The sequence below is a fragment of the Styela clava genome, chromosome 7 (genome assembly GCF_964204865.1).
Source record: "Styela clava chromosome 7, kaStyClav1.hap1.2, whole genome shotgun sequence".
Taxonomy (NCBI): Eukaryota; Metazoa; Chordata; class Ascidiacea; order Stolidobranchia; family Styelidae; genus Styela; species Styela clava.
Window position 1 is genome coordinate 23592226 of NC_135256.1, and position 71795 is coordinate 23664020.

Sequence of the window (71795 nt, forward strand, 5' to 3'; positions counted from 1 at the left end):
TAAACGAATGGTAGGGTGGTTAAAGTTTCTAAAAGGCCGTTCAACCATCTCACTATTTTCGGGGAAAAGTTTCATTCAATTCTTACTTTTAGTTTTCAGCGGTTTAGCGATACAGTACTCATTTATATTGGCCAAAACTAAATAGTGTGGGTATGCAATCTATCCGGTAGTATACCGGTACCGCAGTCTTCACGTATTCACCCGAGGTGGGTAATATTTAATTTGATGACGTCATCGCACGCAAAAACGAAACCAATGAATCCCACAGAATTTCTTGTGATAAATAAAAGTATTAGAAATCATTTAAAGTTTTTCGGAAATTGGTCCGGTAGTTGACGAGAAAGTCGAATTTTTCACGATAAGAAGAAGGAAAGAATGACTAATAAGAACAATAGCACAGTAACAAAAAAGTTCCTGTCCAATAAATGAAATACACAGCGTTGTGATCAAGGAATACTGACTTGGAATTTCTATCCGGTTAGGAAGCATCCGAAGTTATTGATTTGCCGACAATATGAGACGAAAAGTCTCTGACCTCCTTTTTCAGTTCCACGTATACTAATTACCCATATGAATATTAATCAGTTGGTCTGTTTGAATTCTATGAGCTTTAGAATGAGTCATTTAAATTTTTGCAAGTACAATTGCCGGAGGGTGGTTTACAAAATCACATGCCGGTTAAGGCTTTCTCCGCCATCAAATCTGAAAACAAAAAAAAACAGCTAACTAAATCCATACCTGACATGGACTGGTAACTTGACGTCCGTGATTGGCCATAAGATTGAGCTTTATTATTGCTTTTTTTCTCCCCGTGGGTAAATATGTAAATTCTGATTGCATAAAAAAAAAATATATTATACACAATTTTCCTGGGTAAGAGGCTATCCATGTCTCGAATGTGGCTTGTAGACTGATTTAGGCTTTTATACATAATAAGTATTACATTGTACTTGACCCAAAAAATTGTCTGATTAAAGTTTATTCTATGCAGCGAGATAATTCTCATGATAAATCTTATAATCATTTTATGTTCTTCTTGGCATCATTTCCACTTTTTCTTGGCAAAACCTCCTATCTTATATACATTCTGTACGCTTTAAACCTTATCCAAGGTTTTGTTTGCTCTCCTGATTTCATAATCAGTTTTTATTTTTACCAATCATTTTATTGTTATGCTAATTATGGAGTCAAAATAAACTTATACTTATGAATATTGACTCGGAACACCCTTAATTAGTGATGCGTATACATATTTCCTGTTTGTGGAAAATTATGCGTGCCTCGCCCAATTTGTCTTACTTCTTGCTGCACTGAGTCCGCGTTTGGTCGCCTGTATTTTTAGCCAAAAGAATAGAGCATATAAGTTGATTTTCAGTTCGCGTTGACTGACCAGAGTCCGCGAACATATTTTGATAAGTTTTTATACACCGATATCTGTGCATTACCGCAGCTAACGTTACAGAACAAGGTGATATCATGGCGGAGGTTCATAGCTTTGGAAGCCAGCCGGTTTGCGTCCATGCATGGAATTCTGATCGCACTCAAATTGCTCTCAGTCCTAATAACAATGAAGTGGAAATATACGAAAAATGTGGTCGTCAGTGGAAGAAGATTCACACTCTGACTGAGCACACTGGTCGGGTTACTGGGATTGACTGGGCACCTAAAAGTCAACGACTGGTAACATGCTCCAGTGATAGAAATGCTTACGTTTGGAGCTTGGATCAGAATCAATGGAAGCCTACACTTGTGATTCTCCGTATTAATCGTGCTGCTACATGTGTGAAATGGTCTCCTAATGAGGATAAATTTGCAGTAGGCAGTGGTGCCAGAGTGATTTCAGTTTGTTATTTCGAGCAAGATAATGATTGGTGGGTCAGCAAGCACATTAAAAAACCGATCCGATCCACAATTCTCAGTTTAGACTGGCATCCAAACAACATTCTAATTGCTGCAGGTTCATCCGATTTCAAGGCCAGAGTCTTTTCTGGTTATATAAAGGATATAGAACCAAAACCGTCTGCCACAAATTGGGGAAAGAAAATGACTTTTGGAAATGTGATGCAAGAGTTTTCGATGCCTTCGGATGGTTGGGTGCAAGGTGTAAAGTTCTCAGAATCTGGAGAAAAAATTGTTTTCGTGTCACAAGATAGTTCAATCGGGGTTGCATATGGTGGAGAAGAAGCTGTGACAATGAAGACATCGCATCTTCCATTTTGTGATTGTACTTGGCTAACAGAATATAGCATTGTTGCTGTTGGACATGATTGCAATCCAATGCTTTTCAGCACTGATGACAGATGCTCAGCTATAACATTCATAAATCGCCTGGACCAAGTGTCAAAGAATGCAGGCGCAAAGACCATGTCAGCTATGGATAGATTCAAAATGATGGACAAGAAAGCCTCGACAGATACTCAGAGTGATGACATCAGGACGAAACACAAGAACAGCATTACGCAAGTTGTCAAATGTGGCCAGGGAAAGTTTTCAACCAGCGGTATGGATGGCAGTGTGATTATTTGGGATAATAAATCTCTGGAGTCTTCCATTTCTGGATTACGCATCAAGTAGATGAAATTTATGTGATATCGGACTGCTATGACAATAAAATATATAATCAAGATATTTCTTTTTTAATTTCTAGTAGCCTATAAGAAAAAAACAATCAAGTGTAGTATTCGGTTAAGAAGACAAAGAGTGCTTTATTGTATGAATGTCACCATTTCCGTCATTTGAAATTTTGTAATTGGCTAATATATGAAAAACTTTCATTCGAAATTTGCAGTATCATTATGTGTGAATTTTGAAACTTCGCTTGACAAGAATTTAGTTTTAATTGCAACTACTTTCTACAGTGATCCCAGTTGTGTGATTGTATCCCAAAGATTTTTAGTTTAAGTAAAATATTTATGATTAAGACAATACCGGATTTAACAAGAAAATGTATGTTCGATAAATGATTAAATGAAATTCTCCTTAAGTTGTTAGTTTATTAAAGATTATTATTGAAGAAATAATATTTATGATTAAGACAATACCGGCTTTAACAAGAAAATGTATGTTCGATAAATGATTAAATGAAATTCTCCTTAAGTTGTTAGTTTATTAAAGATTATTAATTATTGAAGAAATAATATTTATGATTAAGACAATACCGGCTTTAACAAGAAAATGTATGTTCGATAAATGATTAAATGAAATTCTCCTTAAGTTGTTAGTTTATTAAAGATTATTATTGAAGAAATTATATACAATCATAGTTCAATATGTTATCTATTACTGACAAAAGGAAAAGCCTAGGCTGAATGAGAAATGCTTCTATGTTAAGTTTTCTTAGCTTTCTTTTGGTGAGCAAGATTTTGTGTTTTGCGTTTCATCTGAATGAGTTATTCATTATGCGAGAATCAACAGTCAAGGGGTCCTACCGTCCTGTTGCTAAACACTTGTTGCCCATTTTTGACTGAACTAAAAACTAGAGATGTATCGGTATCGGCCATGTATCGGTATCGGTTAGATTAAGACCGATATTTCCGATATATTTACCTTTTTGATATGGTCCAGAATGTTTTAAAAGATAAGTTGGAATACTACTTTTTTAGTTATTTTTTGTCTGGAGAGATCGTGAGCTATGAGCCATACATGTCCCCACCCCCACCAGAGAATAGGATTCACGTGTTTTTAGCTATTTATCAGCTAAACTAGCTCAACTAATTTGGCTATTTTCGCTGTCAAATATTTACATTGACATATTCAATATTACATAGTAATTATGAAGAAATATATCAACACAGCACATAACAAAAAGCAACTATGGGCGCCCATTTTTAAACATACAATGAAATGGGGGTCCTTATTAACGGCACATGGACTTTTGGCACGGGTATAAATTCTGACTGTTTGTTGTCAAGTACGAGTGTCATTTAGTCCGTCGACATCGATAAACTAAATTCCGACACAATTATCCCTCTACGCAGGTGTTAATTTTAATTTTGTTTAACTTACACAATTTCTTTATAGATATATTGACATGACCGCCTAGTCCTAGACTGTCTCAAAATATATGATAGCAATTGTAAAATATTATAAAATAGTAAAGTAAAAAAACATCCTCCACGGTTATTGGTAGGCCTTCTTTTTGTTGGTGCTGATTGATATTCTTTTATGTTGGCTTTGACTTATTGCGTCGACGATAACGATTAGCAGCCACGAAATAAAATATTTGTAAAATGCTTTTAATTTGGCTCGGCGGTGTGGCGCATTGTGCTAAGCGTTAGGAATACGCTCGCCACCGCATCTCTGATTACCCTTCGTGGGGTCGCAGGTTCGAATCCCATGCGGGGATGATCATGTGCGAGAGGAATGCTGGACTCATCGCCGTCGTAGGGTGGTTCACGTAACCGCTGATCGGTTACGGCTTCCTCCACCATCAAGTCCATGCTTCCGAAAACAAATAACTGGCTAACTAATCCCATACCCGACCTGAACTGGTGTAACCGGACAAGAGGCCGTGGTTCGCCATGTGATTAAGCCGTCTTATCGGCTTTCCTCTCCCCCGGGATAAATATGTAAATCCTATCCTATAATTTGAACGTAGGACGGCGGCGCTAGAATGTGTGGGTGATATTCGATATTCTTTTAAACGCGAATAACGATATTCGAAGGTCGCGATATTAACATTAAATTCAAATTGGACATCCGGCTTATGAGTTTTCTAATTGAACACCGAGATTACTAGCGTTACTGTACAATGTATCTTAATCAGTTAAAGCAAACACCAAACATTAATTTCATATTATGTGATATATATATCTTCTTTTCGGTTCCATTACATTTGAACTCACGTACATTTGAACCCATGACAATAGCACCTGTATGCTATTGCACCTATGGAATTTTTTTTGTTTCACGGATAGTTAAACCCATACTAACCCTAACCCATGGGTTTTAGCACCCGCATATAGATTGAACCCGTGGATATACGCATGGGTTCAAATGTACGGTCACCCTTTTTTTCGATCTGAAATAATGTGTACTATGAACAACGCTCAAAAACCATTTTTAACACGTCTGCCTTACACAGCACACCTAATTAAGTAATAATTACATAGTATCGGTATCGGCGTTTTTAGCTGGTATCGGCGACAAAAGTGGTATCAGTACATCTCTACTAAAAACCTTTACTGCTCCTGTTTTTGAGTAGTTTTACAAAGTTAATAATTGGTCACCATACCCTCACAGTTTGGTCTCGAAAGCACGAAAGATGAAGTGATGCATTTTATTTATAACTGAAGTAGATATATTAGGTTGTAATGAAAAAAGCAAGGGTCCGAGTACGTTACAAAATTTCGATGACCTAAGACACGACTGTTTGACAAAAACCCTCTACAAATATAACAGCAGTTTGGGACTTCTACATTATAATAAGACAATATAATGAAGTACCGAATAAAACTTCAGGACAGAGGTACGACTCAATGAAGAATATACTATAGTCTTAATGACGGGTGCAGGTCCCATATTTTGGTGTAAAAAAGAATTAGGGTATATATATATCACCAATTCATACTGTGTAATAAGGTTTGCTCGGGACATAAACTTACCGAGGGTCTGCACATACCGACATTCGTTGGAACAACAACTAGAGATGTGTCGGGCATGGGCTATTTCTTGGATATCGGCTAAAAGTGGACCCATATTTCGATATATTCAGCTCTTTGATCTTATCTAGAATACTTTAAAGTATAACTTAGTATACGCAAATGGAACATGCTCGTAGCATTTACTGTCCTATCAAACTCTAGTAACACACCATTGAATCACAAATTCGGATTTGAAGTTGCGTGTTCTGTGATATATGCTCTTCTAGTTTACTGTGAATACTGTTCGGTGTTTGGAGACAAATATTTTTTATTCCGTCCACTCATTGTATATACGTTGATGTTAATATCACATATATTATTGGAATATCGGCAATTTCAAATATCATTTGTTTGAAGTCCAGAGATAATAATGCTTTAAATGTATATGATAAAAGAAATAGGATTAATAGAAAGTCTGGTACAAACAAAAAGGCAATCAATTTATCACCGTTGAGTGATATATATTTATTTTCACCGTGCACGGTAAATTATAATCAGCTTACCATATTTTTATATTTTCGAGGATACAACCAGGGGGCGGATTAAGCCCCCTTGGTGCTCTAAGCACTGAAGACTTTGGTGCCCCCTCAAGTGTAATTTAATTATAAAAACAATAAACCACCTAAGTGTATTATCCATTAAAAATAATCCCAACCAACAGTAAATAAAACAACTTTTAAGAACATTTTTAGGTTTTTCAACTGTTATATATATATAACCGATATATATATATATATCGGGCGTTTATTGCCGATACGATTTATATATATAGGCAAACACGCAATATTGGGCCGATATATCGGTTGAGCTCTAATCCTGAGGGAGTGTGACAATAAAGATTCATGTCTCCAGTCTCAACGTGAATCGAAATACCAGAGTATAAAAGTCACAACTGTAGTTTGAAATTATACCGGTACCTAGTAGTCTACCTCAGGGTGGTTCAAGGTTGCTAGGTTGAAGGACCGCAAAAACTTTTGAGGAGGTCTCGCGGGCCACAAGTCGGAGAAAACCCAAAAGTGATCGAAATATCGCGAGTTTACTTACTTTTAATTTATTTAACAACCAGAGTTTACCGTTCTAATCAGACTATTATTATGTTGCATGGGCGGCTATATATATATATAAAGCCTTCAGTTATTTTAAAGTTAATTCCCGAGAATTGACGTTGTATTTTGCGCATCTCGCTTTTAATGTCGCTTCAAATTATATTCTTTCGTGACAGATATATATTACTTGAAATCAAACCAGACACCGTATGATGTGCAAGGAAATACGTTTTTGCCGTGTTTTCCTTATGTCACCTTTCTTGCGACGCTCATTTTATTATGAATTGTTATATTGAGTAATTTAAAAACTTGCAGCGTGAGCAAGCTTAGTGCCATCGTCAAATACCAACCAAGTCCGTCTAAGTTGGTATTTCGGGACCTAGCTAAAAAAAACTGGATTGTGCGGCGTTAAGTCGGCTCTGCGTTTCGTCAGTACTGTCACAGGGCCGACGCTTGAAAGCAGAGGAGTGTTTTTACTAAAATAAAAGCACAAAGCGTTAGAAATGGGGTTTGAGTCTTGGGATCCCAACCCCAGTTGGAATAGCTGAAAAAAAAACTCAAAAACGTTCCTCCATTAGATACAAATATACGCTAAATTTGTTCTGTGAGTCGCACGGAATGTATTAGCATCACAGGGTTTGGACCACCCTGATCGAAAAACTTCCGACATCGCTGACCACTAGATTGTTGAAATGCGATCGTGGAACCGCCACAGTTCATTGGTCCAATTGTTGAAGAAGAAGGTCCAATTTTTTTTTAAACAAAAATGCAGCAACAAGGAGAATACTAAGAAGACAAAAAACAACAATTTAAGAAAACGACTCATAGGCCAATTTCGTGTCCAAAAAAAAAGTTTCAGTGTTTATTTTCAATAAAGAAGGTTAATATGATACTTGGAGACGAAAAATAAGCAAACATTTTGAAGTTTGAGTCGTCTGGTGAACTCGTAATATTTTAATAAACACCGATAAACTATAATATGAAATTCTGATCTAAAATTTCTGTGGTGCCCCTCTTTGCTTGGTGCCTTAAGTACGTGCTTATATTGTTTAATGGTTAATCCGGCGCTGGATACAACAGAAACATTGTTTGGGGTTCATAAACATAAAATTATGCAGAATATAAAGAAATGTAATCAGCGGGAGAAACAATTTCATCGGAAAGTGTTTCGTGATTAATAGGAATTTTTTTACATCCGAGATGAAGTAGGCTAGTTATTTAATCGAATCTTTCGTCTCTTTATGTTTTTCGACTATATTATCCTTCTGTCAAACACTACTTGCATCTGACAAAAATGTTTGAGAAGTAGAATACCATAAACGCAGGTAACCAAGAACGTTAGAAATCTAAATTCCAAATGCGTTTTTGAGCTTTTGCTATAATTTGGCAGCAAATTCCGTGATTTAGGCAAAAATGTCATCAACTCTGATATCGAATTACTCACAAAGTGAACAAAATATGCGTCTTGACTGCTATATCGGTTGAACATCGGGAAAGGCAATTCCTATAATTAGCGGAAAGGATCTTAGATAGTCGGATCGGCAGGCTTGTTCATGAGACATATTTTTTGTCCCATTCCCATCCCATAGCAACTATGCCTGTCCCATCCCATGCCATTGGAATAAAATTCAATAAAAAATGTTAAATTTAAGTTTAGCGTCCACTAAATAGGACTAAATGTACGAAGAGACATGCAAAACAACAAAATTTACGAATCTTGTTAACTTTGTATTCATAACTATTATACATGTGTCCATCAGCCCCTTCACAAAGTACATTGTTAATGCTGAATATGTTCTGCTGTTCATAACTAACAAGAGGGCTATGCTCAAACATATGGACACGAAATCCATAACGATATGTTCTACCATCATTTCCCCGAAATTCCTACGGTTTTCGTGTCCCATAGGAAATACCAATGTGTGCTATCCCACCCCATCTCATGGGACGTTTCCCACGGGAATCCCATTCCCATGGACAAGCCTGCGGATTTGAGTAGATTTGCCACCTAAACCTACAGGAGAGGACTTGTAGCTATCTCGCAAGTGACATTTTATTTGGGATATTATTTTCTTATACCGTGTTTCCCGAAAATAGGATCCTATTTCAATTTTCTTTCGCAAAATAACACTACGGCTTATTTTCGGGGGATGTCTCATATATATTTTTTTTCAATTCGTCATAAACAAAATTACAAAGTAGAGAATTACGAGATTTTCAAATATACAAAATGGAAACCGATATCCAACACGTTTTCCTCTCTCACAAGTTTTAGATTAATCCTTTCGAACGTATAGAAGAGCTTTCTTGCTATATCGACTAGGTCAAACAAAATTGGCGCTCTTGACTAGGTCTTATTTTAAGGGGAGGGCTTATATTAAAATCATTTTTAAAATTCTGGCTAGGTCCTATTTTCAGGGTAGGTCTTATTTTCTGGGAAACACAGTAGTTTACTTAGAGCACGTTCTGGGTCGTTGTTGTTGTTGTACAACTTGGGGTACAACGCAAAATTAAAAAACGCTATGCAATTACGGTTGTTATTTTCCTTCTCATCTTTGTGCAATTTAGCGTATATTTATCGGCGTTTTGACCAATTCCTTGTTCTCCCGGTTGTATACCTCTCTCGGCTCCTTTTGCTGCAAATCTGGATAAATTCGTGCGCGAATGGTCGCTTTGTACGAATATAGGCATACTGCTCAATTCTCTTTACCTTCCGCGTCGCCATGTAAAGTTTTCAGCTTGTTGCTACTCACATATTCAACTTAAGCAAATTCCTCTTGGACTTTCAACAAATACACCGCAGTTGACAATAAAGGCGTTATACGTTCCTCAAACTTTCTAGCCCCTTTCAGAAAGGCGTAGTAACGCTGTATATCCGGCAAGAGTTGAAAATCAGTACAGGTCAGGAACGTGAGTTTGAGCTCTAATCCATTTCAAAATTGACCCTTTCTAACTAACTGATTTTTCTAAAGATAGATTTTTTTCTAAAGATTTTTACGCATCAGGGCTTCAATATGGGGTTTATCTTATTTTGCAGAAATTAAGTGAAACATCATTAGTTTTAAGATGGTAAGTAATTACACTGTTATATTGATAGTTACGAGGCAATACAAAAAGCCCTTGGTGAAAATTTACAAATTTTTTTTACAAATACTGGCTTATTCGCATGCCCTCAGTTCACACTGTGTTTGACGGATACCTTTTGTCATCGTATTAAAAGTCTTTATAAAAATGAATGGTTATTCTGACACTTGGATCAACCCCATTTCCAAGCCACGAATCCACAAATCCTGCATGTACGTTTGGTGTTTTTTTGTTGAGACTGGCACGAACGTCATTGTAAACAGATCGGTTAGATATGATAGCTATACAGTAGAATTTTTCGTTTTACGTATTTTCTCCGCTGCTGAATATGTCAGGGTATTTGAATAGGTAGCATAACATGTTCAGTAGCATGCATCACCCCGGCGTACTTCACAGAGTTCTGAAAAATAAAACACTAACAGCAAAACATTTTGTACTACTCTAGTATAACCGATATAGGATAACTCATTCTTGAACAGAATTTTCTATAATCATTCCGCAAGCCAGATATGGTGTGATGGTGTCAGTGTCGGGGAGACGAAGTTGAATGTAACAATGTATGAACATCAATTAAATATGTCATAGTGTCCAAAAAAGATTCACGAAAAACAACCTGGTGGACCCCATATAGTATATGAATACTGACATTGCATTCGATACCAAAAATATATTCTTGGTATCTCTGGTGAGTATCTTGTTATCCATACTGTGATAAAAATCTATATTCTAAGTTACGGAAAAAACAATTTTATTAGTTCAAACTGGATTAAGACATACAATCATAAGGACACCATTATTGAACCCACATTTGCTATGACGAATAATATCTTTCTGGAGTCCTCTTTGTCTGACTAGTTAAACCAATTTATTTCACGCCCAATACGATACGAAGTTTCTGAACAAACCGATAACATACCTTGATTACTATGTGTGCTAACAATTTATTCGTAGTTTATAGTAACTCGAACTTCGTTGCTCAATGTTGAGTTCGACACTTCGTAGCAAATGCGTCGTCAACGGCAATACGATTATAGGTAGGAGTTGAGCAACGTAAGATATTCCCCGGATGAATACATATTTTAATTTAGTCCAATATTATTGTGAAGGTATAGCAATCTCTAATCTAAATCTGCAACAATAATCTGAAACTGTATTATTTTATTGTTTAATTATTTTCTAAATATGATTTATTGTTGGATAAGCGGTGGAAGTTGTTTTCCATTCTTCTGGATATTCCCGTTCATTCTACTAATATAGTAACCGTAGACATACTCAATATTTTAATGAATGAGCTATGACTACAGTTAGGCTTGCACGTAATTGACAAAAATCAATTCCGTAATTACGGCCAAATCGATTACGTAATGACCCCGTAATTGCGATATTTTTTTCACACTTTTAAACCTATCATAACAACCAATTTAATCCACTTCTATTCCGAATGGGACATCGACAGTTGGGACAGTTTGGTTTTCATATTTCCGCCAGTACTACACGCCGGCGACATATGCTAAAGACAAATATCAAGGAGTGAATTCAAATTAATTTTATTCTGATTTTTATCTTTTGTGTTAGCTTTGATTTTCCTTTATCAACTTTATCACCCAATTTTATGCGATCAATTTTATCATTACCAACACTGGTATGTGGTAATATATTTATGAAACGATAGTTGACTTTTTTAAAATCGTATTAACGTATTAATACGAGTTTCGTATTACGAGTTTCGTATTAAATAAAAATTCCGGGTTTCTAATTTATAAATCAACGACGAGCGTATTCTCTCGTTTGATTATACTTGCCTCACGACGAAGACTTGTTATTGTACCGTTTTTTTTTACATTATCCGACTTCACTACCTAGTTAGCATTTTATAATAATTATTGATGCCGACTTATTGACGATATTCCGATTACCATGCTTCATTTTACATTAAATCATTTCGCGGCCTAAATGTTATAACATTATTTGCGATAAATTTAGATTGAATATTAATTATTTGCGCATTATTTAAATACCGTACTTATGTGACATGCCTTCTCCGAAAATACAAAGTTATATCGCAAAACAATGCATTTGGTGGCATTTATTTTGCACTCACGAAAATATTAATTTACTTTTCTAACTCAAGTCGACAATCCTATCGGCTAAGATTGACACAAGTTTGGTCGAGTGCCGGTGGTATTTGAGTCGACGATAAATCAAAATAAGTTGCCGCATTTGGTAAAGACTTAAAGATATTGTAAAGACATATTTGGCCGAGATAGTGCGAGGCATTGTGAAAACAAGGCCAAGTACGGACAGATATATAAGGATAAAACCGGTAACAGAACATCAAGATTTTGTAATAGAAAATGGATCTCGCGCAGAATAAACATGGGAAATCCCGTCTTTTTGTTGTTTCTCTGCCGTCTGAATCGCTTTACCGATGCCGGAAAGACTAGGTTGCGTTGGTTCATTACGCAAGTTCTCTTCCGTCGTCATATTGCTGTTTGATAAGCGCGACATTAATTATCACGGCATTTACAAATAGACCATGTTTTATAAGTTGATCTCTTACATTCTTTAGTCATTTCACCCGAAGAAGTTGAAACCAGGTGTGTTGGCGTCCATCAGTCTCAACACAATTCTATCCCATATCTACGCTTGATATGTACATTTGCCATGCTAGATAAGTTGGTAATAGGTTAGTAAATGGCAACGCGTTATGCCTTCTCCATCTGCATAACAAGAGAGAAAAAAACGGCTGCGAATACCGGAACTCTAACTTCTTCTACTTATTAAACTTTAATTTTTTACAATCGACGGAATTGACTGCTCTAAAGAGAGCTCGTTGCAATCGCGAAAGCGCTCCACCAATACTTACGAATTTACGTAATTCGTAACTTCGCTTCCGTAATTCCGTAAATCCGTAAATTACCTGCAAGCCTAACTACAGTCAACAGTATCTAGCCTGCAATGAAGTTATTATCAGTCTAACATTTCACTCAAGCCTTGAATGATAACGTGGTCAGATCAGATGTGATGTATATCTCCCATGTTGCAAAACCTTATTTATGTTCGTCGTTATTCACGCATTGAAAAGCTTATAAAAAGCTTTCTTTTTTAACAGCTCGGCGAATGAATTTTCCCAAAAAAAGGTCACAGAGCGAGTCCTATGGTTTTTAATTTCGAATAATTGACCGATATTTGCGGCATTTATTGTATCTGATATTCACACAAATTAATTTAGAGAGAAGGTTTGTTCTTAAGTGGTAATACACCTTGAGAACCTCAATATATTTTACCAAATTATGTACTTCTGGAGCGAGATCCTAAATTAGCGTAGGGATCCTAGAGTTCAAATAATTAATTTCTTCTTATCTGTCACATCTAACCTCATTATGGCTCGGTGTAAGAAAATATAGGCTTTGGGTGATACAAAAGTGTAATTTGTATTTACATCATTACATTTCGTATTTAACTAACAACAATTACTGAAAAACGTCGATTCTTTATTGATGTTTATTGTCGTTAGAAATTGGGTGAAATGACGATATTTTCCCGAGTCTGCCGAAATCATGCTCATCGGATATGTAGGTCAAGTTTTGAGGCGTGTTCTTATGAAACCCCTCCATCGCCACTAGACTGTTGCGGTCTTCAGCACTTTGGGTGACGTCAGTTGAATTTACACATACGGTATTATCGTTCGAAGCAGCTGTAATTGTTTCCTCACGCACTGTTCCTCTTGAGGCTAAATGGAGAAAAGAGGCTGTATATTTTTATGTAAAAATTGCAAAGATATAGGGGAGAGGCTTTTGAAAATAGTACAACTATGCCGATCTAAAGTCAACGAAATGTGTTGACAACAGTGCCTGAAAAAATAATCAAAACAAATTATTTGACATATATATTATTTCTCGGTTAATTCTTCAAACACACCATCTCTATGGTGTTATATACACATGAAGACAGTCAAAGACTAAACCTGTAATGGCCACGCCAGAGTGACTTCAAATGAGTTTCAGAAGTATACGTTATTGGCTTTCCCAAACAATTGCAACGGAACGAAAAATGCATCATATTTTAATTAGGCCATTTGGCAAATCTAACCTGATACGGAATCAAGATCTTCAACCGTATAAAAGTTTTTCAATTCCCGTGTCCAAAGTTTTCTAACATCATTTCTTCGTACACAAAATAACAGGAACATGAAGAAGCCCTAAAATTAGGCAAAAGAATATGAGTATAAAATAGGATAATGAAGACAGATTGACAATACACACATTGATTTTAATAAAGTTACCTGCAACGCATTTGTTACCGAGAATAACCAACCAAATATAGTGTTCACAGTTGGATCATCAGACAAAGTTAAAGGAATTGCAAACACCCATGATAAACCCAGCAGAACAGACACCGTGATAGCTCGCGTAACGTAAGTGCGAATGTCCATCGGATTTGTTTGTGACCCAACCTACAATATGATAATATAACATGTTTGTTTCCGGATATTGTACAAAGATACTAAAAGAAAAAATAATCCGATCTCAAACCTGTTTTCTTCCGCATGTAATTGACCATAAAATGACGATCGCCCCGGAAAAACTGACAACAAATGCTGCCGCTACCGGTATGAGAAATCCGAATATGAGGGAATAACTGTGGAGCCAACATAGCCGATCACTGACATAAGACGAAGGAAAGAAGTCCGACCCTGGAAGTGAGAGAAATTTACATCCGATTCCGAACGATTTAATTGAAAACGGGCCCGACTCCATATGGAATAGAATATCTTGGAGTTTCTCCCGGAAATATTGACTTCGATTATCACTATTGAAAATTCCCGACATCAAATATTTTATTGATATTCGAGCTCCAATATCAATAAAAAAGATGCCACAAATTCCGACTGCATAGCTTTCATATTTCTACAAGTTGCAACTGTTTCCGATTTGCATTACAGTTGTGGCTATGCAACAATTATAAATAAAATTGTCTCATATTACTATTCTTTTATTATACCTGGTGTGATCCAACCGCCGTAGTTGGTAGTGTCATACCACGTGACTGAAATGACCATTGTTGTTATTACAATTACCGCCGATATAACGTACACTGTTGCTGACGAAAGCGTTATGCCTTCTCCATCTGCATAACAAGAGAGAAAAAAACGGCTGCGAATACCGGAACTCTAACTTCTTCTACTTATTAAACTTTTAATTTTTTACAATCGACGGAATTGACTGCTCTAAAGAGAGCTCGTTGCAATCGCGAAAGCGCTCCACCAATACTTACGAATTTACGTAATTCGTAACTTCGCTTCCGTAACTCGAAATAATTCCGTAAATCCGTAAATTACCTGCAAGCCTAACTACAGTCAACAGTATCTAGCCTGCAATGAAGTTATTATCAGTCTAACATTTCACTCAAGCCTTGAATGATAACGTGGTCAGATCAGATGTGATGTATATCTCCCATGTTGCAAAACCTTATTTATGTTCGTCGTTATTCACGCATTGAAAAGCTTATAAAAAGCTTTCTTTTTTAACAGCTCGGCGAATGAATTTTCCCAAAAAAAGGTCACAGAGCGAGTCCTATGGTTTTTAATTTCGAATAATTGACCGATATTTGCGGCATTTATTGTATCTGATATTCACACAAATTAATTTAGAGAGAAGGTTTGTTCTAAAGTGGTAATACACCTTGAGAACCTCAATATATTTTACCAAATTATGTACTTCTGGAGCGAGATCCTAAATTAGCGTAGGGATCCTAGAGTTCAAATAATTAATTTCTTCTTATCTGTCACATCTAACCTCATTATGGCTCGGTGTAAGAAAATATAGGCTTTGGGTGATACAAAAGTGTAATTTGTATTTACATCATTACATTTCGTATTTAACTAACAACAATTACTGAAAAACGTCGATTCTTTATTGATGTTTATTGTCGTTAGAAATTGGGTGAAATGACGATATTTTCCCGAGTCTGCCGAAATCATGCTCATCGGATATGTAGGTCAAGTTTTGAGGCGTGTTCTTATGAAACCCCTCCATCGCCACTAGACTGTTGCGGTCTTCAGCACTTTGGGTGACGTCAGTTGAATTTACACATACGGTATTATCGTTCGAAGCAGCTGTAATTGTTTCCTCACGCACTGTTCCTCTTGAGGCTAAATGGAGAAAAGAGGCTGTATATTTTTATGTAAAAATTGCAAAGATATAGGGGAGAGGCTTTTGAAAATAGTACAACTATGCCGATCTAAAGTCAACGAAATGTGTTGACAACAGTGCCTGAAAAAATAATCAAAACAAATTATTTGACATATATATTATTTCTCGGTTAATTCTTCAAACACACCATCTCTATGGTGTTATATACACATGAAGACAGTCAAAGACTAAACCTGTAATGGCCACGCCAGAGTGACTTCAAATGAGTTTCAGAAGTATACGTTATTGGCTTTCCCAAACAATTGCAACGGAACGAAAAATGCATCATATTTTAATTAGGCCATTTGGCAAATCTAACCTGATACGGAATCAAGATCTTCAACCGTAAAAAAGTTTTTCAATTCCCGTGTCCAAAGTTTTCTAACATCATTTCTTCGTACACAAAATAACAGGAACATGAAGAAGCCCTAAAATTAGGCAAAAGAATATGAGTATAAAATAGGATAATGAAGACAGATTGACAATACACACATTGATTTTAATAAAGTTACCTGCAACGCATTTGTTACCGAGAATAACCAACCAAATATAGTGTTCACAGTTGGATCATCAGACAAAGTTAAAGGAATTGCAAACACCCATGATAAACCCAGCAGAACAGACACGGTGATAGCTCGCGTAACGTAAGTGCGAATGTCCATCGGATTTGTTTGTGACCCAACCTACAATATGATAATATAACATGTTTGTTTCCGGATATTGTACAAAGATACTAAAAGAAAAAATAATCCGATCTCAAACCTGTTTTCTTCCGCATGTAATTGACCATAAAATGACGATCGCCCCGGAAAAACTGACAACAAATGCTGCCGCTACCGGTATGAGAAATCCGAATATGAGGGAATAACTGTGGAGCCAACATAGCCGATCACTGACATAAGACGAAGGAAAGAAGTCCGACCCTGGAAGTGAGAGAAATTTACATCCGATTCCGAACGATTTAATTGAAAACGGGCCCGACTCCATATGGAATAGAATATCTTGGAGTTTCTCCCGGAAATATTGACTTCGATTATCACTATTGAAAATTCCCGACATCAAATATTTTATTGATATTCGAGCTCCAATATCAATAAAAAAGATGCCACAAATTCCGACTGCATAGCTTTCATATTTCTACAAGTTGCAACTGTTTCCGATTTGCATTACAGTTGTGGCTATGCAACAATTATAAATAAAATTGTCTCATATTACTATTCTTTTATTATACCTGGTGTGATCCAACCGCCGTAGTTGGTAGTGTCATACCACGTGACTGAAATGACCATTGTTGTTATTACAATTACCGCCGATATAACGTACACTGTTGCTGACGAAAGCGTTATGCCTTCTCCATCTGCATAACAAGAGAGAAAAAAACGGCTGCGAATACCGGAACTCTAACTTCTTCTACTTATTAAACTTTTAATTTTTTACAATCGACGGAATTGACTGCTCTAAAGAGAGCTCGTTGCAATCGCGAAAGCGCTCCACCAATACTTACGAATTTACGTAATTCGTAACTTCGCTTCCGTAACTCGAAATAATTCCGTAAATCCGTAAATTACCTGCAAGCCTAACTACAGTCAACAGTATCTAGCCTGCAATGAAGTTATTATCAGTCTAACATTTCACTCAAGCCTTGAATGATAACGTGGTCAGATCAGATGTGATGTATATCTCCCATGTTGCAAAACCTTATTTATGTTCGTCGTTATTCACGCATTGAAAAGCTTATAAAAAGCTTTCTTTTTTAACAGCTCGGCGAATGAATTTTCCCAAAAAAAGGTCACAGAGCGAGTCCTATGGTTTTTAATTTCGAATAATTGACCGATATATGCGGCATTTATTGTATCTGATATTCACACAAATTAATTTAGAGAGAAGGTTTGTTCTAAAGTGGTAATACACCTTGAGAACCTCAATATATTTTACCAAATTATGTACTTCTGGAGCGAGATCCTAAATTAGCGTAGGGATCCTAGAGTTCAAATAATTAATTTCTTCTTATCTGTCACATCTAACCTCATTATGGCTCGGTGTAAGAAAATATAGGCTTTGGGTGATACAAAAGTGTAATTTGTATTTACATCATTACATTTCGTATTTAACTAACAACAATTACTGAAAAACGTCGATTCTTTATTGATGTTTATTGTCGTTAGAAATTGGGTGAAATGACGATATTTTCCCGAGTCTGCCGAAATCATGCTCATCGGATATGTAGGTCAAGTTTTGAGGCGTGTTCTTATGAAACCCCTCCATCGCCACTAGACTGTTGCGGTCTTCAGCACTTTGGGTGACGTCAGTTGAATTTACACATACGGTATTATCGTTCGAAGCAGCTGTAATTGTTTCCTCACGCACTGTTCCTCTTGAGGCTAAATGGAGAAAAGAGGCTGTATATTTTTATGTAAAAATTGCAAAGATATAGGGGAGAGGCTTTTGAAAATAGTACAACTATGCCGATCTAAAGTCAACGAAATGTGTTGACAACAGTGCCTGAAAAAATAATCAAAACAAATTATTTGACATATATATTATTTCTCGGTTAATTCTTCAAACACACCATCTCTATGGTGTTATATACACATGAAGACAGTCAAAGACTAAACCTGTAATGGCCACGCCAGAGTGACTTCAAATGAGTTTCAGAAGTATACGTTATTGGCTTTCCCAAACAATTGCAACGGAACGAAAAATGCATCATATTTTAATTAGGCCATTTGGCAAATCTAACCTGATACGGAATCAAGATCTTCAACCGTAAAAAAGTTTTTCAATTCCCGTGTCCAAAGTTTTCTAACATCATTTCTTCGTACACAAAATAACAGGAACATGAAGAAGCCCTAAAATTAGGCAAAAGAATATGAGTATAAAATAGGATAATGAAGACAGATTGACAATACACACATTGATTTTAATAAAGTTACCTGCAACGCATTTGTTACCGAGAATAACCAACCAAATATAGTGTTCACAGTTGGATCATCAGACAAAGTTAAAGGAATTGCAAACACCCATGATAAACCCAGCAGAACAGACACCGTGATAGCTCGCGTAACGTAAGTGCGAATGTCCATCGGATTTGTTTGTGACCCAACCTACAATATGATAATATAACATGTTTGTTTCCGGATATTGTACAAAGATACTAAAAGAAAAAATAATCCGATCTCAAACCTGTTTTCTTCCGCATGTAATTGACCATAAAATGACGATCGCCCCGGAAAAACTGACAACAAATGCTGCCGCTACCGGTATGAGAAATCCGAATATGAGGGAATAACTGTGGAGCCAACATAGCCGATCACTGACATAAGACGAAGGAAAGAAGTCCGACCCTGGAAGTGAGAGAAATTTACATCCGATTCCGAACGATTTAATTGAAAACGGGCCCGACTCCATATGGAATAGAATATCTTGGAGTTTCTCCCGGAAATATTGACTTCGATTATCACTATTGAAAATTCCCGACATCAAATATTTTATTGATATTCGAGCTCCAATATCAATAAAAAAGATGCCACAAATTCCGACTGCATAGCTTTCATATTTCTACAAGTTGCAACTGTTTCCGATTTGCATTACAGTTGTGGCTATGCAACAATTATAAATAAAATTGTCTCATATTACTATTCTTTTATTATACCTGGTGTGATCCAACCGCCGTAGTTGGTAGTGTCATACCACGTGACTGAAATGACCATTGTTGTTATTACAATTACCGCCGATATAACGTACACTGTTGCTGACGAAAGCGTTATGCCTTCTCCATCTGCATAACAAGAGAGAAAAAAACGGCTGCGAATACCGGAACTCTAACTTCTTCTACTTATTAAACTTTTAATTTTTTACAATCGACGGAATTGACTGCTCTAAAGAGAGCTCGTTGCAATCGCGAAAGCGCTCCACCAATACTTACGAATTTACGTAATTCGTAACTTCGCTTCCGTAACTCGAAATAATTCCGTAAATCCGTAAATTACCTGCAAGCCTAACTACAGTCAACAGTATCTAGCCTGCAATGAAGTTATTATCAGTCTAACATTTCACTCAAGCCTTGAATGATAACGTGGTCAGATCAGATGTGATGTATATCTCCCATGTTGCAAAACCTTATTTATGTTCGTCGTTATTCACGCATTGAAAAGCTTATAAAAAGCTTTCTTTTTTAACAGCTCGGCGAATGAATTTTCCCAAAAAAAGGTCACAGAGCGAGTCCTATGGTTTTTAATTTCGAATAATTGACCGATATTTGCGGCATTTATTGTATCTGATATTCACACAAATTAATTTAGAGAGAAGGTTTGTTCTAAAGTGGTAATACACCTTGAGAACCTCAATATATTTTACCAAATTATGTACTTCTGGAGCGAGATCCTAAATTAGCGTAGGGATCCTAGAGTTCAAATAATTAATTTCTTCTTATCTGTCACATCTAACCTCATTATGGCTCGGTGTAAGAAAATATAGGCTTTGGGTGATACAAAAGTGTAATTTGTATTTACATCATTACATTTCGTATTTAACTAACAACAATTACTGAAAAACGTCGATTCTTTATTGATGTTTATTGTCGTTAGAAATTGGGTGAAATGACGATATTTTCCCGAGTCTGCCGAAATCATGCTCATCGGATATGTAGGTCAAGTTTTGAGGCGTGTTCTTATGAAACCCCTCCATCGCCACTAGACTGTTGCGGTCTTCAGCACTTTGGGTGACGTCAGTTGAATTTACACATACGGTATTATCGTTCGAAGCAGCTGTAATTGTTTCCTCACGCACTGTTCCTCTTGAGGCTAAATGGAGAAAAGAGGCTGTATATTTTTATGTAAAAATTGCAAAGATATAGGGGAGAGGCTTTTGAAAATAGTACAACTATGCCGATCTAAAGTCAACGAAATGTGTTGACAACAGTGCCTGAAAAAATAATCAAAACAAATTATTTGACATATATATTATTTCTCGGTTAATTCTTCAAACACACCATCTCTATGGTGTTATATACACATGAAGACAGTCAAAGACTAAACCTGTAATGGCCACGCCAGAGTGACTTCAAATGAGTTTCAGAAGTATACGTTATTGGCTTTCCCAAACAATTGCAACGGAACGAAAAATGCATCATATTTTAATTAGGCCATTTGGCAAATCTAACCTGATACGGAATCAAGATCTTCAACCGTAAAAAAGTTTTTCAATTCCCGTGTCCAAAGTTTTCTAACATCATTTCTTCGTACACAAAATAACAGGAACATGAAGAAGCCCTAAAATTAGGCAAAAGAATATGAGTATAAAATAGGATAATGAAGACAGATTGACAATACACACATTGATTTTAATAAAGTTACCTGCAACGCATTTGTTACCGAGAATAACCAACCAAATATAGTGTTCACAGTTGGATCATCAGACAAAGTTAAAGGAATTGCAAACACCCATGATAAACCCAGCAGAACAGACACGGTGATAGCTCGCGTAACGTAAGTGCGAATGTCCATCGGATTTGTTTGTGACCCAACCTACAATATGATAATATAACATGTTTGTTTCCGGATATTGTACAAAGATACTAAAAGAAAAAATAATCCGATCTCAAACCTGTTTTCTTCCGCATGTAATTGACCATAAAATGACGATCGCCCCGGAAAAACTGACAACAAATGCTGCCGCTACCGGTATGAGAAATCCGAATATGAGGGAATAACTGTGGAGCCAACATAGCCGATCACTGACATAAGACGAAGGAAAGAAGTCCGACCCTGGAAGTGAGAGAAATTTACATCCGATTCCGAACGATTTAATTGAAAACGGGCCCGACTCCATATGGAATAGAATATCTTGGAGTTTCTCCCGGAAATATTGACTTCGATTATCACTATTGGAAATTCCCGACATCAAATATTTTATTGATATTCGAGCTCCAATATCAATAAAAAAGATGCCACAAATTCCGACTGCATAGCTTTCATATTTCTACAAGTTGCAACTGTTTCCGATTTGCATTACAGTTGTGGCTATGCAACAATTATAAATAAAATTGTCTCATATTACTATTCTTTTATTATACCTGGTGTGATCCAACCGCCGTAGTTGGTAGTGTCATACCACGTGACTGAAATGACCATTGTTGTTATTACAATTACCGCCGATATAACGTACACTGTTGCTGACGAAAGCGTTATGCCTTCTCCATCTGCATAACAAGAGAGAAAAAAACGGCTGCGAATACCGGAACTCTAACTTCTTCTACTTATTAAACTTTTAATTTTTTACAATCGACGGAATTGACTGCTCTAAAGAGAGCTCGTTGCAATCGCGAAAGCGCTCCACCAATACTTACGAATTTACGTAATTCGTAACTTCGCTTCCGTAACTCGAAATAATTCCGTAAATCCGTAAATTACCTGCAAGCCTAACTACAGTCAACAGTATCTAGCCTGCAATGAAGTTATTATCAGTCTAACATTTCACTCAAGCCTTGAATGATAACGTGGTCAGATCAGATGTGATGTATATCTCCCATGTTGCAAAACCTTATTTATGTTCGTCGTTATTCACGCATTGAAAAGCTTATAAAAAGCTTTCTTTTTTAACAGCTCGGCGAATGAATTTTCCCAAAAAAAGGTCACAGAGCGAGTCCTATGGTTTTTAATTTCGAATAATTGACCGATATTTGCGGCATTTATTGTATCTGATATTCACACAAATTAATTTAGAGAGAAGGTTTGTTCTAAAGTGGTAATACACCTTGAGAACCTCAATATATTTTACCAAATTATGTACTTCTGGAGCGAGATCCTAAATTAGCGTAGGGATCCTAGAGTTCAAATAATTAATTTCTTCTTATCTGTCACATCTAACCTCATTATGGCTCGGTGTAAGAAAATATAGGCTTTGGGTGATACAAAAGTGTAATTTGTATTTACATCATTACATTTCGTATTTAACTAACAACAATTACTGAAAAACGTCGATTCTTTATTGATGTTTATTGTCGTTAGAAATTGGGTGAAATGACGATATTTTCCCGAGTCTGCCGAAATCATGCTCATCGGATATGTAGGTCAAGTTTTGAGGCGTGTTCTTATGAAACCCCTCCATCGCCACTAGACTGTTGCGGTCTTCAGCACTTTGGGTGACGTCAGTTGAATTTACACATACGGTATTATCGTTCGAAGCAGCTGTAATTGTTTCCTCACGCACTGTTCCTCTTGAGGCTAAATGGAGAAAAGAGGCTGTATATTTTTATGTAAAAATTGCAAAGATATAGGGGAGAGGCTTTTGAAAATAGTACAACTATGCCGATCTAAAGTCAACGAAATGTGTTGACAACAGTGCCTGAAAAAATAATCAAAACAAATTATTTGACATATATATTATTTCTCGGTTAATTCTTCAAACACACCATCTCTATGGTGTTATATACACATGAAGACAGTCAAAGACTAAACCTGTAATGGCCACGCCAGAGTGACTTCAAATGAGTTTCAGAAGTATACGTTATTGGCTTTCCCAAACAATTGCAACGGAACGAAAAATGCATCATATTTTAATTAGGCCATTTGGCAAATCTAACCTGATACGGAATCAAGATCTTCAACCGTAAAAAAGTTTTTCAATTCCCGTGTCCAAAGTTTTCTAACATCATTTCTTCGTACACAAAATAACAGGAACATGAAGAAGCCCTAAAATTAGGCAAAAGAATATGAGTATAAAATAGGATAATGAAGACAGATTGACAATACACACATTGATTTTAATAAAGTTACCTGCAACGCATTTGTTACCGAGAATAACCAACCAAATATAGTGTTCACAGTTGGATCATCAGACAAAGTTAAAGGAATTGCAAACACCCATGATAAACCCAGCAGAACAGACACCGTGATAGCTCGCGTAACGTAAGTGCGAATGTCCATCGGATTTGTTTGTGACCCAACCTACAATATGATAATATAACATGTTTGTTTCCGGATATTGTACAAAGATACTAAAAGAAAAAATAATCCGATCTCAAACCTGTTTTCTTCCGCATGTAATTGACCATAAAATGACGATCGCCCCGGAAAAACTCACAACAAATGCTGCCGCTACCGGTATGAGAAATCCGAATATGAGGGAATAACTGTGGAGCCAACATAGCCGATCACTGACATAAGACGAAGGAAAGAAGTCCGACCCTGGAAGTGAGAGAAATTTACATCCGATTCCGAACGATTTAATTGAAAACGGGCCCGACTCCATATGGAATAGAATATCTTGGAGTTTCTCCCGGAAATATTGACTTCGATTATCACTATTGAAAATTCCCGACATCAAATATTTTATTGATATTCGAGCTCCAATATCAATAAAAAAGATGCCACAAATTCCGACTGCATAGCTTTCATATTTCTACAAGTTGCAACTGTTTCCGATTTGCATTACAGTTGTGGCTATGCAACAATTATAAATAAAATTGTCTCATATTACTATTCTTTTATTATACCTGGTGTGATCCAACCGCCGTAGTTGGTAGTGTCATACCACGTGACTGAAATGACCATTGTTGTTATTACAATTACCGCCGATATAACGTACACTGTTGCTGCAGCTTTTGTTACATAGTGTGATATCGCTTTAGAAAATACGGACACCAATTTCCTGAAAAGCAACATGGGACGATGTATTCCGTAATATCGATTTAAATATTTCGATTCCCAATCTCATAATATATATATATATATAGGCCATGAATTGGGCATGGCCAAATAGGTCGGGCTAGGCAACGGGACTAAAAGACACTTAGTATTTTTGAGCAGTTAATTGGAGATTCAGAATTGATTAATTGAAGCGGCCTGGTGGAATTATTGTTTTTATCATCATCATTATCTTTTTACTAACTGGATTATTTGATTACTTATTTAATGCCTGATATACAGTTTTACACGGAATATGAATTTTCATTGCTTACTTATTTGGATGTTGTCAGGAGCTAATTACGTAGGTTGTTTCGTCTTTTTTTTACGCAGAACTAGGGTTTCCAAATAAATGAGCTCAAACGAAACAAGCTATACTACATGCGCCAAATTTGGCTTAATGTCTAGACTCTAGACCGAGAAATTGGTATGCATCAGATGTTCCTTCCCTTGGGTATACGAAAACAAATCAGAAAATATAGCTTCATGTTATGGGTATTGTTGAAAATTGCGTACTTATCCAAATATTTTAAAATTCTGTATTTACTTTTCGCTTTCGATTTTTTTCGATCGACACTTTTATTTTATGCTTTTAATTCCGAATCGATAACATATAGTCAAATAAGCTATTCGTAAATATGTTGTTACAGATTTCGTAGAAACACCAAGAATATCTTTTTGTAATATTTACACGTAAAATAAACTCTTTGACGCTAAATGGCCCATTTTTGCTTACTTATACATAGTGATGCATTCTACCACCATCCACCCCCATGAACTCAATAGAAAGAAGTGTAGAAGAGCAGCAGATGCAATGCAGAGACCGTAGGCTTTTGGACGTTCAGTAGACGAAAGCAAAATAATGTATGACAACATAAGACAAAAACCCAAATGGGAATGAATCTTCACAATCTCAGATTTTCTTAATATTCTGAAAAATCATAATGCATGTTTTGAATTAATCATCCACCGTACTGAAGTTTTGTTTGGAGGAAATACTTGAAACTACTTGAGAGTGGATAGATCCTCAAAATAGTAAGGGAGAGAAAGAAATATCATTTGTCAACCAACAATACAATCATCGTACATTAAAAAAAAATTAGGACAATAATTCTCCGAGAAGAATCAATCTTTTACACGCATTTACATTTTGACTGAAGATAACCTAAGAAAGTCAACATCATAAATTAATAGTTACGTGGATAATATCATGCTCAGTAAAATGATGAAAATGTGTTCACTTACGGAAAGTAAAGATGGATTAGCAGCATAAACAAAAGTCCAAATATTGAAATTAGGCAACACACTTTTCCCACGATTTCAAGCGAATACTCCTGCATCTTCTCATGCGTTTGCTGTTCACATATAAAATATTTAAAGATTTTTCCACAGTGAAAACTATTTTTGAGGGTAATTTATGCGTGACCGTGGTTCTAATTATGAAGAATCGTGAATCATGACGTGCAAAGGGAACACTTACTACAAACATGCTTTCTACTGCGTAAGGGCTTCGATAATGTGAAAGAACAGCATACGTACCACTAGAACTGCAAAATTTGTCATGTGATTGCACGTGCAATTTGGGGGATCTGATCCAGGAATTGTTTCACATCCATCCGATAACCATTCTCCAGTCTTCTCATTCAAGAACGAACATTTAAAATATTGCCTTACTTTAGCGTTCTGAATAATTATCAAAACGTGATTACAAAGAAAGAATGTTTTGGACTAAATTTTAACGTATAAACGTATGTCCCGCGTACATATCGAATTTACGCCAATACTCGATATGTACCAAAATCGTATGCGCTGTAAGTAACATGTAACGGAAGTATGTTTCAAAACTGTGTATATCCGATAGATCCACATCCATTATTACAGCCATACTAAGTAATAGCAGACAAGGGTCGTGGTTTTTACACGCACATTCCCTTTGGGATAAGCTCTGTAGAAATAACTACTCGCGGATCATTGTCGTCCTCAGGCCTAGGGTGTAGGCGTGGATAGATAGACACAACATGATTTCCATCAGTGGCTTGTATCGTCAGTATTGTAGCCACCGCAATTACCCATGTATCATATTGAACACACAGCCGAAATTTGTAGAAAATATTTATGTTATTTTGATATAATAAAAGATAAAATCTAATTGATGCTTTTCCATTTTTTTGTCAATCATTTTTTTCGATCTCTTGGATGAAACTATTAAATCCTTGTATACAAAGCCATATTATTTTTTAAACAATTAACCAAACGGTACGGCCAGTTGTTTTGTGTATGGTGGTGTATATTGTACTCGGGATACATACGATGTTCATATGATATATGAGTTACTTAGTAGGACATAAGTTACTTGCGGTATACGACGCATCCGTCCAATTGACACTATTTAGGGACATTGAGAGATAGTGAAGCACTTGTACGCGAGCGCTCCATTTGTCAATCTCAAAACTAAAAGTACTAACACAGGGTTATAAGCAGTGTTCCTTCTAAGAAAATTTCACACTGCGCAAATGTTGTTTTGAATGAGCAAGACTATTTTAAGGCTGAACAGAATACTAATTTTATGTGAAATATTACAATGGTATTATATATTATCAGGATGCGAACAAAGCACACATTTTACTCAAATAGCTTATTCTTGCTTTCGTGCTTTTCCAATGTTCATACATTTTTCAATGTTTAATTCTGAAACCAAGCGACAATTATCTAGTTCTAAAGTACAATACTCTATGTACAATATCAACTTTCTTGTTGTTGAAATATCATTGCTTTCATCTACAATCAGGGTATGAAATTTTGTTTGTCTCTTGCAAGATGTCATGCCTGACGCGTGACGCCAACGTCTATGCTTTTCAGAAATTCTAAGCCGTAATTTTTCATTCGCCATGAATGTGGCAATTTAGTGTATTTTGTCATATGACTATTTATTACTTTGTGGGACAATATTGATCAATTCAGCTTAAAACGTGGTCGAACACTATCTATGTGAGACTTCATTTCACTTGACGAGTTTTCAAAACTTCATTCTCTTTATAATTGGCATCGTGGTGAAAAAGTTCAAACTACCTCCTATTGATTCAAAATATCGCTTTCTGAGTTAATGCACCTAGTGCGTCAATGTACTTTTTATGATTCAAAAGTCGTTTTAGATAGTCAACTTCCCATTACTCCCATGAGTTACTTTTTCCAAAATCACTATCAGGTGCCACTTCCTGACAAACTCCGCAGATTATCACATTCCTTGACGCGGAATAGCAATAAACTCCGGAAAGTTAGCAGTTTTTTTTACTTATGCATACCGGTATCACGATTGCAAATTAGTGTCTCACGGTCCACTGTTGTATTTATCCATTCTATTCTAAAGCCAATATTCTTATTTTCAACCTTGCTTTCTTGAATAGACATTTTACTACAGATAAAAACGCTAGTGTATTGGATTTGGAATAAACCACTCATTCCAGTCCTGCTAAATATGAAAACGCATAGAACTTTTTTTAGTAATTTCTGGTGAAACATAGTCCAATTATTATTTAACACTTCATCATTTAGAAAAATGGAAATCACGTTGCTCGGGCGTAACAGATAAGTTTGTGACATCACAATGAGCAGAGGTGTTCAAATTACGCGAGAAACAAAAAACGGACATTCTGGCTAAGCGTTAAAAAATATAACGACCCAGGACCCACGCTTTGATAACATAATGTTGCAAGTGCGCGAGAATGAGATTTTACTGCGCAAATTGTCGGAATTTACTGCGCAATTGCTCAGCTTAGAGGGAACCTTGGTTATAAGACTTGCTGAAAGACCGAACAGTAAGTGTGGTTCAACAGACGTCTTCTTCCGTAGTGACGTGCAGCGTCAACACGCTCGTCAGAGGCTTCTTAGTCCGAGCCTATTGCCCGGATGGCTTCATATTTATATCGTCATGAATATCAAGTTCATATTCTATAGTCTACTCTATACTGTTTAATGAATGCCATTCGCCCGCCTGATAAATATTTGGCTCAGACTTATAGTGACTAACGGCGGCATAATCCTGACAGCAAATCTTGACAAGTCGTGGATGCCATAGCTCAATGCCGGTACTTAATGTACAAGACTCGGTTTTAACGGCGTAATATTCTTGCAACTTTCAACGCAACGAAGTTTAAGACAAGGTACGAGTAATAAAGAATAGAAAATGTACAACTAACATCAGTTTAAAGATTGACTGTTTAGTTTCAGTCTAATTTTCCAACTTACTTTATTATTATATGTTGTAATAGGAAGTTGAAACCAAACAGGATCTTTCAAATTTTCCAACTCCAAATTTGATATTTGAGCAGACAGAACCTAGCGAAAAAAACTGAGTCATTATACTTGAAAAAAACTTTGTCATGAGTTTGCTATTTACAAAAGGCTTTGTTTCATAACCTTTCTGTTGTAATTAAAGTATTTATAATTTGGAAAAGGTCAGTAAACTAAACAAACTTACTTGTTTAATTTCATATTTATCATTGCGAGGCGTAAAAAATTCAGAATCTGTGAAATACACGAATGAAACAGGTAGATTTCCAGTCGTAGTGAGACTTTCGGCTTTCATTTTCTTTGCTTTTTGCACAGCTTCAGTCGGGATAAATGAACGAACGACAGCTGGACCACTCGGTTGACACGAATTCGAAGTAACCGATGTGAAAGCAGATTCTTCAGATAAAACTTGATTGAAAGAAATGTCAGAAACTAACTGGGATGTTGAATTCTGTCGCCGCAACGCATTGGTGATCTGAATTATATATAAGATGACGCAGATAAGAAAAACCGTTTCAAATAAGTCTAAGTAAAGCACAGTGTCTATTCTGGTTTTTCGCCGAATTTGATGCGAGTTCACAAACAATTTTCTTTTCTGTCGCAATGCACTCAAATGGCCAATCTATAATTATGCGCGACTTTTGATGAAAAGAACCAGTCGGTACTACCTACCAGCGCCAGCAGCTTATGCTTTACTTACACTAAAAACATTCCGCACGTAGGGCCAGTAGTGAGCTCATTCTTTAAAACATGTTCTAACCCATTATCGTCTTGATCACTATCGACCTGTTTGCTATTTCATGAAATATCACTTACAATGTTTAATATAACAACTACTCACTGGGTATTCAATATATATATATATATATATATAGGAGTTTTTTATGAAAAGTTTTTATACCGTTAGCACATGGAAATGTTTCACTTCATATACATATAGTGATCTCGTCTAATTTCAATATTTTGTTGGGGAATGGGACAGTCCATATTATTTTTGCCAATTGCTTAAAGCACGTACATTATGTTTCATCAAAATCCAAACCTGCATTATTACTGATTGTGTTGATATTGTGAAGGTTTCTGATCTGTTAGTTATGACGTGCACGGAACACCTTTCCAATGAGTTGATTATCTCCCGACGTTGGGTGGCATTAAGTTGAGCGGTTCCGTTCATTTGTCGGTCATATTTTTGCGCTTTGTTTATATTGTCTGCCACGTTCACCATACTTGTCATCGTTTCAAGGTTTATCTGCAATATTTTTTTTTATTGTAGATTGAGAATATTAAGTAAAAGCCTATCTGTTATCAATTTATAATGGTATATATAATATTATCCAACTGCATGTTTTTTTTAATTTATTTCCAAAACCATTCATTAGAAGCAATATGATATCTCATAATATGTACAACGTAGGCTGTTGCTTGCTGAGTTACAGCGTTTGGCCACAATTGCAACCAATCATATCCGAAACTTGGATACGTGATATCTATGACGCACAACTAATACCTAAATAAACGCTTCCTGCTACGAAGCATCACATTCTCGAAATTTAGCAAACATACATTCATGTTGTAATATTAAGATTTGTAATTTTTAAGTTGTCTGCCAAATATACGAATTCATATCGCAAATAGCAATTGCGGAACACCTGGTAATATAAACCATGTATTGGGGTGTTGTGAACATATTATTCTTTGTTTTATTGTTTCGCGTCCTACTAAATACTCGGGACACTTTGCTCTCTTGGAACCTTTTCTTTGGGTGTTACCGGTTGAGTGGTGTTAAAGTATATATATACTTCAGATGAGTGGTTTTGGGCAAATCACTATGTCCATTTCCCCGCCAAAGTGAAATTTTTCTGCGGAATGCAACTTTACTGCGTTGAAAACAATTGAAGTTTTATAATTTGCTCTTATCGACAGTCGATAAGAGGGCGTGATTCACCATATGGATAGACTTCGTTTCCTTCTGGAAAAAGGCATTGTACAATTTACGACAGCATGCTCCACTCAGGTAACAACCTATCTTGGGCGTTCGCACGACACAGCAATGATATAAAAAAAATGTGCTCAATGTTTTTGCGGTGCGGGTGCATTGAACTTTTTGAACATTCGCGAGCCACAGAATTACATATAAACTTTTTCGAAATAACAAGTGTGACAAAGACTTTCCCATGAATATTACTATAGTTCAAATAAACATTTTCTGTTTACTAGTTGTCATAATAATATCGATGGGTTTGGACATCGTAATCACATCTATTGGAGTATTGGTCTGCTTCGTTGTAGTTTTATTTTTTTGTGGTTACAAAAAGGATGGATTGTTTTTTATGGTGCCTCTGTACCAAATCTGATTTTTAACAACCCAGTGCCTTTTCTCAGCGAAGACCTGAAACAATTCCAGGTAATGGATTTGTCCGTTTTCAAAGTGAGAATTCAAACGATTCCTATTTAGTTTGTAACGTAGTATTGTAGCCACCCCAACTTCTATTGCTACCCAGTTGCACCAGCCAGTTTCACTGAACCTTCCAATGATATCCCTAAAATACAATACTCATTTTACCACTCAATTAATGCACCACCATATATACAAATATAGTTTTTTAAGGGACGGCATCGCTAATAGATATGAGAGAAACTCAATTTGGAAATAAACTTAAATCACGCGGCGTATCGTTGCCGTAAAAATTTGTTGCGAAACCCGCACATTGGCAGCTCTGCTATAAAACGGATATCTAAAAACCTCCCAAAATTAGCAGCCTGATTATCTATAGCAAGTTTCGAACAAGGCTCAGTAATTTTTGTTCTGGCCTATGCAGTCCTTGCTATACTGGCATCGCATACTAGAATTAAAGTGCAAATAAACATGGATTTATGGAGCAACTGACTGATACTAGTTAAGTTCAATACATGCTTACATCGACTTTTTCTGTCCATACAAAATTAGCAACTTTTGACATGGATTCGGTAACTCTTTCAACCATTTCATTGTTAGTTTTTGTGTAATCTGACGTCAACGAATCCAAATCTCGCATCGCTATCTCCGCTGTTGAAGTGGAATTCACATTTTCAACCTGTAGAAAATACGCGCTATTTTCTGGTGGTCAAAGAGCAGAATTGCATTCGCAGACAAAATACTTCACAAACGCAAAATCTTATTACCATTTCATTCACAGATTCCAAAGATATGTAACATGGAATAACAACAACAGTTTTGTAATCGTAGAAAGCAGTTTTGCTTCCGTCGCTGTTAGTCTTTGTTTTGCATTCCGCAGTTGCGATGTTGCGTCCTTCGATAAAAATTACTAGTAAAGTTAATACAAAATACTGTCTAAGTCTAATGGTTGCAATAAACTCGCCAATACAGGAAGAATACGAAGGTATTTTAGTGAACGTAATAATAAACTAATAACATAGCAATATTAATTTTTTTTTAATTTTCAGAAGTACCGTACTCTGTTTACAATTAAAATTCATTTTCAAATCAAACCGTCTGGACAAAGTTCTTCTGAAACTCCTCTTGTTCCAGGATTCGCAGACGAAAATTTATAAAATCTATTCTTCAAACCGAGTGTCGATGGTGTACATACTGCAGGAGCTAAAATGAATAGCGTGTACAGTATTGAGTCTTATTTGATTTATGCAAATATTTCATCAAAGTTTGTTGCAAATGCTGTTCTTGATTGAGGATGCAAATAACAACCCAACATCTGATTCTAGGACGTAACGACATTTGCGAACTGATATGTATTATACGATATTTTGCGAGCAAGTGATTATGTAATTTATCAAAATACCTTTGAATGGCTTACTCCCTTGCATCCAGTATAGCTTTCCTCGTCGTCCAGCTTCATTATAAAATTCATCAATTGAAGTCGGTGAGATATCAGAATGCATAGACCAGACGTCGTAAACAACTGTGGCAGCTGTCCATGGAGGTGACATTGTTTTCACAAATATTTTTTTTATGGAGCTTGTAGAAATTTGAAATATTGCCAAAAGTTTGTCTTGTATTTTTTTTTTGGCCACTTCAAAATTATACATCGACAGAGTCGAGTTGACTCCGTTAGGAATCACTAAGTAAGGTATGTTATTGAAGTCAACATTTTTCTGCTCCATAGTGGTAACATCTGCAATGAATTTGCAAAATATAGTTTTTACATTTTTAGATGAAGTTTTTGATAAATATACAGTAATATCGTACTTTTATACTAGGTATAAAATGTTACAATTCAAAAACTCTCAAATATATTTCGTATTCGTATGCAAAATATCCCCCCCCCCCCCCCCCTTTGAATATGATGCTATATATATATCAAATTTGTTTCGTAAACCCACTTACAGCCACACATATGCACACCATTTCCTTGCTTTCCATCTGAGCATCCACATCTGTAAGCTCCCTGTGTGTTCTGACAAACGGTTATTGGATAGTTGCAAGGTGAATAAGGTGAAGAACATTCATCCACGTCTACACATAATTTTTCTTCAGATGGATCTTCCACGAAGCCATCCCTGCAGACGCAGTTGAGAGATGTTCTGTTGTATTGACACATATCTTTTGGTGATTTACATCTTCCTTTCGATATTTCGGGATAGCAATCTCCTGAAAATATGTAAGACAATGTGCAATTATTGTTTCCAGTTCGTATACAAATATTACTCAAAAATATTACCGTAAGCCGAAACTTTGAATTACTCATATATATATCATTAACTTTATTTCCACAGCAGTGCAGTGAGTTTTGCACTTCAGACCTCCTTACATGTGCGTGGGGTCAGTCGTCAGCAATGCAATTATGATGACTGTTTCAGACTTGATTCAATTCATAGAGCTTATACGTGAATCGGATAGGATGTATTCTGGGTTAGAATAGTATATAATTCGAGGCAAATGGTTAAGGGTAAGATTTAAGAGTCATATTCTTATCCCAATTGCCGGATCACCAATAGGGTTTTCTCTAAAATTTCGCTACTTTTCAAACATACCTGAGATTGGTTTTGCACATACAACAGAGAAAAAGTTGTGTTCGCAGCCAACTTTTGAAATTGTTCCGTTAACGTCAGAAGTGGTACAAAGTTCAAGAGTAAGTTGAGGAAATATATCAGTATATTTATCGACAATAACCCAAAATTGGTTTAGTGCTTCTTCAGATAATTGTCCCAACTGCGCAAAAATGAAATCTAACGTTTACGAGAGAGTAAAATACAGCCAGATCATTTCACAGCATAATATGCATTATATTTATGTCTTCCATTTATACCCAATCCAGTACATACATTATTTGTTTCGATAACTAATAAAAACGAGCATAACATTAGCTGGAGTTGCTGTCATTTAATCCCGACAAAAAGTTTTGCAGTAATTAGTGCTCTATTCAATATCTATAAATTTGTTCAAACTTTACCAACGGCATGATACTAATTTCTCAATTTTTAGACGAATTACAGAGTTTTTATGACTGAAACGTAACAGAGATGTGGTAGGTATAACAACATGACACAACAAAATATTTTTAGAACCAAACGCATGAATGTCTAGAGTAGTCTGTGTTTTGTGTTATAAAGGAGAAACGTCAGTAAAATGATGTGTCTTTTACAAGGTGGTATCAACTTTATATCCGTGAATACACTACCTAACCCCTAGTCCATGGTGTGTTTACATTCAAATATTATTACTATCTAATCATTTTATAGAATTGCTGTAATATCTGACTCTTACCGCTTGTGAAGCTTTATCATGCAGCATACTTAAAGCTCTTTTGACTTTTGTATCTGTAACGTTGGAGATAATTCTTCCGAAGCGTTTTTTACATTCGTTAACTGCATCGCCAAACGTCAAATTTTTCACAAGTAAGGTATACATCATTCCAGTGTTGGCATCAATTATAACAACGCTATCATCTGAAATTACTATGGTATAATCATTTTAAATTTTTAAATAAAGTAATGCAAGCTGAACTCGTAAACCTTCCTTACATTCCCATATGTCGGCGAAACTACTACATTACCAAAAACAGTATTTATTATTCTTTCTAGAAGCAAAAAAATTCTGAAATAATTGACTCAAAATCGGATAAATAGTAGTGGAACTTTTGATAATAACACTGGTCATGCAGTAGTCTGATGAGAGCCTGAGTAATTAGTTTTTTTGCAACAAATACCTCCCGAGGTATGTTATATGTCAGATATAGCTTTCAATTTTGGAATATAAGTCCGTGCTGTTTTGATATATGTCGTTGTAATTTGTGACTGTGCGCATTATTCATATGTTGACAACCTGAACAATATATAGATGTTGATTGTTCTTCTTATTCACGGAGTCATATCACCCATTTTTGAAGCCGAAAAATAATTTTTCTCAAACACGCGACTAAAACTTGAACAGAACCCCCTACTCGGGTAAATATACCGGGGCATGGGATTGCATGGGTCAATACCAGATATTCCATGCACAACAGTCTCTTCAAATATACCTCTAGTGCATCATGTATTTACTACAGGCTGTTAAAAAGTCTGCATTTTTATTAATATCACACCTGATTTACATTTATTTATCATACTTACGCTGTTTATCATTAATTTAATATTTATTTGATAACAATCCTTATTCAACAGCTATATCACTTGACACCTCGAAAGCTGCCCAACAATACTAGATGACCATGTATCACTAATAAAAAAATAAAAAATCGGACGAAATTATTTTCATGTATCGAGTTATAAACTTCGGTGTTAGGTATATCGAATAGTCAATAGATCATGCTTATATTCGAAACGTAGAATGGTGGAGTATATATACTATCTTACCCACTCTCTTCTCACACATTGTACCGCTCCATCCAGTCCTACAAACACAAGTACCACCTTCGATGCAGACACCTCCATTTTGGCAGGGATTGTTTTGATGACAAATAGATCCAGAACCTCAAATAAATGGGAAAATTCGATAATGAGTTGAGAGAATTCATGATTTTCTATTCCCGACGCTCATATTCAAGATTGCATTATAGTGTTTATGAAAGACATGGAAGGTGTTTTTCACCATCCAATCACGGTATTTGTATGATTCCTAATCAAGAAATAATGATTTCTTAATTAGCTGATTACTTTTCATGCTATGCTTAATTGCCGGTCCCGAAGCAAGTAAATTCTTTTGTTTATGTCGTATGTCCGTTCCTGACTGAAGCAGAGGAATTCTCAATTGTTTTTTGCTTGTATGGTGAGTCATCTTACGTATGTATCATAATTAATCTTACATTTATTAGAAACTAAGTTTGTATTAATCTTTCGGCAAAAAATAAAATAACATTGCAATGCCAGGTCAAACCGGGTGTTCTGGAGATTTGCGCGCATACTCACCTGAGAGCATATTTATTCTAAACGCGCTCAAATATGGCTGTCTAGAGTCGGTAATGGAAGATGGTAACACTCCAGGATTGACCAACAACAAGAGATGAACGATATTTCGTTTTGAAAATTGACCAGACGATTGTTACGTGTTAGACTAGTGTGATAACAACCCGCGTTAAGCTTACCAAGAACATAAAATGCTTTTTGTTTATAAAGTAAAATGGTTGTGGATATATGCGCATCTCACATACCTTCTCTCTTTTCGCACAGAGTACCGGTCCATCCGGCCGCACAAACACAAGTACTACCTTCGATGCAGTAACCTCCATTTTGGCAAGGACTGATTTGACAAGAAGATCCAGAACCTCAATTAAACAAGAAAATTCGATAATGAATGGATGAATTCATAAAGTTTAATTCCGGACACTTGTATTTAAAATGGTATTATAGTGTGTATGAAAAAAGAGGCATGAGAGATGAATTTCAACATCCAAACCCCCTTTATAAGCCGATACTGGCAATAGCAATAATGGTATGTGTAAAGTTTTTAGTTTTTATTTCCTTTCGTGATTCGCTTGGATATATTCAGAATTTAGATGATCATAACTCATATACAACCCGAACGGCCTATTTCACCAGATATAAGATGATTAACTTACCCTCCGTTACCAGGGCTTCGATGTTCGATATTAAAACGCTCAGAAATATGAAAACAATTCTCTTCAGCCACATTGCGATACTTTTGAAAATAGAACAATAAGCAATCTGATTTGTTTCTAAACAACAATGATCAACATTTAATCTGAAAGAAAATCGCCCAATATAATGTTTTGTATACCGCTTTGTTTTTATACCGTTTCGTATTATCTATCCGACTCGTTAGTTAAGTCGAATTGAAGAGCTCACCAAGTTCACACGTCTTCTGTGCAAAATAATCGATTTTTTACTTATTGTAGTAAATTGTCTTGTATATGTGACATTAAACCGGTTGCACTGTTCGGTCGTGGGATTGTGTTGTTATGACGGGCAAATAGATAAATTCGGTAGGCCTAATGCGAATTTATCATATAGGATAGCTATACCACAAAAATAATAACTCAATTATACACAGTACAATTTCTTTTTCAAGTTCTCAATCCACAAATGCCAGCTAATTCCTAACTTTTGTCAATCTGCAATATTATTTTTTATGATACTAACTTGAGACTCTAACTTGAACTTACGAGTAATCAAGTAAGAATTAATTTTGGGACATGACTAAACTAGCTTTACATAACAAAATTTTCATTTCTGGTATGAACACCCAGAAACTGGGCATTCGCTGAATGATCATCCTTATGAACCGTTTAAAATTACTATCTCATAGAACCTTAATGAACCAGGCTAATATAACGAAAGGAAATGTCCACACGGTGATGATGATCACGTCGCTTTGGAGTATGGGATAACTTGTCGTGTAATGATAGTGCATGTGCGTCATCATTTTGAAAGGTTGGTTGCGAATGACATTCACACGAAACTGGTATTCTCAGTTGTTTTGCCTCGGCGAAAAATAAGTTATGTCGCTTCGTTGATAATTCAGAATAAGATCTTTGGGCGTAGTGTCTCAACACCTGGTTTATCGTGCCCAGTGCTAGAAATATGTTCGCCACCGTATGACTTAAAAAACCGCGTTCTATGACATTCAAGCACCGACCACGACTTCCTCCACTATCACCATAAACTACTTTATTCAATTATGACTCGCTAACCAGTGGAAATACCGTGGTTCGCTAAATGATTAAACCTCTTATCTTCTTTTGCTTTCCCCGGGATGACTACTGATGAATCATATCCTCCTATTCGTTTCTTATATACTCGCCAACTGAGATATTTTATTAAAATCGTATGTCGCTATATTCTTATTGATTTTGATATAAATAAAACTTTACACAAATGTGAACACAAAGAAAAACAACTGCTTACTTTGAAAGTCTTCACATCGCCGATGATTACAATGCTAATTCAGTTTATTAACAGGCATTATATATAGACATAAAATTGTGATAACAGTAATCTCAGAAACTGAAATGACAAGCTGTGGCGACATCACAATACAACAATATATTAGTAAGACCCACTTGACGAATAGCAATAATAACCAAATTATTTTTTATTTGCATGGCAAATCAACAGCCAAGAAAGCCAAATCTGTGCGTATGTATTGACTCATAGGTTTTCATGCCATTTATCACTCTCAATAAATTATTTTTAGAAGTAATGTTATGGTACAGAATAATTTAATTTCTAAGATATCTTCGAATAAATCAAGTTTGTACTAACTAGTTATGACTCTAAGATGCAATACCGTAATTGTTTATGAGATGTTCCGGCAATATATTGCTAAGTATCTTGATATCAACATGAAACATTGAGGACGAGCTATGCACCCATAAAGCGTATTTTTTTTCAACTAATTACAATATTAGTAATAATGATGTTTCTGTTTTGGCAACGTATGATTAAAATAAAAAAGTTGACGTTATTGCAATAAGTTATTTTTTCATAATACGAACAAATTATGTTATATTCTATTCATGGCATAACATTTCTTGTATCAGTCATTTCAGTTCTTCTGCAAAATACATGTTTCTCCGCACACACTTTTAAAAACAACTCGATTTAGTTCGGGCAGTTTCTCAAAGCTTGGTGCTCGGTAAACGTTGTTTGGAAGTGAAGCGATTGAATGCATGTCGTCATCACTAAGTTTGTCTCCGATACCGATCACCATGACTTTGGAGATTGATTTCAACTCTCGAGCTGCGTCAGTATACGGATCATCAGCTTCGTCTGTGAATACAATATTTTAAAATCACATTATAAGCTTGCGCAATTGCGAATTTAAACTACACTACTCTGCAATTCAATTGGATAATAGTTGTTGGTAATGTTGAACTTCAGTGTAATTGTTTGTTTTTATATCGTGAATCGCTTTTTTGATACATCATAAGATATAAGGCTTTAGATACAAGCTACAGCATACAGTAGTAGCCTTTACACAAAATCTGTTTGTTTTTGTTGACCTCATCCACGATGGGCCACGATGAATAAACCTAGATGGGTAAGAGAGAGTACAACAACTAACCTTCCAGTATAGCAACAACTAGATTTTCGACATCCTCTCTGTTTCCTTTCTGTTCTGTGAAAGCATTGTTTGCGACCCAAGACAGGGCTGCTCCGGTTTTGCTCCCAGATCCTAAATTTTGCAACATTTTTAATGTTGAAAAGGTAAAATAAGATCTGATAATATGATTAATAAGGATTTGCCGGTAATTTTTATTTATGACAAATCGATTACACTTGTTGTTGGATTATTAAGCAATGTATTTGATAAATGCCTAACTGAATGAAGTGCGTATTTTAAGTCAATTATATGGATATATTCTATCGACCCATTTAATCGACAAACGTTCTGAAGGGTTCCATTACATTTGAACCCACGTACATTTGAACCCATGACAATTGCACCTGTATGCTTTTGCACCTATGGAATTTTTTTTGTTTCACGGATAGTTAAACCCATACTAACCCTAACCCATGGGTTTTAGCACCCGCATATAGATTGAACCCGTGGATATACGCATGGGTTCAAATGTACATGGGTTCAAATGTACGGTCACCGTTCTGAAGTGCTATATTGCAGTGATAATTTCTATTTAATTTGATATGTAGCTTTAAGAAAAATTCCCAAGTTATTCAAATATGACAATTTTGATAAACAAACATTTATTCGTCCACACCCTCTTTTCAGTCCGATATTGTAGAAATACGTAGTTAAACTTTAATGTTTATTACTTGGAATATAATAAACTTCGTCACAATAGCCGCAATTTATTTATCTTTGTCACTCATCATATACACCCCGCTTACCTTCGATAGGTATTTCGTCTATTGCTCGATTGAGACTCTCGTGTGAATTGTGATCTGATAAATACCAAACACCAACATCGTGGAATACAACTCTGTTGAAGAGTGTTATACCAACTCGAACCCCCTCCTATTTTTGTAGAAAAGAGAAAGAGTTAAAGCAAATGAATAAAAAAACAGAAATTTTAAACATGCTGTCCCACGATTCCTTTAGTACAGATTGTTTAGTATTGCAGATTGTGATACGCCATGTTACAAAAAATACTTCTTAAGAATGGAATCTTATAGGTACAACATATATCCATACCTGTGAAACTGGTAAGTATGAGAGCGAGTCCTTCAAGAACTGAAGTAAATAACTGAAATTTTTCATTCCGTATAATTGAGAAACTTCAACGAGGAACCAAACGTCAAGTCGAAATGTTGACGGACATCCCTCGCCTGCATGAAAAGTAAGTCCTCTCTTAGATTGATTACAAAAATGATGCAAAATCTGTAATTCTTTGTGACTATTTATAGTTTCTGCTGAATAGGAAACATATCTGTAGGACTGTTATTAGTAACTTACAGCATGTTGGAAGTGTGTTCCATACTCCATTTTCTAAACATTCTACTTGGTCGATTCCGTCTTTTGGCTGCATTCCTTTGGGACAGACCATTGTACATGAATATGGTGTATCGTTACTCGTGTATTGGCATTCTGCCGTCATCGGTTTTTTCGCTTTCAATTCAAGATCGACGAGACGACAGAAAGGTTGTCGGTTCTGAGGATAACAGTAATCTCGATTTTCTTTCGAGACTTCAAGAACTCTAAAAATGAACCGATTTCAATTTTCGTAATATGTTATCTTGAAATTTCTCTCGGAATTTCTTAATCTACCAATTTTGCTGGACTGTAAATTTTCCAATCCAATTTTCACGAATCACAGCTATACAGTACAATATTTGTCGATTGACCAAACTAGTCATATCACATTCTTCCGCGGCTTTTCGCGCATCGCGACTTTTGTGTCAAGAGCTTGGATAACAATAAAAACAGTTAAAGGTTAAGGCTTAACGCTACTGTGACGTGATCCATGTCATAGTTCTACCGGCATATGCATCAACACCACTGTGTGGTATTAAAATTCTCATGTTTTTAACAATGATAACTTTAGCAAACTTTGCGAACCTTGCTTTGGACAGACAGCAAAAATGGGATGTTGTGTTGTAGACCTCATCAATACAACAATACGATCCGACACGATAAATCTTTCCTTCTTTATCACCAGGAGGACAGCAACCTATCGGTCGTGTCGGTGACAAAGATGAGAGTGAAATTCGAACTCGAGGTACTTTCCGTTCTTCATCTCTCAGAACCAGCTCATTATCTTTATCCAACTCCTCCAGTCCAGCAATTAGCTTCTGCGGTGGTGAAATTTCAGATTTTTCTTTTCGTTTTTTGCAAACAAGATACCCTGGAGTATTAAAAAGGTTGGTTAACTTCGCGTGATAATAAATGTAATAACATTCAGAAATTTTTATCGAAGTTGAGTTCTTTAGCAGTGGTGTTATAAATACAAGTAAAATGGAAACAGAGTGAAAATACAGATTGCAAGGTGATCGAAATTATTCATATGTTATACAATATTCATGTTGTTTCAAGGTAATCCATCAAATACTCACCTGGCAACAATTCCTCAAAATCTGAACAAAAGAAAATGAAAAAATCGTTATATTTTGCTTACATTTTTCCATCTTCATGTAATCGACAAATAAAATTTGCTTTATTAATAAAATTCCCGTGAATATAAACACCAACTTACATTTTTATTGTATTGTGATATTACCAATTTAATTTGTTAGTGTAATTTAAATTATTACTGGGCTACCTCTTTCAAGTATTTGCTGGCACATCGAATAGCTTGATATTTACAGTATATACAATTACCGGAGATCGCTTTTGATAAATAGGCTCTTTGTGGTTTGAGATTATCACATATACACATTTGGAAGTAAGAATACATCATATATTTTCGCCTCAGGACGAATTTTCATAAACCTACATGCATCTGAGTTTTCATGACGTAAATCATAACATACAGGTCGATTAGCAGGTGGTAATTGTTTTAAGGCTAAATGTTTGAAACAAATTATGTAAACGACAGTAACAGTGCATTTTGTTGATTTATCTTTATATCAAAGTAAAACCGTCAACATTTTGACTCAGATTTATATAATTTATTTAAATACCAAACACCCGAGAGTTTGTGAAATCTACAAAATTATTTAGAGCTTTTAGATAAAAGGAAAGTACGAGTTACATACCATTGGGTTCTTTCTCGTTGACGGTGAACGTCAAGGATTGTCCTGAAAAGAATTTTCACGCTGTATTAACAGTACAGCGCTTGTGTTTACACTGATAATGTGCCGCGAAAAATATGAAACTTAGGGTAAGGGATTGTCAGTGGCGAAATATTGACAAACCAAAGCACTAATAATAAATCACTTGCACACGAAATGCTTCCAAAGGCATTTGTTTTAAATTTTAATCAATTTTCGCGACACTTCAATTGCTGAGTATGCAGTGGAATCTTTATTTGTGTTGTCAATAATCTAGTTTTTGGATTTCACAGCATAATTAGTATAAAAAAAAAATACAAATTGTCTCGTGTTCATCCACATTTCCACAAAAGTTCTGGCTGCAATTATGAAATATTAAATATAGTAATATTCGTGATGAATGTAATTAGCCCAATTTTACCCAAGATACGTGATTTTTGATGGTATTAGTTTCTGGTGTATGAATTGCTTCCTATCTAAATCGCACGCCTCCTGAATAACCCGGTATGAACAAATTCGTGTTGTATTTTTTTCATTAGAGACCACTTGATTTTAAATCAGTTTAATATCTTAATTTATCATCTTTAATAATTTTTTATCCTAAACGTTTTTTTTTATGGTTGTCATAAAATACGCGTCAACATTTGTGAAATTGATCGATAGTCGAAAATATATGCAGTTATTTCATATCGCATTTTTCTAAAGGTGCTTTGGTAGTTCAAATTTGTTTCCAAAATCCTTCTAATGAGATTAAATAAAATGTCATATTAATTTGCAAAACCATGCTTATATGCGAAAGTTCCGGTGTTTTATGATATTTTTTGTCGCTTCTTAGACACACCCAAATTATGACGCCTGTTATATTTTGTATTCCTTGTTCCTGAATTGTTCCGTGCGGAACATCATGCTGCGTATTTTATACACGATAACAAAGTTTGTGTCTTACCTTCGCTAATCTCTTCCTCGTTAATGGTCAAGGTCAAAGTTTCATCTGAAAACATATGCATTGGCTGTTTTCTATTGATCCATTTCGTTGTCTATACTATACGTACAGCCAACGGAACAATACGAAATAACCATTTTCAACAGCCCAACAAAACGGAAACGTATAATCCGACTTGCAACTGACAGGAGCCAAATGGACGTTTTTGTTTTATTGCCGTCCAGTAACAAAGTCACGTGACCCGTGCAAGTCCTCTATATGAAAACTTAAGATTTCAAAAATTGGTGTATATATATATAGCTTAAAACCATTTTAGACCTCAAAATGGACAAATTGCTGCAAGTAGGAGAAACCTAATAAATGTTATGTTATCCGTAGTTTTAAATGCGTTATATCCAGACCAGCAAGTAAATATAAATTAATTTCCACCAAACGAAGAAAACCACTAATACCAGTTTACGAACAAGCAACATATCAATTAATGGTCAAACACGTGCGATGTGTAATTTAATTACTGGTTTAACTAAACGAATTATTTCCGATTGAGGTTTATGAATTACAATAAAAGTTTTGTATTTCAAAACGTGTAATTGTCAAGAAAATAGTACAGGTGTGGTTGAGAACAAGGAATCAAAGTGTTCGCTGTAATAAGATCTATTTTTATTAATTCCAAAAGTACCAAAGATGGTACAGATTATCGTTTTCACAAAAAATTATTTTGATTCTCTTTAAACATGTACATCAATTTAATTCGTCAGCTTTCAATTGTTATCTTATGATCCGACATCGCTCACTTGATTTGCAAAATATCTCTTTCTCTTTTTGAAAATTAAATGATAAAAAATATTAATTCAATAGTATGGACATGGATTAGTGTATATCTACAAAAAGTCAAGTAGCTACCAAGTCCAGGGTTTATTTTGCAGAGGCTATAGCATATTTACAAAAATTTCCGATATGCCACAAAACTTCAGTTTGAAATTTTCCTGGCCTGGTAGCAAACTTTCATTTTGGGTTCATTATGTACTGACGTATCATATTTATCTGATATAATTAAAATTTTGGTAACGACTTCCCTATCTCGACGATGTATTTATAATATAAGTATATAAGTAATTGTGATGAATGTTACATGGCCACGTAAATGCTCTCGACATCTTCTTGTTATTTCACACGTCATTTGTCTATAAGTGGAATATAAATTATTGGGGCTATAGTCGCATTCGATATATGAATCATACGCCAATATCAACACGTTATTGACTTGGCGTTTTGATAAAATAATACACACACATGCCTTAGGCATTCATTCAGAATATCACACAATTTTTTTATAGTTGCATGTTGCGTTTCACATTAAAAACGAAAATTTTCACTCAAGATTGCTATTTATTAAATTCCATTGTTCCAAACTATCACGGACCGCAATGAGACGCTAAGGTTGTATTAGCCTACTAAGGGATACTAATTTATTGATTACATATGAATGAAAAGTTGAATAACAACAATAAAATACTTGATTTGGGATTGAAGTGTAGATGTTTTGCATGTAATAGGATTAAGAAGACGCCTCGTTCCTCCTATAGTGCATTCTTAACTCTATAAGGCTTGTTGGGATTTGGTGCTAAGTGAGCTCGCTATATTTCTCGATAGGAAGCAATTTAAAAAAAGGATATAAAGTCAAACCTGGTTCAGCGGGAACGTTTCCAATTCTGGCATTGATTCGGTGGTCTGAAAAAAAATGTAAAATAGTAAAACACTGAGGCTGCATTGATACTAATATTCACTGTCTATATTTCAAGATTAGTAACGTCTTGAGTCCATGTGGAATTCGGAACAGAAACAGATTTTTGGCCTAGTTTTTTAAAAGTATTTTGTCTCGTTTTAATATGTTAGATGAAATTTGGGTTTTAAAATATTAATTCTGCGTAAATCCTAGGGCTATATAACAATATATTATCGAATTATATACTATAAATACTAATACACAAACTTGGTGACAAATAATTGACTTGTTTGTTTGACGTGTGTTTAGTCATTTGAGTCTGTGTGCGGTTTGTAATCGGCATATATGCAATTGTTCACCATAAGACTATATCTTATATGGAAATATTCATATAACTCAACATATTATTCACACAATCAACATAACACTGTATCCCAATATTATATTTTTACCGTACAGTCTCCCATTTTTTTGGAAACGTATTTCGCCAACCTCATTAACAAAGTAAATAGAAAATTTTTGGAATTATCTATTTTAAAATTTGAGTCCTGAAAAACGTGTTTTGTGAATCTGCAATTGAACTTGAAACTATAGTACCTTGATTTAAACTAGACATCAAAAGCCAGAACAACAAAAATCGGGAGAATGCACAAATATATGGAAACATATTTTTACTAACTTGTCATTCAAGAAAATGTCAATTCGTAGAGTTCGTCAATTTAATATTTTCGACACGCTAGCGAATCATCAACCGCGATTTAATCATACGATATATCGTGGTATAGGTTGTGTTTATGGTCATCTTATCAAAAGTTGGCATGTTGTTATTCTTATTCTAATTTTTATACAGATATTTTTGGTTACCGCCTTCGGGCTACCATTTTGTGGAGTTTGCATTAACAACATCATCAAACAGTGCCAACTAATGCCACCATTGGGATCTGATCATATATAAGACTACATTCTTAAGAAAGCGCTAGAAATCTTTTGCGTTGTCAAATTTATGAGAAAATCTTCAAGGTTTTGAATTCAACAATGCGTGAAATCATGATGAAAAAGGCTTTCATTTTTATTCTAACACTTCCTTATTAAACTATAATATGACTTGGAGGCGAAAAGTATGTTGCTATACAAAACAATTATCACTTTTCATTTCTCCATTATTTTTACTTTTAATATTTCATTGCAAATGTTCACTTTGTGGGATTAAGTGTTATTGCCCTATGTTGAAAAAAATGTTAAATGTGCAAATTTTTATCCTGAAAGTGCATTTTACCATTTAAAATTGATTCTCACTCATGTGAGAGCTTATAAAACCAAGACAAAATTATCGCCGAAAATGGGTATAGTAGATTTTAAGAATTTTCCCGGATATGCTAAGGATTGAAGCCATCATCCTGAAAACACGATCGAAACCGTTGATTTGGATTATCCAAATGCTGTAGGACAAGCTTGAAAATCAATACTGTTCTACTTTTATTACGATAGTTAAGAGCATCGGGTTTAAAACTAGTTGGTTTGTACATACTAGATCAAGACTGAACAACTTATGCTTGGTACATGATTTGACGTTGCTGAGGAGTTTACATTACAATCTGTAATATTTTGAAACCCGATAGGATAATCTGAAACACTTGACAGAAGCAGCGTAAATACATTGGCAAAAAATGCGATTAACCTCCATTAGATACCATAATTTGAGATATTATTTTATAACGGTCATTTTTGGTTGTGAAATATATTGTAAAACGACATTTTTGGATTTCGTGCATGTTCATTAATTATTATGATTACTAACTCTATTTCACACGTGCAGAGACATTCAGCGGAATGAAGAAATTGAGAAGACAACAAATGAAAATTGACAAGTGAACTTCACATACAATCAAAGACTCCAAGTTATGAGTACTTTGCCAATAGATTCAAATAGCAACAATGCAAAACATAAGAAAAGCAAAAATACCAAAGAAAAAAATCACTATTTCTTTTCATCGAACTGTTATCCTAAGATTTCATGGCGAAGAAATTTTATTGCTTTCTCGTGAAAATTCAACTCATAAGTAGTGGAAAATTGTTGAGATTGATGTGAACTTTGGAAGAAATCGACTCGTGTTATTCAATTAGCTTTATAATAAACTTGCAGATTGCGTGTGTTCAAATGAACATTATTATATCCCGATCGAAAAAACCTAAAAATCGAATTGTGAGTATTATTTTTAATCAGCCAAAATCAAATCAATTATAAAGTCATCAAATTGAATTATTGCAGTAATTACAACAATATTTCGGAAAAACAATCTCAAATGAATTTTCAACACAATGTCGTGAATATAAAAATAAGTTTGGAATAATCAGTAAAATTTCTTTTCAATTTATTCTTTACAAAATATTGGTTCTTGATATTCTGGAGTAGGACGTCACCTTCAATGTTACATCGAATTTTTTTTTACATCGTTATTGATTGTTCACACGAATATTGCAAACTGTAACGCATGAGAAGTTAAAATCAACAGATAAATTAAATGAACCCTTAAGTTACCCAGTCGTTACTATTTTAATGATCGTAAATTTTATTTCCGCAGTCTTCCGTGGCAATTACATGGCTATTGAGTTTAAAAATTATGTTTTGATTGTTAAACCGTGTTCGATTACACCGAATTAACCTTTGGTCAAATGTAAATAAAGAGTTACACCTCGTGTCACGTACAAAGATCATTTGAATTTTTTTTTATAGAGGCTGGACAATAGACGGATCGCACACGGGCGGTGTTATCGATCTATATCTCGTACTCGAACAAGGCAAATTATCTATAGATACTGAAAAGTATTTATGTTACACAAGTAAAGTATATCACAAGACTTCCATAATAGAAGCAGATTTTATGCTATAAAATAATATTTTCTTTTATAATTTTATTTACTAACAAACAGAGAACGTAGTTTTATCGGTCACGCCCTTCACCAATCGCTTTTGCGACATTTTATAGTTGATTGTGAGTTAATAGTTTTCAATTTTTAAAAAGTATGCATGATTGTGAAGACATGAATTTGTTAAACAATATATAAAATAAAATATAGTCACCTGTTTGACGTTTCTTGATGTTGTGTACCTGTGTTCGTTCTCTAACATCACCTGAATATTTCCAATAAGCAACACACACCAACGATATCAACGGAATTCCAACAACCAATAATTTGACTGTCCGTCGAATCATATTTATAGTATTTACAATAATATGCTATGCGAAAAGATTTATTTATTATTCATTTGTTTTTGTTTTTTGGAGAGAAACATTATTTCACTATAATTTAAAAGCCGAATGTATTCATTCATGAGATACATATACCTCTTCCGCTCAACTGTGGCGTCTACTCCTGTATCAACTTGAACAACTTTTTTGTTGTTAAAAAAATGTAATTCAATTAAAAAGAAAATTTCATCTGTTGTCAATCGCATATATCTTCTAACGTCACTATCGTTTTGAGTTGAAGAAGAATTTATAGCAAATAAATCATGACTGACGGATTGAACTATAAGCGTCTGGAAATCCGCCCACCAATATCGACATTTTTCTTCAGTTCATCACCGCGGGGCAAAGTGCAACCTTTCAAGCAAAATCGGTGTAAAATCGCGATTTGATCTAAATTTTGATATACAGCAGCGTGTTACTCTGTCGTTTCAGCCGGGATCGTTAAATGTAATTGTATAGAACAGTGTAAATCATCGCTATTAATCCTGAAAGCGTAAAATTCACCCTCACTGCCCAAACTACTTTCAAGCTAATTATGGCCAAACAAAAACCCAATGGTTAATTGAAAGTTTGTTTGATAATTTTATATTTACAAAGATTTGTCAATTCCAGGTAAATGAAACTGAGGCAACGCCAATCAATACTACTATTTTGTAGCCTTCCTTTCGTAGGTGTTTTTTATCATCAAATATATCCCAAAAGAAAAGAAAAACGATGAAACTTGTTTGGCGTTTTATTATGAAGTTTCTAGACATCATTCATGTATAGAACAGTGGTTCTCAACCAGGGGTCGGTGGCAGTTCAAGGGGGGGGGGGGGCACGACACACGATTAATAATTGATCATAAAGCGACTTCGTTTGCATACTTGCCTTTTAAAATAAAATTCCCTGTCCAGGCGTTTACCGCAGTTTCATTATCTGGATAGGTTCTTTGCGATTACAGGGCGTATTCTGTGCGTGAATTGTTTGATCATAATTAGGCGTACCATACGTCCCGCTTTAGGCGGGACAGCCCCGCTTTTCAGCGTTTGTCCCGCCGTCCCGATAAGTCAGCCAAAAGTCCCGCTTTTCCAGCATGATACACAAACATGTTCTCGTTACTGTTGTTTCTGTGTAGCGCAGCGCTAGCCTACTTACTGAAGGTGAATGCGTTCGTTTCCCGCTGATTCCCATTGATGGCAGACGTATCGCATGTAAAACCAATACTAATTAGTCTAAATTCGAATTATTTGTACCGGTATTGTTAACGTCAATTCCTTCCTATTTTTCGAACTGAACCCGATATTTGGACAGAGAATATGCGCATAAAATTTCGATAACAATATGGTCAATAAAGACAGCCGGGACAGCTTTAAATGTAGGAATGTAGGCCTATATAGCAAAATCGGAAAATGTGAGGTTACAGAATCGTTGTCTTTTGAGGCGTCCCGATTTGAAGTCACAAAAATATGGTAACCCTAATCATAATGGATTTCAAAATATACCAATCAAAATAGTTCTCTGGTAGGCCGTCTAACCTGCGGACAGGCGGATTCACTAGACTGAGAGATAACCTTCACTATCGCATTATAGACGCACAAACCCAAATATAAATTCCTAATGCCCAAAATACGAAAATGGAACGACAGTTACGTTGGCTTTACCAAAGTAAATTGAGATGAGAGGGAATGTGCGCAATGTCTGCATTGTAATGAGCAATGGATCATTACATCTATCTAAACTCCCAAAACCATGGTGACAAAAATCACCAGGTGAAAGACGTTGACATCGGTTTCTTGGCTGCCAAGCGAGTCAGATTTGACAAGAAAGCAACACTGGCCAAGATCGGGTATCTGTCCAAGGAAACAAAATCTAGAAACCGCCTTGATGTTGACAGTGACATTTGTCAGGCTTTATCAAAGACGGTGTTCAATAAAAGAAACCGCGCCAGACAGTCCCAAGCGCAAGATTCCCATTGATTGTATACTAAAAATTTGGACTGGTGGTTTGTTTTTGCATTCCATAAAAGGTCGTAAAACATAATACAATCCAGCACGTCTAGTATTTCGGAATGGCGAACATGGGGGGGCCACGAGAGCAAAAAGCCGCCGGAGAATGAATAATTCAGTGCACGCATCCGATTTTCATAGATACCCTTCTGTCATATTATATCTTTATTTCGTATTATCTATAAAATCATATTCCGACAAATAACATTTTCTTAACATGATTCTCTATTTCCTCCCATTTCTATGTTTCTTCTATGTTTCCAGGTATTTGACTCGAAAATCTAACTAACTATCATTCTAGAGCAGGGGTTCGTAACTTGGGTAAATGTACTCATTGACCTGCATCCTAGGTAAACTTTGCAAGCAAGAAAGTCAATTGCCAAATGAGGCTGTTGGCCACGTGGCCAAGAGTATTGCAAAAACTTTGCGCAACTGATGTTCATTATGCTCCTGCTAAGGACAGACTCTAGTCTAGGGTCTAGCTAGGCCAATACCCTTTTGCACAGTTTACTAACAACTCACTAGAATAGACAATCTACACCAGTGATTCCCAATCTTATTCGATATATTCCTCCCTTTGTCTATTTTGAATGTCTTTATTCCTCCCTAATATGAATAAAAAATCGTTTCGTTATTTGTAATATCTTAGTGGGCTCGAATCTAGTGTTACGTGCAACTAGCACTCCGGCTTTGTATAGTTTAAATCTGTGAGAAAGGATAAATCTGTTAAGCACTCTGAACCATCAAGTTCATCAATACCGAAATTTGCATTTTTTTGTTTCCAGAAGTCCAGAAGATAGAATGACCACACTGTCCGAAATCAAATTCTGATGAAAAAAAAGCTATTTTTCTAAACTATGAGGCATTTATTTGATCCACGTGACGCTAATCGATAATACGAACGCCGGAAACCGTTTGCGAATACATCGCATCAACGGAAGATTTAAGTGAACTTTGTTACACAAAATCACAAACTGTGCGATACAGGCAGGATGTGGATAGAAAGTGGTTTGATCATCTGAATTGGGAATGGTAAGAAACCGTCTTTCCCTGGTAAAACTTCAATACCTGTTGGCGCAACCTATATATGCCCGCGAATACGATCTTTTCCGATTTTGCAAGGTTCTGGTTGAAAATCCTTTAACGCAAAAATCATAATTTCGTAGATCAGACCATGGGCCGAAAAACGTACGGCGTTGGTTGGTGTGACTCTTTAGGGGAAATGTCAACTTTGTATTATTCGAAATAATTACTCTTTACGAAAATCTAAAGTTGCAACCTTAAAATTGGAACAATAATGCGCAGAAGGCGCCGAAACTTGCCTTCCCGGGCTATTTTGATCAGATAGACGTCGGCCGACGTCTTGGTTGGTTTGCTAATAAAAAAGTGAAAAAGACGTATTTTTTAATGCTTTTCACGTGTTTTATTACTTTCTTAGCAATACAATTTTTTATTCTATATATCATTTTAAAACAACCCGTTTTAAACGTTCGTACATAATTTTCTAATAAGTCCTTGTTAGGTTCCGCCTGAGACGTACTTCGCTGTCGAAGTTATCCAAGGCATATATATATAATCGCGCATTTTCATCTATCTCGTTTGGTTCATTTGGTGAAAGGATTATTGATAGCAGGCCATGAAACGTCCAGTTGCCGGTAAATCGTTCAAGAAGAGAGCAAAATGGTGTTGGAAAAGGCTTGAATTTATGTCTTACTGCAAATGCCGCAAAATTGCAATTAAAAAAAAATGTTGAAAGTTAGGGGCATGGCCCCTCAGTCAGTGCTCGGCTACCATTGTGACGTGTTCCCGGCCTCCATTCGAGAGTTGAGTATATATATTGTGTTTTTCATGTTTTTTGTTGCTTACTGATTTGGATTTCAACTGTATAGCTGGTATTGAGGTATAAGTGTGTGTTTCAATATAGCTGTTTGAATTCAATTCGATCGCGCAACTTTACAATGTACGAACATTTGGCATTACCAGGCTTGTTCATGGGAATCCTATGGGAAACGTCCATGGAATGGGGTGGGACAGCACATAATTGTATTTCCCATGAGACACGAAATACCGTGTGATTTTCGGGGCATTGATGGTAAAACATTTCGTTATGAATTTCGTGTCCATATATTTGAGCATAGCTCTCTTGTTAGTTATAAAGAGCAAAATATATTCAGCATTACCAATGTACTTCGTGAAGGGGCTTATGAACACAGATATATATACTAGTTCTGAATTTTTAACGATAACAAAGTCAATAAATTTTGTCGTTTTGCATGTATCTTTGTACATTTAGTCCTATTTAGTAGACGCTAAATACAACATTTTTTATTGAATAGTATTTCAACCGGAATCCCATGTGATGGGATGGGACAGGAAAATATGTCCCATGGATAAGCCTGGGCATTACAATATATTGTGGGCTCATTGACCTCTGTAGGAGTCAATTGGGGTTTTACTCCGGTTTCGGATTTTTAATTCATAATCTCTAATTGTGTTTTCAACTGTCATGTTGTATTTCAGAAAAAGTAACACTATATGTAATATGTGGAACATAGAGTGGATTCTCAAGAGTACATAATTTGGTGTGTTTCGGTAAATGTAAGGTCTTTGTGATCGTGTCCATACGGATCATCTGCATGCAGGTGAGACATGAGCCACGGATACACAGCTGCTAGATTTATTGAAAAATATTCTTTGGTTATTGTTTAATAAGTCGATGTTCAATTATCGCTTGACAACTGTTGCGTTTGTCTGATTATAAATGTACAAATCTGCAAGAAATTATGTTTGCTACGGAGCAAGATTTAGTAATATTCGTGCGATAGGGAGAATTTGCGCACGCATAGATAGCTCGTTAGAATGCCTATGCCGAAATAATCAAATTGGCAAAGAAATACGTCGTGTTTGTTAACATTTTTTCCGGTAATTGCCAGCAGAAGAGAGTATCCATTCTTATAATACTCAGGATCCACGCCTCGCCTCCAATTGTAGATAAAAACTATCCAGATATATTGTATTCGTTCAAATTAATGCATTCGAAAAAGTACTCGACCACCCCTATAGCAACTGTTATTCCGTATTCGTTAACTTTTTGTCATTTCATATAAAAGTTTTGGGCGCAGTGAAATATAATAATGATAAACAATCCATTAATTAAATATAACTTAACTTAATTAATATAGAAAAAATTGCTTTTCTTTGTACTCATTTTGTGTTCTTTTTATTCAACAAGTATTTTTGGATGTTTAATTTTTTCCCGGACCTTTGAGATTGCCATATAATTATTTTTGTTAGTTCCACGGCCAAAATAAAACTTGGTTTGAGATATTATCTTCTGTGCGTATGGACAAGAGAAAAAGGTTTTATGTCTCTAAAATTATTACATTAATTCACTAACACTACCCCAGCACCGATATTATTAATTAAAAAAACGCGATAAACTAATATAAGATATATTACACAGTAAATAAAAATAATATTAAAAATTATTACACCCCCAAATTAATAATTTTGTAACGGTTGCCATTGCCAAATTGATCGATTTTCTAAACAGGAGTGAACGGTAATAAATGCATTTATTGAAAATTCAAGCTTGTTATAGTTGATGGAGTCAAATGCCAAATTGCCCAACCAAAGTTGTCAGAGTTGGGTGCATGAATAAGAGGACTAGACCGCTAGACAACTTCATTTTCCAAATTAGAGCCAAATTATAATCCAGATTGTAATAAGTACTTAAAGTTACCGGTAACAGAGTATGTTAATTAATTATTATAGTTAATTAATGTAGGACAATATAGTATGAGAATATGTTGGTTACCAAGGCTGTGGATAGAAGTTTTGTCCATTTATAGAATTCGACTTCAAAAAAGGATATAGGAATTAAAATCGTTATTTCTCAGGATCACTTCGAAATTAACATGGAAGATGCATCAGAGTCTTTGTTTGATTTTATTCTTATGTGTTTTCTTCATTTGATCTTTGTGAAGCAACATGAAAAAAAAATCTGCGAGTAGCTGTTTCAATGATTGCATAAAGGGTGATATGCCGAACTATTAATTATAGACACAGAAATTGTTTAATTGCTTTGAGGAAATATAGTCCTTTTATAGTGATGGTTGGATGATCTAGGAGGAAATTCTGTTTGGGACACAGACGAAATTATCACACCATGCAAAAACACCCAAATTTGATTATATCACACTATTTAAATATTGGCTATCAAGTCAACTCTATACCAATACCTTACCTAAAATGCATCCTTCCATAGAGATATAAAATCACATCAAATTAAAATGACTCACAGCAAATTAATAAAAGTTGAAGGGGAGAATCCAATATAGCTCGACTAGTTTCAAATTCAATAATTAGTAATCTTGCAGGAACTATAATACCACCACTTGAACAGAAAACCAAAACCATGTACATGCATGTGAGGGAAGACCCCATATCAAAAAAGGGTTAGAAACATGCGCATGAAAAGGTTAAAATGTGAACAGATATTTAAAGAAAATATCATCCAGGTATGTCAGCTACCGTGTGATAAAAGAAAAATAGCCATGCATATCCCGATACGAGTGTTTTTGCACCAGACATGATTAAAACAAAAGTAATAAAAATTTAAAAGATGCAGACAATAGCTCAACTGCACGCCTAATCACAGTAACTAGAAGTTTCAGAAACAATAACAATATTATTATAGCTGTCCGACATTCACATGAAAACAACAAAGTGCGAGTGAGTAGTCTCCCAACTTTTTGTCATCGACCATCGACTAAAAAGTTTATTTGCCTTGAAGTTTGATATTTATTTGTTTCAATAATCAATACATTATGGTTAATTTCGTACAAAATTTTTTGGACTTCAACGTCTTCAAAAGTTTGGGTCCAGTTAAAAACAGGGAATGCTGACTCACAGATTTACTCATGAAAGCTATGAACAAATCAGAATTACTTCTTCGGTTGGAGGTATTTTTTATTTAAAAGTATGACGTCAAAGCAGTTTGATAGCACATTATTAGGAAAGTCGTAAGTAAGCTGATGATAATACTTCAAATTTCATCATATCTACAACCTTAAGTATATTTAGCAGTGATGGCCCACAGTACACTTTCACATCTTCTTTCACCAAAAACAATTCTTAAAAAAATTATTACAATTACTGAAGTACTCTGCAAGTTGAGATGGGTGTTTTGTTTCCATGGAGCCAGACTGAGATACAGTATCGGATATGGCTGAGTAACAACGATTGAAACATTGATAGAAGAGAGGCTAGAAAGAATGTAGGCTAGAAAGAATAATGGGCAAGTGAAGATCCTTTAGGAACTCCGAGCTTCATGACGCAAATATTATTAGAGGATGAATTGTCATATTACACAACTTGTTCTCTGTCATGCAGGTAGCTACTAATACAATTGAATGGGATCCCTCTGATTCCATAATTATACAGATTACTTGAAAGAAGAGGTAAAGGATGTCAAACTTTTTTGAAATATCAAGAAATATTCCAATAGCGTGTTTCTTGCCTCCAAATGCCTTGGTTAGCTTATGTTCCAAAACATTAGCAGCCGTAACAGTGGAGTATTGCTTGCAAAAATAATACTGATGCGAGTAGGAAATAATATTGCTCTCAAATAGTTTGACATCCTGCTATACATTATTTTTTTTAAAACATTTGAAAAATGATGATAGAAGATCGATTCTAAAACATGACTTGAGCTTCATTTCGCGTACGATGTTTTTATTTCTAATGATGTAGTTGGCCTCAAAACATGGATGATAATTCTTTCTCCCTGCCATATGAAAGCTGGCTTTTGTCACAGCTAGCTGGTTGTGGCATATTGTCAAGCAAGCTTTGTGCCACGTGGGAAAGTGTTCATTAAATTATTCCGTTTTCCATACTGCTTTGATGTTGCCTTTGTAAGGGGGAAATTTAGTTTGGAGTTTGCTTTTCTAAGAGGGAGCATAGTACAATTAGGAGATGCTAAATACTCTCTACCAAAACAGCACTGTTTACTTCTTTTGTCATATGCTTTTGTCCTAATGTGATCTATACTGCTAGCGAAGCTTGGGGTTATTCCGGTAGGACAGTTTATCAGAGAATAATAGGTCAAGCTGTGCATGATATCGACGAATATGCGGTATTAATATTAAATACATCTAGAACAGTGGTCCTAAACTGGGGGCGCGAGAGGTCACAAGATGCCCATTTGAAATTCTGTTTAAATCTCATTCTTGTTGCTTTATTACATCTTGTTTTGATTCGTATTCTTACAAACTAGGCCAATATGAGCTGTCCCTGTAACTTTTACTCCACTCCATCGTAATGCTGCCACTCGATTATTTTTAGGATATCACCGTTAGAAAATAACGTAAGTCTGCGATAAAATTCCATGGAGTAAAATTTATTTCAAGTCGGTAGTTTTAGAACATAAAAGGTGTGTCGCAGGCTCAAGGAATTTATGATATTTGCAATGTCTACGAAAGCGTTTTTAATCTGTAGCGGGCCTTACTAAAGCGAACCTCATGGTCTTTTCCGTTTTGTTTTTTAGTATTATATATATATTTTATAATGCTGCTCTTCAATCAAGAAATTTTGGATTGTGGATTCATTCCGTCATTCTATCTTTAGCATATCGTCGCTGATGATTATATAATAACTCGTTTTTCTCACATGTGTCATGGTTTCGTGCGAGAACAAAAAAGTAATTTTTATCGTCTTCACGGCACAAAACAGATGTCGGAGGAAATTTATGATTTTGGGAGAATTAACACCGAAAAAATATGTTTACGGCCTAAATAACACGTCACGTTGACGACAACAATCGGCGATTTCAACAAAATGTAATCGCTAACGTCATTAGCGACTTTATTTCTCAGAGGTCGAGAGTAAATTTGAAAAAATGAAGACGTTTGTAATCGTTGTGTATTTTTAACACACAGTAAATGAATTTTTGCATAGCTCAATAGTGATGAAGTAAACAATTGATTGAAATTTAACGTGTCATATGTAAACGTTTAAGCAGAAAATATATTAAAGTGCAAAAAGCATGCGTTTATTGCGTTTAATTTTACTTAAAATTTTTCATCATTCATTCCATTATATCTTCAACTTTGAGTATATTTAGCATAACATATATTTATTATAATTAAACTAATACGACGAAGCATTTTAAATGCTAGCAGTAGGCCTATCGGTCATGGATTGGAATATTTTGCGTAACAGAAAATCATCCTAGTAAAAATTGATTCTTTTACCTATTTTTATCAAAATTATTTGCCGAAAAGCGGGGAAAAAGTATAAATTATATTTTCTAATATTTCACGCGTGAACCACCACCGTGTTCAATATTACTCCCCATTAATTTGACCTCTCGTTTTCAAGAAATTCATTAAATTGTGTCTTATAGCTACTCTACATTTGAAAGTACACAATATATGTTATTAAATTTTGATTTCACTTTCGTTCGCGAAGTACAGGACTGATATTGTGCCGCGGGAATGGCTGGAGTAAACGCCTTGTTGGCGGCTTTCTAGAAGTAAGTACATTTGGTTATTAAATACGGCGTTACATAAGTTTTAATTTTTCGACGTAATGAAAATGAAAGCTTAAATTAGAAGCTGCGCAAGAGAATGGCGGCAATGCCCAATGTTCATGCTTCTGAAAACAAACAAGAGAGCTATGCTCAAATATATGGACACGTAGCGCCACCCAGTGGCAATGATTTTGATGACGTCATAGCGAGAAAAAAAAGTGATAACCTTCTGGAGAAAAATTTTATCTTTAACCACTGAAAATATCAAAGCAATTGGTCCAGTATTCGAAGAGAAAAGCGATTTTTTAAAAATGGAGACGGAGACAAATAACAATAACAACAAAATTTTGAAACGATCGTTATGGCCACTAAACGTGTCCAATAACTGACTAACTAATCCCACACCGGACACGGATTGGTAACCGGACTAGAGACCGTGGTTCTCCATATGATTAACCCATCTTATCGGCTTCCCGCTCTTTCGGGATGAACAGGTAAATCTTATCTTATGCCGATTTTATTTCATCGTCAGTAAAATACGTGACAAAGTAAAAAAAATCGTGGCTATTATTCGGAATTATTCTAAAATTAGCTGATAAACAGATAAAGTATTCAAATACTTTGATAGTCGAATATTCGATTCGTTTTGGACAACCCTGCTCAATCAATCAATCAATCAATCAATTTTATTTCGGTCGCTCTGGTATAAAACGAAACAAAAACAAACGAACAAACACATAGGACCTGGAGGACGGGCATAACTTAAAGAAAAGTTAAAAACGTGAAAATACGCGCCCGTCCACCAAAATACGCGCCTCTGAAGTCATCATCAATTGTGACGAAATGCTCTACTTTGGAGATGTCAACTCTGTATATTTTGTAAATTGGAAATCGTTTGACAGGATCCCAAAAGATTTAGGCCCACGATCTAAAAGAACCCGAACTTTCCGTGCGCCTACATTCTTGCAATATGCATTCGCGTAAAAATGTAGTCAGGTAAAACCTTCTAAATACGACACCTAGCCACCGCTTGCAGCAGAAGTACATGTACCAGTACTATAATACCAGAACGCCAAGTTTATTATTTCTTTTCTGAAAATATATGGGACTGAATAGTATTTAGACTAGGATTGGATTGGTACCGGTGCGAAATAAATATCTAATAGGGCTGTGTATTATTGTATGGCGGACAATAACGAGCAAGTAATAGAAAATGATAGGGGTGAAGATGAAGAAAACTTGAATCAGGAATTAACAGAAAAACTGATTCATTTTCAGGTTAGCTTTGCTATCATTATAGGCTATGCAGTTACTGAATTATATGAATTCACATTCTACAATAACTTAATCTATGAATACATCTGGTGAGTGAAGCAGGCCTAGCCCACCTCTTCATGCATCCAACTTGGCAATTCTGTTTGGGCAATTTGCCATTAGGTGACTCCAATTATAATCTGCTTGACGATATCTTTTCAGGAATATTTTTTCTATCCACAGTACATAACTCCTTTTGCTGTTTTGACTAATTTGGTATCCAATTCCTGAATTCGACAATACTCATAAAATTATTAATTTGGTGTGGCAAAAGAATTTATTCTTTTTATTTGTTTGTATATTCTTCTTCTTACTGCAGTACTGAGTAATTGATTTTATGTCTCGCTTTTTTCACTCCCAACCTTGTCATGTCTCGATGATTGTATGTTTGTGTGTATATGCGTTGTATGCATGCGTTAATTAGTTTACTACTCTTAGGTGACAGGGTGAGCGAACACGTACTACTTCTTCTATCAATACCTCCCCACCCAAAATATGTACGCTTTAAACCTTGCTTGAGGTTTCGTTTGCTTTCCCGACCCTATAATCAGTTTTATTTATTTTGTTTTTTTCTATTGCCTATTGCTGATTATGGAGTCAAAATAAACTTATACTTATAGTAGCGTATCGGATTATTGTTTGGGAAAAAATGAAAATTTGGGTTGTATTTTTACATCACATTTGTGTTTGGCGTTATTTAAACATTTACAGATTTACAGCGTTTACGGTACATCGCGAGACCCTATTGCTGTATTGCTCTGTATTACAGTACTTTGATAGGATTTTTGCCTGTGTCTTTTGATCTTAATTTCTCTTGACGTTAGAATTGTTATGTTACTTTCCCGTCTGACTGTGTTGATAATAACCTCACTGATATTATGATCTGTGTAGTTTCTAAGGCAAGAACTTTACTGCATAAATAGCAGTTTTTCACCTACTGACCTAATTTACGTAATATAATGAAGGTGTAGACCCAATTTTGTACTTTAACATGCCCATGTTTGAGTGCAATTATAGCAAATCAAACTATTTTTACCTAACCAATTTCTCACCCAAAATCTGTCATAATATTAAAATCGTATTTAAAACGTCTTTCAGGAAATCACCAACATAGACGATCTGAATAGATGTAAAACTATTTTGAGGCAACATGATTGGAATGTTGAAAGTGCAGTCCAGTCAACATTTCTTGAGGCAGGAATGTCTAATTCTCAACAGGTTGTATTGTGGGAAGTCCCTCTTTAATAATTATCTTTTAGATTACACATGATTAATTGGCTACGCCTTTCAAAACATTGGTAAACACTGTTTTATTTCTTTAGTCAAATCTACCACCATCGATATCTGCAAATTCTGGTTTAAGACGAAGAAATGTTGCCACCATATCTCCACCACTTCCATTAAGAACTAATTCTCATACGACATTGTATGAAGCAAGAGGATTACAATTGAGGCAACCTCAAGGAATATTTGAATGGGGATATTATGTTTTATCAATGCCATTCCGATTTACATGGTCAACGTTATTTGGAATTGTGAGGTATTTCTGCATAATAATTCTGCACTGAAGTACTATCAGTGTAAAGCCTTTTGAATATTACCTGTTAAATTGATTACACAGTAAAATTTATCAGGCCGATCGCATTTCAAATTCATGAGATCCAAAGTCCTTAGCTATAACAAGTCATGTAAGATTGATTTTAGATGTCATTGTAAGCAACCTTGTGTGTAAGACTATTCAACAGAATAATAGCTGTCAAGGGGAAATCAATTCTTTCAGTTCTAAACACCTTCAAAATATTTCTCACCACCAAAAATGTAGTTGGACTTCCATTTGGCCTATTAATTTCAAAATAACTTTGAAACACCTGAAATGTAAATGGAATGAAGAAATGCTTGTTAATAAACAATGGCAAATAAAACTAGAACCCTATAATGATCCTTTTTTTAAATTTGATAACTATTGAATTTTTATTAATTTTACGCTTTATATTTCATGTGTCTCCTGACTGTTTACCACAGGTTTTTTATGCGTCTCTTTCTGCCTGACACGAGGGCAAGGCTAACAGATCCTCTTGGAGATGTAACATCATTTATTACTGAATATGAAGAATTATATGGTGAACGTCACCCAGTGTTTTTTCAGGTATTTTTGCATATTTTCAAACACATTGTTATATAATTTTCCTACGAAAATCGTTTAATTTCTTTCTCATTGATCATTTATTAGTTATTGATAAAATTGAGTTTTGAATTTCATTGTCTAAGCTCTAAGCAATTAATTCACCATATGTTGTTGCATCTGGCCTTATATATTCTTCACTTCAAACAAAGACTTCAAACAATAAGAAGTTGATCATGAATAATAAAATGGTTCTGAACAAGTCTTTTAAGTATATTACTTGAATCAGGGTAGGTGAATTTTACATGCTTTCTTGCTTGTTCAACCAAAAAAGTGTCCGTCTGCAAGAAATTTACGGAATTCCTCTAAATGATTAGTTTTTATATTTCTGGAGTCTCATAATTATAATTATATATTTTCAAATTTTGAATATCACATCATCCACATGTATATTGTGCAGTTCCGACTAAGCTTTTTATTTTTCATAGGGATCCTATGCAGATGCTCAAAATGAGTGTCGAAGACAAATGCAATTTTTATTGGTTTATTTACATGGACCAGACCACCAAGACACTCCAGACTTTTGTAATAACACTCTTGCGAATGATGATGTTATTCAGTTAGTTCAAAGGAACTTCGTTTTTTGGTCTTGTTCGGTAAATAAGCCAGAAGGATATAGAGGTTTGTTGTTTTCTTCTCATTTTGATCATTTTTCGAGAAACAGTTCAGCGAGGTGTTTTAAAACTTGACTAAAAAAATTTTGTATAGTATTTACCTCATTGTGCCATTTTATCTAGTTTTCTTATATTTCTTTCATTTCATTGCATTGAATTTTTTTCTCAGTGTCTCGAGCAATGCGTGAAAATACATATCCATTCCTTGCCATAATTTGTCAGTACCAAGGAAAAATGACAGTTGTTGGGAGATTGGAAGGACCCCTTACTTCTCAAGTGAGTTCAGTTTTTTGTTTGTTTTCATTATCTCTAAAGTTATAAAAGACATGAAGTAGGGATGTCCAAAATGAAAATATTCATTCTAATATTTTCAGGAATATTGAAGTATTTGGTTTTGGCCTGAGTCATGGAGATTTAGGGATTTTAATTTGGGATTAGGGAGTTTTAATTTGTATTTTACCTTCATTCAACTGTGTCGTACTGTGCTATTCAGGAATTAATGGAACAAGCGAGTGCCATTATTGAAAGATTTGAGCCAACAATGATAGCAGCAAGAGCTGAACGAGCAGAGCGTGATATGACACAACAAATAAGAAGTGAACAAGATGCAGCCTATGAACAATCACTTCAACAAGATAAAGAAAAAGTATTTGATTGATAAAAGCACTACCTCTTGTTAGGATATGCATATGTTTGGATTTATACATCGTCCCATATTTTTTCTCCTATAACATCTATCCTACATGGTGCATTTCTGAATGAAATTCCATATCATTAGCAGTATTAATGATCTTGTAACTTGCACATCCGAACAAAGTATATCCATCAGCTTAGTTAATAGTCTGTTGAATCGAAAGTTTACATTTTAAAAAGTTAAGCTCAATTCTTCAAGCCTCAACATCTCTTCGTCAAATTTCACTTTTGTAAACAGGAAAAAAAGAAACTGGAGGAAGAGGAATCAAAAAAGAAAAAGGAACAGGAACTATTGGATAAGGAGAAAATGAAAGAAGAGGCTGAAAATAGATATTTGCAAAGAAAGCAAGAATGCAAGAAAGGTATATATATATATATACCAGGGGTGGGGAAAATTTATTAGTATAAGAGCCGCATGCAGTAAGTCAGAAATATGTGAGCCGCATAATTTTTGAAATTATCAATATTAGAGCTCATTAAATCATTTTGCATTGTGACTGTTACATTGATAGTAATTTGGGAGATGCGTGTAGTTTGTGTAGTGCGACGCGAAAACCAGCGTTTGGGCTGTTGACTGCGACAATATCAGCAATATTTTTTTCACAAAATCACAGAGCAATATTCCATGATATAACAACTAAGGGTCTAAGACTAAGAGAGCTTGAGTTGATGCATCGGATTCTTTGCAAAATGATATCATAAATTTCTGCTGTCCTAATAATTCAAATTCATTTGATCTGTGTTTTCTTGCAGCTGATTTACAAGGGTAGACTCGTACGAAGTTTTTGTGATTTGTCACTTGACTGATTTAAAATTCCACGCTACAACGATTTTCATACTAAAACATAATTTGTCTTAATCATTGATGAAAACTTCTTCTACCGCTTAATAAATTTAAAAAAAATGTTACACTACAGTTCCTCTTAGTTAAATTCGGATTATAATTAATGCTAGTGAAAAGAGCCGCATAAAATCTTTCGCGAGCCGCATGCGGTTTATCATGTTTTTAGTTTATCAAGTTCACTTTTAACATCCCATAATGGAAGTTCAATCCTAATCAGCATTATATGATTCATTAAATTGTATTTTCAGCACTGTCAACAGAACCTGACCCAAGCCATTCTGAGGCAGTGAAACTATTAATTAAACTTCCAGATGGTTCAAGATTAACGAGGGTCTTTCTTTCTTCACAACCGGTTAAGGTACGAAACAAGATGCATTCCTTTCAGTCCAAGAGTGACTATGCTAAACTATGCCATCTGATTATTTAATAATTGTCTGTTCTAATAATACCCTAAACAGTTTCATATGAGCTTACCCTGATTTTTAATATCAAGAAGATTGCTGCAATTGCTAGTCGCCATAACAATGGTGTTTAAAAAAGTTGTCAGATGATCACATGAGTCAAGGATGCTCCTTTCTACCCTGTTTTTGATGATTTGTCATCACGTATTTCTGATTTGAATTTATGGTTGTCTATATAACAATATTATTTACTTGGTGTGCTGTCACGATGACAATATTTTCATTGAAATGAAGTAGAAAATGTCTCTAATGTGAGCTAAGAAGTTATATATCATATTTTTTGCATTGACTGTAAAACAATGCTCCTTGAAAAAGAGTGATGAAAGCTTTTAGATAGGTATACTTATCTTAGGTCAGTGCTCTTCAGCCTTTTTGTTATTGAGGAACCCCTTATTTAATTTTAACATTTTTATGGAACAAAATTAAATTAAAACCTGAAATATTTGTAATTAAAATACTTCTACTTCAACAACGAAACAGAAAGAAGGCAACAAGCGTGAAGTTTAATAACTAGGTTGTTCTTGCATTTCCTTTGCAATCTTCTTGAATTCTCATACTCGTGTCTACACTCTTTATACAACTTCTCAACGACACATCAACATGCTAAAGCAAGAAGTGATTCCCCCTAAAAAAAACGCGGAACCCCTATAGAACCCTATATACTGACGAAACCCCACTGCATATATTGCGGAACCCCTGTTTATGAGCACTGTCTTAGGTATATCAATATCGCTTCAATTTGTTTTTCAATTTGTAATTTATAGTTCGGCCTTGTATTTGATATTTACTTCTTTTGGGTATTTGAAGAAATTTTAGTTTTGAAATATGTGCAACATCTTTCTTATTCAGGCAATTCATGATTTTGTGTTTTCGCAAGATAATGCACCTCGTCAATTTCAAGTTGGGACCAATTTTCCCAGAAAAATTATTCCTGGGTGCTCAACTTCTGAAGTTCTGGAACACGAAGAAATTATGTCATCGCACACCAAACCAAAAACTATAGATGATGAGGATGAGCCTAGGAACACACAATTAACTATCTCCGACGTTGAACTCAAATCCTGTGAAATGTTATTCGTTCAATCAATAGATGATACAGATGATGAGGACAGTGATAGGTGATTGAAGGAATAACAATTTTGATGAAAATGATCTGTGTAATAAAAAAGAAGTACTTTTAGGTACATTTTGGCTTTTAATATTTAGATATAATTCTGCTAGGTAGGTAGGACACTACGAAAATGTTGCCTGCAGTGATACTCCCAATATTGTAAGAGTCAAGTCTAGATAAGGTTTCTGCCCCTTATTAAAACAGACCCTTAATCAGTCTGTAGGGCACTGTACTTTTCAATATTTGCTTAAACAGATTCTGAAAACTTACTGTTTTCAAATTCAGAGTTTGATCAACAAACTGGTTTACTTTTTTCATGTCTGGATATGCTGCTGTATAAAAAGTGGATAAAGCATCTCCACATGGACTGTTTGAAATGTGTATAATCTAATGCAACTTTGAAATAGTTGAACTTGGCAATACAGGCATTCATGTGATATAAATTCGTGTAGGTTTTGATATATTTGATTCTAGTGTTGATTTTCATGGGTTGCATGTCCCAAAGATATCTGGCTGTATAATGCATAATAAGCATCCGTCATAGTTCTTTCGGATCATCATGAGAAAGGATTTTGACGATATCAGTGCATCATCATACAGTATACAAGCTTTCTCTACCTCGCCTTGAAAAATGTTTGGTTGCGTAGTTGGTAATGTGCAATATATAAGCAGTAAGCATGCTCATTTGCTCTAGAAAAGTTGACCATTTGTTGTTTCTCGTTGTAGGCGTCGCCAAATACATGATTCGCAATTTCGATTTTAGTGCTATTTTTTTGGATAGATCCTAATAAAGAACAGAATCCCGGCACCGCAACTGTTGACTGCATATGCCCTGGTTTTCGCCGCCTGGGTGGCACGGAAAGCGCATGCAATGCCGGACGAAACGCGTACATACTTTAATAGAAACCTGAAACTTACTAAAATTAAATAAATATTGCAATAAGGAGTATTTCAGTTGAAAACTGCAGTGCAGAAAGGTACGGAGTCTAGGTAATATGAGTTATCTATCAAAAATGCAAGTATAGGAATATTTCATAGCCGTCGAATTCGGCCAGGGATTCGTGGAAAATAAGAACATAACCTATTTCACAACTGGCATGGTTGCCTAGAAGTCTTCTACAATTAGAAATAAAGCCTTTGAATGAAATATACGCAACTCCAAATCTTTTTTGTTTGATGCGCAACGGCATGTAGATTTCTTAAAGATCACCTGCGTCCGCTTGTAAATGAAAATCCAAATTAAAAAACTTGAATGTACTTTTAAAGTGATACGCGTACTTGCTGAACATTGGTCTCCGCAGCTTCGCAACAGCTGATGGTAGCGTGAAAATAAAAATGGTCTAATGATATACATTGTCAAATAAATATAAGCAACGTCAAACGGCAGTCTTGGTAAAACGATATATAAACCCATACTGCAATCAACGAATGTGGTATATCTACTATTCGTGTAACAAATTCTGTACATATATAGGTAATATAGCACATATATACGATGCATTCTATCGCGGTTTTTACATATTCGAAATATTTCAATCTTTAAATTTGATCGGTTGAAAAAATTCACTGTGGAGTTCATAATGGTTTCATTGTTGTAACCGAGTATTATTCATTTTTTTCTTCTTCTTGTGCTACTAGTCTATTTAATTCCTCATACACAGCTATAGCAAGTGTGCTCAGGGCAAATCGATAGTGATTATCTCTATATAAGAAGTGAATATAATATATATGTACCTATTCTGGAGACTCTTTGTTTTTAATCCATTGTTTTTGTAATTGAGATATTGCTAATGCGCCATGAACGACTAATCAGCTAAATTAGTCGATACTAATTAATTGACAGTGTATCTACTTATCAAAACATTCGTTCACGATGTGCCACGAGCGACTCGATCCAATTAGTTTCGAATATTTGATCAAGTATACTACCAAATTGTTTTAAGTTTTTTTCCCTAATTCTCATTCCATCAGTGCGCGTTTAGTCAAAGGCAATATTTAGAAATTTACAGATATCTAGACTACGAGAAATCTAGACCGGTTATCGAAAAGTTATCCATCCATACTGTGCTGTATAGTATTTCTATATACCGATGGATAGAAAGAAACAGTTTGGTTTTTATACTCTAACTAACGCATACAGGACAACCGATTTGGTGTGTAGTTAAGGACCATGACTCGCGGATAGAGGGAATCAAGATTTGATAGTTTCTTCATGTGAGTTCTTATGATATAAAACTTCAGACTAAACACGCTTTTTGTGCGGTTGTGAATAGGGATTTGTTCAAAAAGAATTGTTTCAAATCAAGTTTTTTTTGCCTGTTTTGTTCAAAATGGCTGTACTATTTGATCTTTTTGTATTTAATAGGTTGAAAAAAAATGGATGTAAAAACTTGCCAAGCGCTTCTTATTTGCAATAAATCCTTCAAAACGCCACAAAGATCGATAGAGGCTCATGCACACCTTCTCAAGCTGTAGTTCAGTGGTTGGCGCAGTAAGACGAAACCGATAAGCCATTACGTGAACGACCCTGCTGCGATGAAACCATCTTGCGAAAATTGAAATAAGATCGAATAAATCGAGTTGAAATGCGATCGAGTTTGTATGGCCTTGAAAAACTCACTTAACCGTAAAAAACAAAGTATGCTAAGCTTAAATTAACCGAACAGTATTAACCGTAACAATGACTTCATTTTATGAAAAATATGTCAATACATGACCTCGAAATCCATATTATGGCGTCATAACAGATTAGTTGTGGCGTCTTTGCATCAGAGGCATCTTACAATTAACATAGACTATAGGTTAGGGTTGCCATACCGTTCGGAAAATTCCGGACATGTCCGGAATTTAGGGTTAAATTTTGCGTCCGGGAAGAATTTAAAAAATGCTTAAATGTCCGGAATTTTACTGCATCTGTAATCGTACTGGGCACACTGCTGATAAAGAACATTGTTATTTCGTACCGTGCGCATACTTTTTACTACGAGGTCATGAAAATAGTCATGAACTGTCCGGAATTTTGCTTTTTCAAATATGGCGACCCTACCATCGTTCATATCAGTAGATTACCGCCGATATAAGCATATTCTTCATTATCGCCACCCGCTCGTTTTGCCGAATGGCTGCACTTGATTGAATTGCTTTTGTAGTAGGCTCGTGAGCTAATTTTCATGATTTTTCTTACTCAAAACGTCTCTCTGATATCTCGGCTAAACATTCCGGGTAAAATCTTATGACTTTGGTGGAGATATAAAGTGGCGATAAATGTACGCAATAGTGGTGAAGTCAAAATAAAAAATTTTACTTACATTTTTGAAATTATAATTCCGGCTGCGTGTGCAGCTGCCAGAATGCAACGTTTTGGCCTAGTTTCGCGGCGATGCAAGGGGTATTTCACTAAAAAATGGAAAAAATACAGAAAAAATTTGATTTAAAACAAGCCCTCATTTTAAAACATGATGTTTTTTTTAGAATTGATAAAAAAACAAAACCCTAGTTGTGAAGTCATACTCAGTAGTCGAAAAACATGCCGCAAGTTGGAAACAAGTTTTGTAACAATTATGGTAATATTTATTTGCTTACAATGAGCTGATACTGGTTGACTCTCTATACCAACAATTGTTAATGTACGATTCCCGTTAGGTGGTGATGAAGACGCGAATTATGAGATATAGACAAGTTGTCAACACACATTCTTGGATATCGGTTTCATATCCTCCAACTTCGTTATTACTGCTTATCTCTAATTTATGCATTTAGCAAAAAAAAAGATTTTTGTTATAATTCTAAAAAAAAGACATCATAGTTTGTGACATTTGCTGCATGTTAAACCTGACCACCGTGGCTATTCACGCCAGTTAAAAACTAACATGACAATAAAATCTATGAACCTACATGGGTGACGTCACAATTGTGTTTACGTTTTCAAAATTCATTGCAAAATGCGAACAGTTGCATTTCTTCGACCGATTGAGTGAAGGTTAGCATCTGCGTTGTTTTTGTGAGTTGTTTTGGAAGAGAGCTTATTGTTCCAAATAAACCGTTTAAAAGTGTCTAGCTTTATTTTGCGGTTTGCAGTACAGAAAGTCATATAAATCGTGAAGGCAATGTCCTAATGGCTGTTCTTATTCGAGACAGGTTGGCTGAAAATTCGAACATTTATGAACAGTCGTAATAATTTTCAACAACTTTGATAATACCTCGACATGTTAGTAAGATCTCATTGTCTGGACACTGGTCCGTGCAATGTCCCGCCTCTTGGGGACAACCAATGCCTGCCTTGCTCATATATGAATTAAGTATTGATTTAGGCCTACATGGCGATGCGCTTCTCCAATTTTTCAAAAGGCGTAAATACATAAATATTACAAGAATAAATAATTTGTCTAATCTCAAATGTAGGTACGCACCTGTGTCTTGCGTGTTCTGGGGCATTATCAAATTTCTAAATCATAGATAGTGTCTCATTTTTATCAATGAAACCTTGACAAAACATTCTGTTTTAGACACGCGCTCATTTTACGCACCTTTCATGGTCCATAATACATATACGTAACCCTTCTGTGTGTACTCCGTTTTGAGGTATATTAAAAGTAGAAAAATTTTATTTGAAGATGATCTGTGTACCAGAGAGTGGATATTTTTGCTGTCGGTTGACATTAGTTCTAATTTTGTCAAAAGAATAGCGGATGTACTGAACTTGAACCTTTGCAGCAAAAACTTCATATATGTGTGCTAGTTTGACCCAATTGATGAGCAGCAATTTTGCGAGAGATTTTTATTGATCGGTGAGGTCTTCAAGTACTGGGCCACACCTTGAATACACCCATATGAAGTTTTTTCTACTTCGAGCAGTATCTTGATATCAGTTTAATATTTGCGGTGTAACATCCGTTAGCCATACGCGTGCCATCTATAAATTAGCAGCCTGATAAAATATCGATAAAATTATTATCAACAACTTCATTTGGCGCTAAAAAAGCGAGTATCAATCGAAACCGACTTCGCTGACCTACTCCGTGTATTCGCACTAAATTTTAGAAAGGCGATGCGACGCAGTCATATGAAGCGAAAGCTCGAAGACTAACCGCAGTTTTACAACGAATGTTGTTTTGACGTCTGGGCGTCGAATAGTGAGAATAGGAGTCATATTAAAGAAACATAACGCGGCCGAGAGTAGCGGACGTATCGATTCACAGGCGTAGGTTCGTGTGCGGTGGGATTTGGCGATGAAAACAAGGTCACGAATCGTTAAAATAAAGAGAGAAAGAATAAAATGAGAAGATGAAAGAAGGGTGCTGGGCAAAACAAGTAAACAGTCGATGTATGATTCGACCGACGTTCTCGTAGTAGTAGTGGTTCGGTCTGTCGGACTTGTTTTTCTGTTTCATGGTTTCGCTCTTGTAATACTGTAATAGGCCTTTCATGCTCATATAAATATACAGTTTTGCGCCAACTTGTCTTCAATAAGAAATACCTTATATAAGTACCGGTATGATAAAGAGTGATAAATCCCAGGTATTTAAGTATGCCAGTAAAAATCTAAATACGATGCAGTTGCAGGGTTAGAAGAAGGAGGTTGATAATTTACTATATATTTCTTTGATCTGTTGATAGTTCAACATTACTATGCCTAGTTAAAATATTGTTCTTGCAGTTGAGCTCCAATAAATACTGAAATACCAAAGTCTGTCAGCTTCATAAGTTTTTTTACATTGTTATACTTATTTATTTTCTTAGTCTTTTGTATCATTGAATTATTCGTGCTCGTCTCATAAGCTTGAACCCAGAGACTGCAGTTGTAACAACAACAAAAAGTGAACCAACAGCTGCATTGTGTTATGGCGCCAGATTTGGACTGTTTATCGCCAACACATGAAATGAAAGGATATTTACGAAAATCCAAAAAATGGAGCAAAAGATATTTTGTGCTTAAAGAAGGACCACCACCTCGTTTAGAATGTTATGATTCTGCCAAATCATACATGAAAAATGGAAAACCAAAAAGATGCATTGAACTCGAAAATGCGTGGAATATTGATAAAAAAGTTACCGCTAAACACAAGCATCTGATCGGTGTTTATACAGAAGAGGAGTACTTTGCAATGGCTGCTGAAAATGACTCAACTCAAGAGATGTGGGTGAACGCACTTCAAAAAGCTGTTCTTGGTTATAAAGGTTAGTTGTTTATTGTATCAGTGTTTTTATGAATATAAATATTGTAATTAGTCAATTTCCCTGAAAGATATGATCCAGATCACTTTTCTCTACAAACTCTCTTTTTGTGTTACCTCAATTACTCTTACGGTATATGTTTTCATGAATAAAACAATCCTGAAATTGACTTTTATTTGGTCATGAACTTTATTAAGCAATATGGTTATTATTTAAATTTTGACTTATTAAAAATCACGATTCTTAAATGAATTGATTAGAATTCAACAGCACAGACTAACGGTATTATGTATTAAATCTTTTGAAATAACTGTTTTTATTTTGAGTTGATCAATTTAACTTTGTCACATAAGTGTGTGACTCTTGTTGATCACTCCCTTTATTGAATTGAATTTGTTGAGGAATTTCCGCTTTATTATCTGAAAGCCTTAGTCAGGTTTCC

The 71795-nt window shown here is 35.3% G+C and overlaps 8 protein-coding genes across 10 annotated transcripts in view; 3 read left to right on the forward strand and 5 right to left on the reverse strand.

The window, feature by feature from the left end:
- Window positions 1-1279: 1279 nt before the first annotated feature.
- On the forward strand, window positions 1280-2781 carry LOC120328148 (actin-related protein 2/3 complex subunit 1A-like). Its single transcript, XM_039394564.2, has one exon. It carries the CDS (start codon window positions 1477-1479, stop codon window positions 2572-2574), a length of 1098 nt encoding a protein of 365 aa, XP_039250498.1. The 5' UTR covers window positions 1280-1476; the 3' UTR covers window positions 2575-2781.
- Window positions 2782-13193: 10412 nt separating this feature from the next.
- On the reverse strand, window positions 13194-14872 carry LOC144411692 (adhesion G protein-coupled receptor E2-like). Its single transcript, XM_078114829.1, has 5 exons — window positions 14777-14872; window positions 14308-14468; window positions 14058-14228; window positions 13865-13973; window positions 13194-13505 (listed from the first exon to the last, which is right to left on the reverse strand). Exons 1-5 carry the CDS (start codon window positions 14832-14834, stop codon window positions 13267-13269), a joined length of 738 nt encoding a protein of 245 aa, XP_077970955.1. The 5' UTR covers window positions 14835-14872; the 3' UTR covers window positions 13194-13266.
- Window positions 14873-15614: 742 nt separating this feature from the next.
- On the reverse strand, window positions 15615-17290 carry LOC144425277 (adhesion G protein-coupled receptor E2-like). The gene is made up of 5 exons (XM_078114840.1): window positions 17198-17290; window positions 16729-16889; window positions 16479-16649; window positions 16286-16394; window positions 15615-15926 (listed from the first exon to the last, which is right to left on the reverse strand). Exons 1-5 carry the CDS (start codon window positions 17253-17255, stop codon window positions 15688-15690), a joined length of 738 nt encoding a protein of 245 aa, XP_077970966.1. The 5' UTR covers window positions 17256-17290; the 3' UTR covers window positions 15615-15687.
- Window positions 17291-18035: 745 nt separating this feature from the next.
- LOC144425267 (adhesion G protein-coupled receptor E2-like) lies at window positions 18036-19714 on the reverse strand. The gene is made up of 5 exons (XM_078114820.1): window positions 19619-19714; window positions 19150-19310; window positions 18900-19070; window positions 18707-18815; window positions 18036-18347 (listed from the first exon to the last, which is right to left on the reverse strand). Exons 1-5 carry the CDS (start codon window positions 19674-19676, stop codon window positions 18109-18111), a joined length of 738 nt encoding a protein of 245 aa, XP_077970946.1. The 5' UTR covers window positions 19677-19714; the 3' UTR covers window positions 18036-18108.
- A 742-nt stretch (window positions 19715-20456) lies between these two features.
- On the reverse strand, window positions 20457-22132 carry LOC144425283 (adhesion G protein-coupled receptor E2-like). Its single transcript, XM_078114846.1, has 5 exons — window positions 22040-22132; window positions 21571-21731; window positions 21321-21491; window positions 21128-21236; window positions 20457-20768 (listed from the first exon to the last, which is right to left on the reverse strand). The coding sequence occupies exons 1-5, from the start codon at window positions 22095-22097 to the stop codon at window positions 20530-20532; spliced, it is 738 nt and encodes a 245-aa protein (XP_077970972.1). The 5' UTR covers window positions 22098-22132; the 3' UTR covers window positions 20457-20529.
- A 745-nt stretch (window positions 22133-22877) lies between these two features.
- Window positions 22878-38886, reverse strand: LOC120328258 (uncharacterized). 3 transcript variants are annotated; one of them, XM_078114546.1, is made up of 21 exons: window positions 36953-38886; window positions 36545-36658; window positions 35751-35867; window positions 34663-34844; window positions 33930-34107; window positions 33283-33546; window positions 32738-33070; window positions 32431-32538; window positions 32103-32230; window positions 31859-32014; window positions 29983-30189; window positions 29128-29415; window positions 28896-28985; window positions 26190-26333; window positions 25896-26005; window positions 25387-25581; window positions 24461-24615; window positions 23992-24152; window positions 23742-23912; window positions 23549-23657; window positions 22878-23189 (listed from the first exon to the last, which is right to left on the reverse strand). In XM_078114546.1, exons 1-21 carry the CDS (start codon window positions 37023-37025, stop codon window positions 22951-22953), a joined length of 3522 nt encoding a protein of 1173 aa, XP_077970672.1. In that variant the 5' UTR covers window positions 37026-38886; the 3' UTR covers window positions 22878-22950. The 3 variants fall into 3 exon arrangements, 2 of the variants coding, with proteins under 2 accessions (XP_077970672.1, XP_039250632.2); XM_039394698.2 differs by having other exon boundaries at window positions 34663-34853; XR_013477324.1 differs by lacking the exons at window positions 22878-23189; window positions 23992-24152 and having other exon boundaries at window positions 34663-34853.
- A 20110-nt stretch (window positions 38887-58996) lies between these two features.
- On the forward strand, window positions 58997-65622 carry LOC120328233 (FAS-associated factor 2-like). Its single transcript, XM_039394667.2, has 10 exons — window positions 58997-59238; window positions 60373-60492; window positions 60597-60814; window positions 61297-61420; window positions 61885-62077; window positions 62240-62346; window positions 62564-62716; window positions 63002-63125; window positions 63856-63965; window positions 64918-65622. The coding sequence occupies exons 1-10, from the start codon at window positions 59143-59145 to the stop codon at window positions 65188-65190; spliced, it is 1518 nt and encodes a 505-aa protein (XP_039250601.1). The 5' UTR covers window positions 58997-59142; the 3' UTR covers window positions 65191-65622.
- Window positions 65623-70900: 5278 nt separating this feature from the next.
- Window positions 70901-71795, forward strand: part of LOC120328915 (insulin receptor substrate 2-B-like) — a 10242-nt gene continuing 9347 nt past the window's right edge. Inside the window, exon 1 of the mRNA XM_039395490.2 lies at window positions 70901-71356. Within this exon, the coding sequence (XP_039251424.2) occupies window positions 71020-71356 (337 nt within the window). The 5' untranslated portion in view covers window positions 70901-71019. The remainder of the gene's footprint in view (window positions 71357-71795) is intronic.

Bases quoted from the DNA above. Each gene is read 5' to 3' on its own strand.
- LOC144425277 (XM_078114840.1), bottom strand. From the start codon at position 17,255: ATGGTCATTTCAGTCACGTGGTATGACACTACCAACTACGGCGGTTGG. The intron at 16,650-16,728 runs GTTTGAGATCGG...ATCATATTGTAG, and splicing joins TTACATGCGGAAGAAAACAG to GTTGGGTCACAAACAAATCC. The intron at 16,395-16,478 runs GTAACTTTATTA...GCCTAATTTTAG, and splicing joins CGGTAACAAATGCGTTGCAG to GGCTTCTTCATGTTCCTGTT.
- LOC144425283 (XM_078114846.1), bottom strand. From the start codon at position 22,097: ATGGTCATTTCAGTCACGTGGTATGACACTACCAACTACGGCGGTTGG. The intron at 21,732-22,039 runs GTATAATAAAAG...TCTCACTTCCAG, and splicing joins CGGCGGTTGGATCACACCAG to GGTCGGACTTCTTTCCTTCG. The intron at 21,237-21,320 runs GTAACTTTATTA...GCCTAATTTTAG, and splicing joins CGGTAACAAATGCGTTGCAG to GGCTTCTTCATGTTCCTGTT.
- LOC120328233 (XM_039394667.2), top strand. From the start codon at position 59,143: ATGGCGGACAATAACGAGCAAGTAATAGAAAATGATAGGGGTGAAGAT. The intron at 60,815-61,296 runs GTATTTCTGCAT...TGTTTACCACAG, and splicing joins ACGTTATTTGGAATTGTGAG to GTTTTTTATGCGTCTCTTTC. The intron at 62,347-62,563 runs GTGAGTTCAGTT...TGTGCTATTCAG, and splicing joins AAGGACCCCTTACTTCTCAA to GAATTAATGGAACAAGCGAG.
- LOC144411692 (XM_078114829.1), bottom strand. From the start codon at position 14,834: ATGGTCATTTCAGTCACGTGGTATGACACTACCAACTACGGCGGTTGG. The intron at 14,229-14,307 runs GTTTGAGATCGG...ATCATATTGTAG, and splicing joins TTACATGCGGAAGAAAACAG to GTTGGGTCACAAACAAATCC. The intron at 13,974-14,057 runs GTAACTTTATTA...GCCTAATTTTAG, and splicing joins CGGTAACAAATGCGTTGCAG to GGCTTCTTCATGTTCCTGTT.
- LOC120328258 (XM_039394698.2), bottom strand. From the start codon at position 37,025: ATGTGGCTGAAGAGAATTGTTTTCATATTTCTGAGCGTTTTAATATCG. The intron at 35,868-36,544 runs GTATGTGAGATG...CATTTATTTGAG, and splicing joins TCTGTGCGAAAAGAGAGAAG to GTTCTGGATCTATTTGTCAT. The intron at 28,986-29,127 runs GTAAGTTTGTTT...TTTTTTCGCTAG, and splicing joins ATAAATATGAAATTAAACAA to GTTCTGTCTGCTCAAATATC.
- LOC144425267 (XM_078114820.1), bottom strand. From the start codon at position 19,676: ATGGTCATTTCAGTCACGTGGTATGACACTACCAACTACGGCGGTTGG. The intron at 18,816-18,899 runs GTAACTTTATTA...GCCTAATTTTAG, and splicing joins CGGTAACAAATGCGTTGCAG to GGCTTCTTCATGTTCCTGTT. The intron at 18,348-18,706 runs GTTAGATTTGCC...TTCTCCATTTAG, and splicing joins AGATCTTGATTCCGTATCAG to CCTCAAGAGGAACAGTGCGT.
- LOC120328148 (XM_039394564.2), top strand. From the start codon at position 1,477: ATGGCGGAGGTTCATAGCTTTGGAAGCCAGCCGGTTTGCGTCCATGCA.